This window comes from Marmota monax, unplaced genomic scaffold (assembly GCF_021218885.2).
Source record: "Marmota monax isolate L192 unplaced genomic scaffold, Marmota_monax_Labrador192_F-V1.1 WCK01_AAM20220418_F8-fsc00057, whole genome shotgun sequence".
Taxonomy (NCBI): Eukaryota; Metazoa; Chordata; class Mammalia; order Rodentia; family Sciuridae; genus Marmota; species Marmota monax.
Window position 1 is genome coordinate 11,392,018 of NW_026693933.1, and position 72,089 is coordinate 11,464,106.

Consider the following 72,089-nt stretch of genomic DNA (forward strand, 5'->3'; position numbering starts at 1 on the left):
CAAAACACAGCCCAGGTTCAGCATGAGCATGCACACACACGCATGCATCCTCAGTCCATAAAAGTCAACCACAGCATTGAAGAGCTAAAACCCACCACTCAGCAAGCACCATCTCCTTCCTGGAACTTTTAGGGATGTGGACAACGTCCTGTCATTGAACATGTGTGTAGCTGGGACTGACGATAAATTGAAGCGCTAATCCTGATGCATGACAGCACCTGCAGTAACAGAGAACATCTCAGCAGACGACACACATATAAATCATGTTTATTTTCATAGCACATTTAAATAACGTTTTGGCCCTGGGGATTTTCTGCCAAGTAATGAAGCATCGCCCAATGAGAGTGTGCAACGTTGCACCAATCTGCAGAGCCCCCTCACAGCCAAAGAATAAAACCTGTGATTTATATGGATGTCGTCTGGGTGGCATAGGGGGCTTCCTTTCCTTTGCACAAGACATTGCTGTGCATCCGGATTAGCGATGAGATTTATCTGCAAAATAAACAAAGAACAGCTCCCCCCTTTCCTCTCTTATTCACACTAGACAAGACATCAAGCACTCACACGCGTGCACCTGCTCAGCAGCTCCACACACCCCTCTACACACACACACACACACACACACACACACACCATGCAGACAGGTTTATTACGAGATAGGAGAGAGAATGATCCTGATAAAAGATGATCATTTGTACCTTGATGAAGTTTTGCTTTATTGGCAGCTCCTTGCAGGAAGCACCCAGCTTCTAGGCCTCAGCTGTCCATCTGCTGTGGTGCTCAGACCACATCAGTGTGGACACCAGCATGGCGCCAGCCTCGGGGGCCTAAGTCCTGACATGCACGTGGTGGAAAGAAATCAGATCCACACACTGCAAGGTGGTAGTGCAATTCCAGTTCACCTGCCACTTTCCATCTTGTTGTTTTGAGGGAAAATATGACCTCATTCTAACAGGGTTTTCCTTGGATGGTGGTGTGGGTGGTTGCCCCCCAGCTCACTTAGGATGAATGGGATGAATTGTAAATTGTTCTGTTGAAACCATCAGGAGTTCTCAGGCTGTATTTCTTCTTCTTCTTTTCCTTTCCTTTCCTCCTTCTTCCTCTGCCCTCCTTGCTTCCTCCTCTGTCCTTTTTCTGTTCCTTCTTTTCTTCCTTCCTTGGAAGTCATTTATTCTCTAGAGCCCCCCAAGCCTTATGTCTTAACCTAGGCCACCATACACCTTGCTAACTGCAGTCATTTCTGACTTCAGAGAAGTATGTAAACTACATCTATGGGGCATTGCCCTGTTAAAACATGATTTATCATAGGCAAATTTAGATGCTACAGTTCAGTTTGTGACTGCCAATTTATTTGAACTCCATCCAGCAAACACTGAAATGAGAATAATATCTCACATTGTTATGGACATATAGCAAACTATGTCCATACCCAGCACATGATCACAAAAACCTAGGTGATGGTGGGGACATAGTGTAGCATAATCTTAGAAGTAGTCTTTGTGCTTAGAAAAATCACTGCTGCTTTGAGGACCAAAGGTATTTCACTTTTTCACCCAAGGTTCACATGTTTCAGAATCAAGGAAGAAACCAAAAGCAGCAATATCTCACATTTTAATATGAAAGCCATTCCTTGGCTGGCCAGGAGTGATGATGTATAATGGGTGGCAGGTGGCAGTCTTGAAGGCAGAGACACTGAACAGCCAGTTTCACTTGAATCAACCTCGAGTCAAGGTCAGGATCTCTGCACACTAACTATATATTTCTAAACAAAGTTATTTCCCAGAAAAAAAATTTATTTACGGATGTATATTCTATTTTGATGCCAAAGGGTAGACTTTTCATCTGCTCAAAACTGAATTTTGTGAAATGGAGGGAGACTTTAATGTCACTTTTTCAAAGTTTCCTGTGCCTTAAGAGAAAATAAGTATGTTTTCATATTTTGGTCCAGGTCACAAGTTTGGCGTAAAGAAATGCCACCCAAATATCTCCTTAACGCTTCCTAGTTATCATGTCAAAGGAAGTCCCAAGCAATCACGTCTGTCTAGATGTAAATATACATTTTGCTCCTCCTCATTTTAATTTCTCAAGTCTGTACTAAAGTTGTACCACAGCCACCCATATCACAAGGAGTTTTTAATTTACAGAAATGACTGCCCCAAATTAACACTTAAAAAAAAAAGAAAGAAAAAAAGGAAATCAGGAAAAGTAGCATTGCCTAGCAGGACTAACCCATGACTGCGGGAGAGGGTCAGCTTGCCCCTAAAAATAGGATGACCACCTGTGGCTATTTGCCTGCAGCCTTTCTAGCTTATGCTATTGTCCTGGCTTAATAATTAATAGCCTGACTCTCCCTCACACCATTGTCCCAGTTTGGATGCCGAATTTGTCACCCTACCTATGGGCTATAGAAAAATCCAGTTGAAATAGGTCTTATTCTTTAAAGACATTTTAAGGGCTTTGAAATTAACCTGAAAATGAAACTGGAGGAGAGAGAGAGAGAAGAAATTGTGCAGTCAGTTCAATTGCTCAGCCAGAGAAGGCTTAGAGAGATGGTATCTGGGTTTTTTATTTTTTCATGTAATTCTAATTATGAACCAATAATGTGGAATAGAACTAATTTTATTATAACAAAGAGTCTACAATAAAGCAAATGCACAAAATAATTTGTTGCATCGGGAGATAATAATCCGGATACAGATTAACTCCGGTGTTCATATGGGTAGTGAGAGGATGGCCTGTCACTCCCCCTCATATCTCCAGCCATGTGGGTGGCAGTGGGTCAGAGGGAGGTGCACGGGGCTGAGCCGGTTGGTGAATGCCAAGTTGATGGGAATGCTATCCCAAACAGGTCCCCCTTGGTGTGAAGGCCAGGGCCTTGGGGATGAGTGAGCCATCAGTACCACCCCTTCTCACGCACAAGGACCACAGATGTCCACGGCTCATCCATGGCCCTGGCTTTCCTGAAAGGAAAGCTGGTGGTTTTCAGTTGCTGGGGACAGGTCTTCCTTGGCTGTGCCCTTTACTACTCGTACATCCACTGCTCTGTTTAAAGCATAGGGTTGTTTTTTTGTTTTTTTGTTTTTTGTTTTAAACCTGTCTCAGTGGCAGAGGCAGATCCCTATCCTCATGGCAAAGTCAGAGAATCTAGGGGGTGTCATCCCTGACTGCTGCCTCCACTGTGTCCCCCAAGCCTTGGCTCAGCCCTAAACACTGCAGCAAACCTTCTGCTGCAACAGTTTCCTTCTCTCTCCACTCCCTCCACCCCGGGGCTCTCCTCTGGAGAAGCACACACGAGTTTCCTCCCATCCTGTTGGTCCCATCTCTGCCATGGCCCTCACCACCCTAAGTGGCAACTGCTTACCCCCCACCTCCCCTTCTAGGGCTGTCAGTCTTGAGGTCTGCAGTGATGTTCTTCTCTGGACATCCCTAGCCTAACTCAGGGCCGGGCTTGCCACACTTGCTCCTTGCTCATGGAATGAATGAATGAGAAGGATGTGAGCCCACCTGAAAACAAAGTAAGAGGCATAATGATAGGTACGGTATGCTTATTAAGCACTTAGTACGTACCTATGCATATACATTTTGCAATTCAGTTTCTTAGATTGGGATAAAAATACATGGCATAAATTTATCATTCTTAAGTGTACAGTTGACTAATATTAAATATATTCCTATTGTAGTGCAACTGATCTCTAGAACATTTTCATCTCGCAAAACTGAATGGCACGGTATGTTCTAGTGCAAGGCCTTACCTCGTTTAAGTCTCATATTGCTGGAGGTATGGACGATTATCATTTCCATCTTGAGAAGTTAAGCAACCAGCTCAGGGTCACACAGCAAATGACTGGTAGAGCTAGATTTGAAACTCATCCATCTTAGTAGTTTTATGCTAAGAAAAATTTCCATAAAATTGTGTATTTCTAGAAATTACAGATATTCATTTCACCTTTTGCCAGATTTTTCTCTCTTAGGATTTTTTTCAACTGGAAAATAATGTGAAGAAAAAAAAATCATGTCTCTATGGAAGTTCATTGCCTGAATCTAAAAAAAAAAAAAGAGAGAGAGAGAGAAAGAGAGAGACAGAGACAGATTTACTACAGCAGCTGTAGATGATAAAATTTTAGCAAAAAAAATCTCCGAAGTTGTCACAGAGCCCAGCCCCATTATTTTGCATATACAGAAGCAAGTTGAGAAGTTTAGGAGAGCATGGTGCTCAGATTCACTCCCTGGTGCTAGTTGGGAGACTCTGGCTTGAATGTTTATGACTATTTTCTTTTGGATTAATATGTATGCTAGCAGCATTTTAAATAAATGTGCTGTGGCTTGTTTTCTCTCAGGGTCTCTGTGCCCAGTGACAGTCAGAGGCGCTGCTCTACCCCACCTTCCCAGCCTGCTGCTCCTGATCTCCATCCCGCCCCCCCATCAACAATCTTTCACCCTTTCTTGTACCGAATATTCATCACATCATCTTCGGCCCAGAAATGAAATTCAGGGATAATCTACATAAACACATCATGTCAACAAGTCAGTATAAGGTCCTATCTGAAATATAAAGAGAAAATGAAGTTTTTGATAAAATATGTATGTATTTCACCAAGTCAGCGTTCCAGCTGGGATACCAGGAGACACGATGCCATGGTCAGCGCCTGCTGCTCGGCACTGCGCCCCCACAGTGCCACCAGCTCAGCATGGCTCCAGGGCACACAGGCAGCCTTTTTCCTGCCAGGAGAAAAGCACTTTGTGATTTCTGACTGCAATAAAGGGCAACCTTCTCTCGATTTGCATGGTAGAAAATTCAGAGTGCCAAAAAGCTGAAAATAAAAATTGTTAAACCTTTCTATTTAATTATAAAACAGCCTCAGTAACTAGGCTGAGATGATTATAAAAAGGTCTCTCACTAGAGACTGGAGGGACATTTGGCAGGTGTGCAGAAAGCAGGGTAGTGTGTTTTGCTGTGCAGGTTGTCTTAGGCACCATGGACCTCCCACAACATTGGTCACCATCCTTTGAATATTTGCACTGTAATCACTAAAGGTATCAGCCCAAATATCCAGCATATGCTAAAGGGTCGATACCTATGCGCCTCTGAGAATTTTGCCCCAGGCCTGGGTTCCTTCCAATTGTGGACTCCATGCTACACATGGCCTGCCCAGTGAGCCCTCGGCCTGTGTTTGATGTCTGGAGGAAAGAAGAAACCATCAGGGAGACACTGTACAAAGAACTAAACTGTACCAGAACATGGTATGTATTCATCAGTGTTCCGTCACTATAACAAAATTCCTGAGGCAGCTTTTAAAGAAAAGAGGTAACTTATTTTGCCTCATGCTTTTGGATATTTGAGTCCATGATCAAGCTCCATTCTTCAGGCGATTGGTGAAGCAGCACAGCATGGCAGAAGTGCATGGGTGGAGTAAAACAGCTCACCTCCTGAGCCAGGAAGCCAAAAACCAAAAACAGAGGACAAGACCAAGACCCCATATTCCCCTCCAAAGGCACACCCCCAATGACTTAAGAACCTCCTACAAGGTCCCATTTCCCAAAGATTTCCCTGCCTCCCACCCTGGGGAACCAAGCCTTTAATACCTGGAACCTTGGGCAATAATAGTTTATTCAAACTATAGTACCTCGGGAGATGAGGATTTTAGTCCTGGCAGCCAACACTACCTGAGAATGTAGTTGAACTCATCAGCCTCTATTTCCATGCATATTTCTATATTTATAAAGAGAAATGCACTTATTTCTTTCATTCATGGAAATTCAGAGTACATATACATTTTTTTTTCCAAGCAATGCTATGGGAAACTTGCTTGTGACATATAGGCAATATTAACTAATTACAGCTATCCACAATTTCTGTCTACACACTGAGACATTTTCATTTGAATTTAATGATGCAAAGGGAGTTCCTGGGTTTGAGTTTCTTTGTGTTGTTTTTTTATAGCTGAATGCAGGATAATTTGTCTTTACTGCAGAGAATAAATATGGGAACTGCTATTTGTCTTTCCTTCCTTACAGAACAGTCAATCAAAAGCCAAAAGATTTTTTTTTAATCTGTAAATCCAATACTCAATAATAACACCTAAATATAGATATGGGATGTTTGAGTTGTAAATGGATTGTTTAATCCTAAAAAAAAAATATCTGCAAATAAACTGTCTTATCTTTCTTCCAAAGATGCATGGAGGCATGGGGTGGGAGAGAAGGGGAACCACAGGCCAGGCCTTCAGACTCCTCAGTCAGTTTTCTCAACCACAGCTCTGTCCTCCCAGGTGATGAAAATAAGGACACTAATGTCCCTAATTCAACTGTAGTTTCCCAAACAGTTACCAACCCAGAATTACAGGGTCACAGGACATGGCACCTCACACGGAGGGTTCCTTCACCATCTCTGCCTGCTCTCATCAGCGAAGCAAGATGTTGGCAGAGCTATGCCCCAGCCGTCTCCTTCCTCCTTCATTTGACAGCTATTCTCCGGCACCCAAAGGGCAAGTGGGCCATGTGACAAGATCAGCACAGCTCCTGTCCTCAGGGGGCTTCCAGCTAGAGGAAGAGGCAGATGTCAATTATTTGATCATATGAAAAATATATGTAACCAGACACTGGGGGATGCTTTGGTGACTCAATGAGATCCCAGGCAGGAACCTGGCTTGATCTGCAATTTTGTCTGTTTGTCTGTTTTGATATTGGAGATGGAACCTAAAGGCACTTAACCACTGAGCCACATCCCTGGCCCTTTTTATAGTTTTTACTCAGATGCAGGGTCTCCCTAAGTTGCTTAAGACCTCACTAAGATGCTGAGGCTGGTTTTGAACTTGAGATCCTCCCGCCTCAGCTCCCCAAGCTGCTGGGATTATAGGTGTGCTGGTCTGGAGCTCAGATAATGTGAATAATTTTCACTTTGATAAAAGCTAGCTACCATCCACAGGGCACCGGCAGGGTCAGTCCCTCTGTCAATCACACCCTATAAGCCTTCTCCAATCTGTAAGAGTAGGCATTGTCATGCCCAATTTATCCATGAAAAAACAGAGGCTGAGAAAGGCAGGAAACCTTCCCAAGATTGGTAGTGACTGAGAGGGGCTTTGAACAAGGACCTGAAAAGATCTGAAGCTCCTGTCTTGTCTGTATCCCGTGCTTCTTCCTCATAATACCAAGGTCTCCATCTGCAGGGGTGCTTAGTGCAGCACTCTGGGGACCCTCTGTAGTTTATGGCTCCTCCCTCCATGCCCCCTTCCTAGAAAGAAGTTCTATGGAGCCCCTTGGCCTGTGAGGGTTCCTGTCTCTACAACTCCCTTGCCTGCTCTTTTCCCCCTTAGCTAATTCCTATCTTCCAAACTCACAGGAAAGCCTCCCAGACTCCTCTGGCCTTCTCTTCCCAAATCTTGCCTCTCTAGCCCTGCATTCATCTCTTGGGCTGGAAATGGCTGGCCTTGCCTGTGTGTCTACCTTCCAGATCTGGAGCTCCTGAGGGTCGAGGACTTGGCCTATGCCAGGGGCTAGCAGGATGCCTGGCACATTTAGTTCCTGCAGTTAAATTGACTTCCACCAGCACAGAAGGGGGCAGAAGAAGAAAAAGACCCTTCTTTTTTCATAACATTCTACAATTCTGGTTGTAGCATTTTTGAGGCTGGCCAGATTCATCAATAAAGATGAGTAATATAAAATGTTTAATTATTACCTTTCACCACTTCTACTTGCTAAATGTGTATAATTTAACTAGTTTCCCTTTCCTAGGAACAGGAATATTCTTATTAGAATAAATTTCAAGATTTTTTTAAGGAGAATATACTGCCTTTTGTAATATTGTAATTTTATCTACAATCTCCATTCTCATTTTATAGACTGGCTCTATATGTCTTTTATTGAAATGAGTAGTAGATCTCGAGGAAAAAAATTAAGAATGGCTCGATTATTACATGTGATAATTAATCTCTAAAATTAAAAACTGTCCTCTGATTTACAAAGAATGTTTTAATGAGTAAAAAAAACAAACCTGCTTAATATCTGCTACTTGAAAAAAAAATTTAAAGCCAATAATTTTTTGGAGGTGAAAGGGCTTCTTTTCAAGATAATACAGGGTTTCAGTTTTTAAATCATACACGAGCAGTAATAGACAAATTATTTTGGCATTGTGATGTTAACCCATTTGAAAAAGGTCCAGAAAGAAAGGAGTCCAGCTTCCTGCCTTCCCCACCCCTCCTCCGTATAACAAGTCCCAGGCTCATAAATAAATCAAGATTATGCTAATGACTAGGGCTGGACACAATTACGGGCTTTGACAATTCCACAAAAGTGCCACCAGGGGGCACTACAGGACCACGTTTTGTGATTTCGGGCGCCATTTTACCCTTGGATTTGGAGAATAATTTCTTGAAAAAACTGTTAACCTTCTAAGCCCCAGACATCATTTTATTTATTGCTTTCAATATCTTATCGCCCCTAAGCTTAACTAGCCAGGCTTGGAAGGTTATGTTAAAGGACACTGCGCTAAAAAGAGAGACAAAGGCTTCTTCATTTTACTTTCTTTCAGTGTGTGTGGGGGAGGGGAGAACACGTTGTGTGGTGGTTGATAAACATTTACAATTAAAGGCACCATTTAGGGATATTACCTGTGCAACAGTCTTCCTGCACCTATTAACCCAGTCAGTAAGTATCTGCTGAAGTCCCTCAAGTGCCCCCAGGGACCCCATTTCTGGGCAGGGCACAGTACCTGAGCCACATCCTCCCCCAGGGCCCTGACCATGGGAGAAGACACTTCTCCCCACCCCTAGGGCACCCAAACCTATAAGTGAAACTGATACTCCTTTTTAGATTGTTTCTCTTTTCACTGCTTTCCCAAAATATATTTTTTTCAAAGGAAAATATTAAAACCACTGCTTTCCGGATGGACTGTGTTCTCTGAATTAAATAAAATGGATGATTGTGGGTTGGGGGAATAGTTTTTTTTTTTTTTTCCCCCTTTCAAAGCCCTGTATTGGTCTGAATGAGTTACCTTGAAATTTAGCAAGAGAATGAGGAAAGTGCCACTTCTCTTGGCATCTTATGAAACATGTTGTCTGAGCCTTGCTGGGCAGTGCTGCCACAATGGGACATGGGAAGTGGGAAGTCTGTCCCCACCCCACCCCCATCTAGTCACAATGGTCTGTACCAACAACTATGAGGATATAATTATATCCATCATCTCATATAATATGCACAGTGACCTCACAAGATGCCCCTATTTCCTAATCAAGCAAACTGAGGCTCAAAGAGGTCAATTCTTTGCCCAAGGTCACACAACAGTATCTTAACCCAAGTTTGACCAATCTCCAGAGACCACATGTTCTCTGCTATTCAATGTCAGCATCCCAAACAAAGAACCTGAAATGAACAGCCGTCAACAGACTCACCTCAGTTGCCTTGAAAGACAGGTGTGGCAGAGCCTGCCGTGTGCTTTCTTAGCCCCATCTTCTTCCTATGCCCACAGCTGGGCTGTATTTCCCAGCCTCCTTCACTGTGAGAGTTGGACTCCAGGGTGGCTTCCAGCTGGTGGAATGAAAACAGGAGTGAGGCACCCCACTTCCAGACCCACCAGTACCTGCACAGTCCTTCACGCTCCCTCCCTACCTGTCTCAGACAGATGTGGAGATCCAGCAGCAAAACTCGAGGCCTCCGGAGTCAGGGGAGCCAAGCATGAAAGAGGCTTGTGTTCCAAAACTGCTCAATGGGAGGCACCCACTGAACACTGACATTCAATGGCTCCATGAGTAAGACGCAGCTGCTGTGTGTCAGGTCACCGCAGGTTGAGATTGTCGAACAACTAACCTTCGACCATGATAAAAGGAGGAAACGTGATGGCAGCCCTGAGAGGGCTTCCCGTTGCCCATCCAGGAGGGGCCCAGGAACTTCACCTGGTTCTGGGACATTGAATGTGGCACATGTATCTTCCTGGGCAGCAGGAAAAGAAGGGCTAGACCAAAAGCTCTCCAAGGTGTCTCCCTGATTGGGAAAATCCTGTAATCCCATGGGATCTTGTAGACTGGGGAAGTGGCCTGAGCCAGGAGGGACTCTGCCTGAACTCTCACCCACCCAGGAGTTTTCTTTTTCAACGTAACCCATTTCTCCACTCTGCTGTGCACCTCTAGGCAGAGACACCCTACTCAATTCGCAACAGTATGTGACATGTGAATATCGGACAGGTGGCTTTGGAGGCTCTGCCCTGGCTTGTCATAACCTCCCCTGCCCATTCCTGCCCCATCAGTGGTGTGTGGGAACATAATGAGCACTCCCACCAGGAATAGGACTGAGTGAGGCTAAGACTTCCAGGCCCGGGGACTATCAGAACAAATAGGAGAAGTCAGGCTCTCTGAAAGCACTGACTCTTCAAATGATGTCATTTTGACATTTATAAAACATTATGCTTGAGGTATTTGGAGTATCAATGAACTTCAATGGTTCATATGATATCATTTCCTGTCACTGAATATGATATGTCCAAAATGAAAATATGTTAATAGAAGATCAAAACTGAGGATTTCAACAACAGACTCCTGGACATGTCTGGATAGGAGATGTTTGCTGAATTTGTGATTCCAGCTGCCTGCTCTGCTGAGGTTCGTCTTGCCCTCTTCTGGCCTGCCACGGTACTTCCAGAGAAGGGAGAGCATGCTGCAAGGGCTCACAGTGGCTCCTGACACTGCCTCTCAGACTTCGTTCGTCCTGCCCTAACTCTCTGGCAGCAGGATTGTGGTCTTCCATGACTATGGATGTGGGATATCTAAAGAAACCAGTGAGGGCAGAAAACCCGAATTATGGAGAAATGTGACAAGTTGAAGATGCAGATGTAAAACCCAGGACTCAGTTGCAGATGGAGGCAGATTTGGCTGTTTGGATGTGTTCAGAGAGAGAGAGAGAGAGAGAGAAGGAGGTATTGTCAAGAAAGTGTACATGCTCATACATGCTGTTAAAGTGCCTCTGATTAACCATTACAATAGAGGCTGTTTGGTGATGGCCACTATTTTTCCTCCTCCCCACCCCCCTTTTCAGTCACAGATTCCTTCCTCTCTGATCTCAGGACAGATGGGGTGGGTCAGTGAGTACCTGACCCAGGCCTTGCCTTTCAGAATCTCCTCTCCGTGTCAGTATCATTGGTCAACTAAAATCCATCCCTGGGATTTTCCTGCTGCACCTTGACCCCTCTCTGGTTGTATTTCCATCCCTTGTAAACTGAAGACTCCTAACCAAGAAAGCTCTGGGCAGGGCCCACAGTCTGTTTGTTCTGATGCACTGGCACCTGGCTCAACTCGCATTATAAATTACCTTAACTTCCAAGGCCAGAATCCAAGGTTAATAACGAAAGAAATTAATGCTTAGTTAAAAAATATAAAAGTGTTCTAATGCCACGACAAGATGAAATAAGGTTAATTAAAGTAATTTTCAAACTATTAACAGGACCATGGTTGAAGCAAGTGTGGGAACATCGTCAGCACGTTTGCATCGTTCAAGGTCTTAAACCATTTATCGAGCCACAGAGAGAGCTCTTGTATTTGTGAAGGTCAAAATAAAGGGTAACTTATTTAGCTTCATTTTTGTAAGCTTATTTTTGTTTTCTACACACAGCAGTATTATTATATATAAGAATTTAAAGCGCTTTGAGTATTATTTGTAGATTTCTGTTTATGAAAGAGGTTATCTTGCTTATAGGAAAAATAATTGACAAAGTTGAACCATTCACAAATGGACACTTATTTGTAGCTATTTAAACATGAAGATCTATCGGAGCACAGTAATTTGTCATTTTTAATGCTTATTCGGCTGCCTATAAGAGCACAATTGAGTACAAGATGGGCCTGTTTCTGTGGCGCGGCTGCTACTTTGATTGATAATGAGAAGATATGGCCACCATTTTTAATTTTTAAAATGTAAGATTATTCTGGAGTAAATTAACCTAATCGCACAGCACAAGTAAATTAATTTCAGCTCATTACCTAATTGCAAAAATAATATTAACCCAAGGAATCTAAATCCACTTCTGACACATATTCAATTTTTATAATGTTCCGTTGACAGTTTTTCTGGATTATATGTGGCAGTTTCCAGCGTAGGCTTTTCTGCTAATTGGAAATGTTGGGTGGAGGTGAGAACACAAATATTCCAATGGTGGAGCAGACAGTTGCTCTTAGAATTGATCAAACTCCACTACAATGCCGAGGTCCCTACAGTACCGTTGGGTATTTTGCATGGCAAACCTGCTGTCAACTCAACCAGTGAGAATTTCTCCAGACTTTCTCTCCCCTGGCATAAGTGGATTTTTTTCCAAAGCAGCCCAGCAGCTCTCATTGAAGAACTCAAGTTTTCCAGCCCACATTTTCCCAGCCTGCCCCAGGAGAGTGGAACAGTGCGGGCACTGTCTTGGGCATACCTTGTGGGTCAGAGCCCAGGTTCTCCTGGGAGAGAGTGGACGCAGTTCACGCAGACTGGAGGAGAGGCCCTGAGCTCACAGAATGTCTCGTTGGCCTTAAAGCTGTCCAAGTCGGGAAATTTATGATGCAACCTTGAGAAAGGCAAAGTAAACACAGAGCACGCCAACTATTTGTTTTCCTGTTGATGACTTCTCCAAATTCAGGCTGGAAGCCCTCCAAAGGGCTGAAGTCTCCTCAAAAAGCAGAGTGTTAACCCTGAATCTGTGAGTTGCTTTTGCTACCAGTTCTGCTCATCCTTCCCTCTCACCCAGAAAGTTCCAAAATTTGGCTTGCTAGCATTTAGCTCTGATGACACTGATGACTCTGTCCTTCTTTATCACGGAGAACCAGCCAGGGCCAAAGACAGAAGAGGAAGAAATCAGATGCCTAGGAGGCAAGGAGAACTTTTAAGAGCTTCCTGAAGTAAGACTTCCAAAGTGCCCAGCTTTTGCACATTTAATGAAACTCAACTGTGGAAGTGAGTCAACTATTCAGAGCTAAACTTTTCTAGTTTTAGATATTTACCACATACTCTGTTGCAATTGTGCTTTTCATCTTTACATCACAAATCATAATATTCTCCTTTTAAGAGTGGTACCACATTTATTTATTTATTTATTTATTAGGTTTTCCTAAACATAAGCTGTACAGTTTATAGAGCAGTCTAGGTAGGTAAAAAGGACCACTTGAAATCCCTAATCACTCTTTATTTTTGGTATTCATACTTACTGGCTACTTTTACATTTTTAAAAGTCTAAATATAATCTTTTTACTAAGTCTAAAATTATTAAATCCTCTATAGAAAACGTGGAAATGGGTATATGAGTTTTAAAAATTTATTTGTAATCTCATCACACACAGCTAAGCATTATTAATGTTTCTGTCTATTTCTTTTCTTCTTTGCTTATTATTCTCTCTGGATGTTGGTTATTTTTATTTACCTTATATCCTAAATATTTTCTCGATATTGACTTATCAATAAATAGTCCTCAAAGCAGATTTTTAGTGACCTTGATAATATTCCATCTTTGCACTCTACTTTAATGTTCTTGAGTAATCTCCTATTGTTGGGTGTCATAAATAGCATTCCAGTAAACATGTTTCTACGTAAACCTTTGGCCACATATCTCATTAATTACTCAGGATAGATTCCTAGAAGTGAAATTACTGGTCAAAGTGTAGGAACAGAATGAAGTTCTTAATACATTTTGCCAAATTGCTTTTCCCAAAGGGTACTTCTCAATTTGCACTCTTGTCACAGTGAGTGAGGTGTCCTGGCTTGCTGCATCCCTGTGCTCATGAAGGATTGCTGTTTTTTTCTCAGCCTACACAACAGAGAACTCTGTTGAAATGGGTGGCATCACTTTAGACGGGGAGTCGGGAGACCTGGGCTTGAATTTGATCTCTTACTCTGTAGTTCTGTGACTTTGTGGAAAACCCACAGCAGCAAGAACAAATGCTGGGAGCAGTATTCTCTGCCCAAATGGGATAAAGAATGTGAAAATGCTTTGTAAATGTAAAATAGGAAGCTTTCTTTTTGTTGAGGGATGCCCCTAGGTTTTTAAGAAACCTTAGGAACTGGATTCGTTCCTAACAAACATTTTTTTTGTTCCTAATGAACGAAAAGGTGAACTTTCATGGAAATATTGAAGTTTCCTTTTAAAAAAACAAGGAAAAGATAATTTTCTCATTAGTGTATCTTCTCACATCTCTGAGTTCACCAGGATAAACTATCCCATATCCATTTGCTATGAGGCAGGTGAGCCTGCCTAACTTTAATGTGTGACATATAATTGGATATTATTTTGGATAACACAGATCAAACCATGAGTTAGCACTTCTGTGGATTCGGGTGTTACTGGCATTTAGAGGGGGGAAGCATAAACTCAAGACATTTTTCAATTTTAACTGTCACAACCCAATACAAAGACTTCCCTCTGTTCCTCCATAATCTTGCCTGTTTTTCCAGTCTGTCTGCAGCTGTATTTCCTCCAAGGTTTGCCCAGGATCTGCTTTCTCCCGAAGTCTTTCTCAAGTGTCCAGAGTGAAATCTCCACCTTCAAAGGATTCTTCTCTGGGACCCTCACAGGCTGCTCTGGGTAACCCCAGCCTTGTGTGGGCCTTTCATTTCCAGGGTACAGATGCTTCTTGCCCATCCAAATGTAAGGCCTTTGAGATTCCGCCTTTGCCTTGGAAGCTGTGTGCAAACTCTTGGCTATAAACTAACTTGCCCCTGAGGTTGATAAAGAAAGTTTTACCAAGAGCCAAAGAGTCGCTTTCCCAGTAACTCTCACTGGGGAAACTTTCTCTAGACTTTGTCCCTCTTGGCGAGGGGGATGAAGGGTAGGTCAGTGCCTCCAACCACATTTCTTCTGGGGACTATTTTTCCCTCATTAATTGTACTGTCAGGATTAAGAATAGCTCATAACCCAGCAGCAAAGTCTAACATGGACAGTTTTGTTCTTTCCTCCTTTTTTAAAATTCTGACGCTACTTTTCGGTCGCCCTCCAGCCTTCTTACTAAATACAAACATCTTTCTGATTAGGTGTCACTGTTCTTCAAAAAAGAATTAAATAAGAGGCTGCTCTTAGGTGTGATCATTATGATTCCCAAAGAAATATTAAATCGTGAGGGCAACAATGTCATGTTCACATTTTGCAGAGGTGAAACTCAAGTTGTGTTTAAGTGGCAATCTGAGGTGCATTACAATGTCCAGAGGTTTAATAGGGCGTGCAGAATTGCAAGAAACAGAAACCTACCCAAATTGTGCAAGTCAAAGTATAGAATAAAGAGGAAGGGGCTCTACTAGCCTTTCCAAAGCAGTCAGCATGACAGCCTTTGTAATTTATGGTTTGTTTGTTTGTTTGTTTTGGGGGTGCTGGGGATTGAACCCAGGGTCTTGTGCATGCTAGGCAAGCACTCTACCAACTGAGCTATATCCCCAGCCTGAGTACCCCAGTTTTAAAGAAAGACTGTGACAAAGAAATTGCTAAAATTGAAAGGTAAAATTCTTTTCTTCTCATCAGGCAACTGCTAGACATCCAGTCTCTGAGACCTGAGAGACAAGGCAGAAGGCAGTTTCAACTCTAGTGGAATACAAAGATCATAACGCGTATGTCTAAAATTGGGGCATCAGGCCCTGGGTGGTGACCCAAAACAAATTTCTTCAGACTTTACAACACAGTTACAAAAAGAGCATTTGGCAACTGTCCTAAGAGGAGGTTCTGAGAAACAGCTCAGCAACCCAGCCAAATATAATCTCCTTTCAGAATTAGGTCAAAGTTGTCGGATGTCGCTGAAGACTTAAGGTTAAAGCCAGAGCACTGGCCAATCAGTTTGTAAACAGTTCCATTGGTGGCCTTTTTTAGAAACCAATCCATGGGATTTATCTTCCTGGTTGGCAATTATGTCTTAAGAATGTATATGAGGGGAAAACTTGAAATCTAATCTTGCCCCCACCAAACGAAATCATCCCACACTCCAGAACTTTCAATGACTCTCCTTTCCATATGCTTTCATATTTCAGTTTCCTTCCAATTTTAGAATCATCTACTAAAAAAAGGCTAGTACCTAAGTAAGGCTGTGAATAGCTCCCAACACCAGGATCTCTGTAGTTTGGGGAATGGTGAAGCGCTACCCTGGCTCCCAGACTCTGTCACACAAGCCCCCTCCCACCCAAATACTTCCATTCTCTAGTCTTCTCAGCCTCCACAAATACAGGTGAGATGAAACTGAATCCATCACTGACATCACTATTAGTGAGCAAAAGATGAGGCTACTCTACCAAGATTTAGTTCCAATGACAGAATAAATATTACTTATAACTTTAATCCTTTTCTATAGCCCATTTCCAGAAATTGGGCCAATGGACTCTTCCCTCCTTCAGTGGTAGACTTTGTCTTATGAGTACCAGAGCGGTTGAACCTGAGAAGATGGAAGAGAAGATCTGAAGTTCTCTTTACTATCATAAAGTCTCTTTTTACTACAATCAGATGGGATGAACCATGCAAAATAACTTTAAAAATAATAAAGTGCTAAGAAAATGCAAGACCATGAAAGAAATATTATAAGGGATAACTTGTCACCTATTCCAGACCAAAACAAAATGAATAAAAACTATCATTAGACCTTAAATTCAAAGTCCAAAAGAGAGAATTGAAATCAAGCTAAGTCTGCAGAAGAGGCAACAGAGCTGTCCAAAGGGACCATGTGCGTGCCGACATTTTCCAGCCACTATTGATTAGGCTGGTGCTGTGCATACCTCTGGCCACAAGACCTTGAGCAGATGGACTGTGTTAGCACTTTCATGCAAACTGCTTAGGAAGAAAGATGGGTTCTTCTCCACATTTGCTCACCTCTGCTTCAGTGATCCTATAAATTCAATCTTAAGATGGAAGGAACTTGGATCCCTGAGTCAACAGATGGAAGAGTGTCCTCTCACTGGAATGCAAGGCTCAGTATTAAGGCTGAGCCACAGAGATTTCAGTTTGTTTAATGCTATAGCATAGCAAAACCCTCTCTTTTAAAATGCGCTCACTGTATTAAATTTCTTCAGAAACAGTGCTCTTCGGAGTTACTCGTGATGAAACAAATTGATTTTTTAAAAAATAATATAGTTGTCTTAGTCTGATACTAACACAATACCACAAACTGGGTAAATTATATAGAAAAGAGGTTTATTTTGGCTCATGGTCTTGTCCAAGGTTGATGGCCTTCTTGTGGTAGACTCACAAGAGGTGCAGGATATCACATGACAAGAGAGTATGAGAGACTTGGCTAAAGTGGCCATTGTAGCAGACTTACTCTCGTAATAACCATTAACCTACTATCACATTAATGAATCCATTCACAAGGGCAGAACTCTAATCACCTGTTCAAGGTCCTGCCTGGTTCTGCCTCTTAATATCTCCTAATAGGGATTAAACATGAGTTTTCTTTCACAGGGAACAAACCATTTTCAAACCATAGCTGTAATTCATGTGCCACATCTATACCACATATGATCTAGGTATTAAAGGAAAAAAAAGTCAATCCTACATCAGATAACATTTTTACAGTGAATAAATTTCTAACCTAATGGTTCAGTAGATTAAAACAGCTGACTTTGGCATCAAAGCTCTCATTCTGATCCAGCCATTTATTCTAAGACCTAAGTAATTCAATCTCTTCTCTCTGCTTTGGTTTTAAGATGTAGAGGAAGACCTGCCTCTGAGTGTTTTGGTGAGCAATAAAAATAACTGTGAAGCCCTTTTCCGGCACAAAGTGCTGCATAAATGCTTAATGATTTCCTTTAATGATATCATGGATGGGGGCATTGTACTTTTAAGTGAAATATTTTCATTTGAGTTATAGCATGTAATATTCTAGATGTCAAGGCTTGATGGATGGCTGAAATAAGGATTCTTTGTTTTTTGGGTTTTTTTTTTTAAATTCAGATAATTTAATCATTTCTCCTTCATTTCAAAATTTACATCTAATTAACACAGGCAGGACTTGGATCTCACAAAGAAGGCTAATGATGGCCGTATAAAGAAAGCAGACTTTTGTCAAATGCCATGGATGAAGCAAAGCAATCATAAGGCCATCCGTTTCGTTCATGAATTCTGCTTTGGAAGAAAAACACTCAGTTGGACTTTTTTAAATTTACAGAATCATAGCTTTCAATTATACTGAGCCCAGACCAGTCTCAAGGGGCAGATATTTACCTTCTAACAGAGGTGGGCATTTTGATCTAGAGCAGAAAATAAAACATTTGGTCAAATATATCCATCTACTATCAAGAGGACCCAATTCTCTAAAATTAGATAAAGAGTAAAAAGGGAAAAGGGTTGGATGATGTCTTTTTGTTTGTTTGTTTTAATTGATTTTTTTAGTTGTAAATGAACACAATATCTTTATTTATTTTTATGTGGTGCTGAGGATGGAACCCAGTGCCTTGCATGGGTGAGGCAAGTGCTCTACCACTGAGCTATAGCCCCAGCCCCTGGATGATGCTTTGAAGACAATTGTCTTCAGGGTTTTTTTTTTTTCCTCTTATAAAAATGAAGTTATGGAAGTTTTTGTTATTTTTAATGTGTGTCCTAGAATAAGTGAGTTTGAGAAGCTCTCCTCTACTGGCTAGTCTGCAAACCTCTATAGTTCACTCACATAGATGTAATACCTCTGACTTATTCCCACTCTCCAATGCCAGATGTGGCCTCTCCCTTACCCATTCATCCTCTCTTAGCAGCTACAGAATGTCTACTTTGTTCCAGATTGTACAATGCAATTAATATCATCTCATTCCTCAGATGAGGAAATGATGCTCAGTGAAGTTAAGAAATTGACCCAGGGTCACAAGTTTGATTTGGAGCAGCTCCTGAATGCAACTGGGCCCAGCTATTCCAAATGTGGGCTGTGAACCCCAACACTTCCACGCCTCTTACATGACTTCCTTCTCACATGGTAGAAGAAGTGAATGAGGAAATGGAGGAAGGAAGGGAATAAAGGTCACTAACACCTCCTTTTCTTCAGAAAAAAAAAAGAAGGTTCATAGTTGGAAACAACTCTACAGATGTCCCAGCCACTTTCACTCTTTTTAGAAAATAAAACAGATTGCTCAGACAAGTGAATGACTTTCTCAAGGTCATGTAGTACAGCAGGGTACGTTAGAGCTGGAACCAGCATCCAGGATTTTTTTACTCCCAGGTATAATCTTTCCACTATTGCACCCCACCCCCATCTTGACAAATAACATACATTAGTCAGTTTATCTCATGGTAATAAAATTGTGTAAATAATTTCAGTTGTCTCAAGGACCTAGAAAAACAGTGTGTATGGATGGTAAGACCAACTCTTAAATGTGTTCATTGTGCACTTAATCAACATTTTAGAGCATCTGCCACGTGCCATGCTGTGTGACAGTATTCAGCATATAGAGCTGATCTGGTCTGATGGGTCTCTGCCAACATTGAGGCGTTTCCAGCCTAATGAATCTGAGAATTTAATGGATTTTATTCTCCTATCACACACCATAGATCAAGAGGGGAAAAAAGTGATTTTTTAAAATCAAACATTTATTCTTTTAATATTCTCCACCCTGTACTCAAATCTTTCCTAGTTTCTACAATGCCTGGAACATTTTAAATATAGGGAAGGAAGGCACCTCATTCACTCATCATATACTTGTTACACATTGACTATGTGCAAGGAAATTTCTAGGGATGCATCACTAAACGAAACAGATAAGAACATCTCCCCTCATGGAGATTACCCTCTAACTGGAAAAAAAGAGGCAGTAACTATAAGGAATAAGTAAATTATATATTAGTTTGGGTGATGTGGGTGAGAGAAAAATGAAAATAAAATAGAAAAAGACAAAGGGGATTTGGCATTCAAAAGGGAAGAGGGGCAGATGATCATTTCAAATAGGATGGCCAGAGTGGCCTCACTGAGAATATTTGTGCATACTTCCAGGTGAGGCAGGTAGCCTGTGGATGTCTAGGTAAAGAACATTCCAGTAGAGTGGACAGCCAGGACAAAGCCCTAAGCAAGGAGCAGTAAGGGAGCCATTGCCCCTGAAGCAGAGAGAGCAGGAGAGAAAATAGGAGTCAGAGGGAACAAGGGAGAGAGAGTGTTTGCATACCAGGTCGGGCCTTGATGTGGGAACTTTTAGTTGCTAAGTAAGGACTGGCTTTGCTCTAAGTGAAGTGGAAAGCCCCTAGACAGTTGTATGCAGAGGAGGGATATGATGGGATTTAGGCTTTAAAAGAATCGTTCTGGCTGCTACACTGAGAACATATTTCAAGGGTGGAAGGAAGAGGCCAAGAGACCAATTAAGAGATACTGAAGTAGGGTAGCCCAGACCTGGGGAATAGCAGAGGAGGCTGGAGAGATGGCTGGAATCTGGATACTACAGCTTTTCCTGGCAGATTGGATCCAGGATGGGTGGGGGGATGATGAGCCAAAGAGAACATCCTGGGGTGATAGATGCCAAGGCTTTTAGCCTGAGGTGCTGCAAGCAGAAGTGCTGCTTCCTGAGATGGGGGAATGCAGCGAATCCAGAGGTGCAAGGTGGCTAAGTAGCCATCCTGGTGTGTGTGTGTGTGGGGGGGGCGGGGTGTGATTAAGCATTAGAGATGGGCCTGAGGGTGAAGGTCTATGCTGAAGATATGAATTTGGGAGAGTTCTCCCTCATGGTTCAAGCCCTTGTTGGGCTTTGCTAGCTGGCACAAGCTGGTGAGAATGACCTTCCCATCCAGGGAATCTCATTTCCCCAGAGATGTGAATAGGAAAAGAAATAACCCATAGCAAATGGACTGTTTGACTATTATATATTTGTTAAAAGGCCTCAGAAACTTCTTTTTAAAAAACTTAGGGAAGGATTTTCTATTTTTAAATTTTATTTTTCTCGATTATGGTAACAGCTTTTGGCCAGGAGCCACAGGCCTCTGTAAATGAAAACTCACAAATGTTCGGGTGGACAAGCATGGAATTTCTTGTGTGCGAGAAAATACACACACAGGCAAAACCAGAGAAGGTCACGGAGTCCACAAGGCCAGGCTCGGTGGTACTGTCTCTGGAAGACTAGGCTTCATGTCTAGAGGGCTGGCCCAACAAGAGCCCTGGATGCAAGAAGAGAGGGGGTCACCGGTCTCCTTGGTGAAGGGGACCCCTGACTAATCCCCACATAACCTTAATTGCACTACCAGATATCTACCCTCTTGGGATCTACTGTCTTTACCACTATGCTAATCTCAAAACGGTAAAAATGTCTGGGTTGTAGGGTGCCGGTGCCAGCCTGTCCTGGTTACATTCTTCTACTAAGTAGCTATGGCCACCCACTGCAGCTCCATCGCCTCCCAGGGGAGAAGGGAACCTGACCTGTAGGAGGCAGCAGCATCTGTTTCCAGGAGGTTCTGCAGACAGTCTCATTAGAGGAACTGCTTTCTCCCCTGCTTCCTGCCACCCCATACTAACTGCCACAATCACCTGAATGTTTTTGGCCAGGAATCCAGCAGTATTCAGCATGCCCTCTTAAAGGAATCCTGGTCTTCGGCTCTTGCTCTGTTGCTGCAAGGGGTTGGCAGCCACCATATGCATTTGCCTCATCCTCTGGGGCTGCAAGCGCAGCAGGGTCAGAGAGTCTGCCTCTCACTGCACCATGTGGTTAGATCCTGTTGACTTCAGCTTTGAGTCCAACGGGCATTTTGTTGTTTTCTTCCCTTCACAAGACTCCAATTGCTGCACATCGGAATGAGAGCTCTCTCTCTCCCTCTGCCTCAATCACACAAGTCCAGGTGTATGAGTGTCCAATAATGCAGGTGTTGTGTGATGGTGAATCAGTCTCTTAGAGTCCTCTGCAAGCTTACATGGAAGTGTACTTCCACAAGCCAGCCCTGTTCTTTCAAAGCAGTCCTCCCAGGAAATTCTTATTCTGCTGGCATCAGTGTGGCTGCTATAATTGCTCATAAAGCCATCCATGGGACTTTGTGGCAGGCGCTTTTACTAAGCTCTGTAATTAATTCTTGGAAAGCCATAGAAGGGGCTTGTTCAGAGCACTGTTAAATCAAAAACAGGCTTCCTGTTGGCCTGCTCAGATGGAGCCCTGATAGTTTAAAAGAGATAATGAACCAGGCTGAAGAAACCTCCTAACAATCATTCATTCCTCCAAAAGTGAAATCTAGGTACCACTCAAGATATAAATGGCATGCATGAGCCACCCAGATGCAGAGACGCCTCCTCCTTGGATACACAGAGAGACCTTGGAACCTAATCTTTAACTATTGGCCAAGTCCTGGTTGACTTCACACGATTTTCTTTAACATTGTGTTGGTTTGTTTGTTTGTTTCCTCGTGGACACTAAGGTCATGCTGATAACATTCCAGAAAGATGTGTGGATGTGACTGATGCATATCATGTAGTCAGGGGCAGACGGGTTCAGTTGGTTGATGGGCCCTCCTCTGTATGCATAAGCTCAGGCTGGATAATATAATAGTAAAAGCTACAAGTTATTGAGTGGCAGCTGTGTCAACAGCCTTGACCTTTTTGCACACATTCTCCCAAGAACTCTTAAAGGACAGAGTCATTATTTCTACTGTACAGACTGAAGCCCTGTTATTGTTTAGATATGGAGTGTCTCCTAAAATCTCATGTGTAAGACAATGTAAAAAAGCTTAGAGGTGAAATGTTTGGGTTATGAGAGCTTTAACATAATCAGTACATTAATCCACCGATATGGATTAACCAGGTGGTAGGGAGGCAGACACGGAGTAACTGGAGGAGGTGTGTCACTAGGGGCATGACTTTGGGGTTTATAGTTTTGCCCCTGGTAAGTGCAGTTCTCTCTGCTTCCTGATTGCCCTGTTCTAAGCTGCTTTCCTCCTCCGTACCTTTTTGCCATGGTGTTCTGCCTCACCTTGGGCCCAGAGCAATGAAGTTAGCCCTCTATGTGACAAGACCTCTGAAACTGGAAGCCTCAAATAAACTTTTCCTTCTCTAAAGTTGTTCCTTGTTAGGTCTTTTGATTCATAGTGACAAAAATGCTGACTAAAACAAGCCGGCTCTTATAATATCCTCATATATCACAGATGGCTTCATGATAATACAGTGGACTATGACTATCTTTCTCTAAAATAAATCTGTTCTAAATAAATCTGCTTTTATAAAAGCTTGGTGCCTTGAATACATTAATGACTACATAAATATGCTTATTGACTCAGTGAAACTAATATTTAGTCACTTTTCAAAGAGAACTTGTCATTTCTCTATAGTAGCAATTCTCCACTGGAAGTGATTTTGTCCCCCCGCAGACATTTGGGAGTCTCTCAAGACGTTTAATTATTGCAACTTGGGGAGGAGGTGTTGATATCTAATGGTCCTATCAGGCAGAAGTCAAGGATCCTTCTAAACCATCTACTACACACAGGACACTATCTCCAACCTACCCCAAGAAAAAGTTACCCAGATCACAATGTCAATAGGATGAGGTTGAGAAATCCTAATCTATGTATACCCAAGGTCAACTGATAGGTCATCCTTTATTTATTGATATCTAAGTTATAAAACATCAAACTTAAAAAAGAAGATGATTAAATCCCATAAAATGTGATAGTAAATTGCATACTAGAACCAACCAAAGAGGCATCCTTTACATTCCCAAATCCAGGAAAATGCCAAACTCAGTCTTAGGTATGACAGTTAATTTTAAGCTATAATGTGACATGAAAATCCAACCATGCCAGTATAAAAATTGGTTGCCCCCTAAGGCCAAGACAAAGACATATCTGCAACTCTCATAGTAAGCTGCCACAGCACAGAGCATACGTGGGGGTCCTATGGGAGCTAATGCCCATGTAAGATGAGAGCACCTTTTTTAAAACATATGAGGTCCTGAACAACTTAGCAAGACCCTATCTCAAAATAAAAGATAAAAAGAGCTGATGATGTGGCTCAGTTGTTGAGAGTCCCTGGATTGAAACCCTGGTAAAAACAAACAAAACAAAACAAACAACCATATGAAGTAATCACTGCCAAGAAAGATACTCTACAGTCTAGACAGTCAAATTCAAACCTGAGCAACTAAAACTAAAAGAGCAATGTTTCAACTTTTAAAAACTTAAACAAGCATTTAAATATGTTTGCAGAAATAAATATCTTATAAATAATAGCACAGCATTTTGAAATCAGAACAGACAGATTTGAAAAACAAGGGCCCTAATATTTTAAAATAGCTATTGAGCCAGGCACTGTGGCACATACCTGTAATCCCAGAGGCTTATGTGGCTGAGGCAGGAGGATCTCAAGTTCAAAGCCAGCCTCAGCAAAAGCTAGGCACTAAGCAACTCAGTGAGACCCTGTCTCTCAATAAAATACAAAATAGGGCTGAGGATGTGGCTCAGTGGTTGAGTGCCCCTGAGTTCAATCCCCAGTTCTCCCACCCCCCAAAAAATAGCCATTGAAATAAGAAACTCAATAGATGAGTTAAACAGGACACTAGATAGGAATGAAGATAAACCTGGCAACTTGGAAGAAAAACCTAGAATTTCTAGGCAGATGGGAACCAACAGAAAGCATGGCACTATTCATATTAGTAAAAAAATATATTTCAAGGTAAAAATGAACTGAATGGAAAGGTATATTATCAAAAGGAGCCCATCAAAAAAATTTCTACTAATCATAAACTTTCATATACTTAACAAATGTAGTTGAAATACATAAAATGAAAATAGAGTTATCAGGAGAATTGATAGATCTCTAAGTCACTTCTCCTAAAAACTGAGAGATCAAGCAGGCAGAAACAGTGTAAAGAACTAGATGATCTGGATAACAATACTGGCAGGCTTTGTTGAAGGAATACACATGCAAACATGCATACACATGCATAAAAAATTTGTGAGTACTTACATACTATGCACACATACATGCACATTCATCAATGTGTGCATACACAAAGATATGATGCTCCATAGGTGTTTACACATAAATGCATATGTGTATATTATAACATTATATGGATATTTACATAGAATAAGATACCACACAAATAGAAACCACCCATTCCTCTCACAAGGAAAAGTTGAACCTGTACCAAGAAGGAAATTTCAATAAATTCCAAGAAACTGATATCATACAGACCATGTTCTCTGTCCACAATAACATAAAAATTATGATCCAACACAACAAAAATGAGAGCAATTGGAAATGAAAAAATACATATTGAAATAATCCATGGATTAAGGAATAACTCATATTACTTCACCATTTGCTTTTGCCACTTACTAATCTATCATCATATTTCTCCCATTTTGAAAGACTGTTGTAAATGTTACTTGGAGGGTAGTATCACAGCATAACATATGGGTGGCATATAATTTACTTAGCCAGTCCCTTATTTGGCACATTTATATTATTCTTGATTTTTTGCTGTTATAATAATACTGTAATGAACATGAAATTAATATTAATATTAATTAACTTTAATATTTCACTTCATTGTTCACAAATAATATTTTGCAACATTTAGGTTCTTCCTTAATTAGAATATTCCATTTGGAAACCAGCTGTACATTTCATCTGAGGGAAGAATAGCCATATTGCTCCAGGAAAAAGCAAGCCAGGTGATGAAGATTTGTGTCACCATCTCAAAAATTGAGAAAGGGGTACGGTAGAACAGATACTGCACTATCACTACCAGCATCACATACAGATCTCACATGTCAATATGTAAGTGACAGATGCCAAGCCATTTCATCTCCGGTTTTCACTTCTAAATTGAAGTGAAAACTATATTACTAAAGTTAGGAAGGCTAGAACAATAAGGGCAATAAATCAAACAATGATATGAGTTTCATTCAACACAGAAAACAAGTATTTCCAGATAACTACACATTATGCAAGATAAACAGTTCTGGAAATGGGAAACGATAGAATGAGGCAAAACTTTAAAATGAAGAAAATTAGATGAAATTCATCAGGACTCAAATATATTGGCAGTCAGTGATAGATCAGTCAGCTGAGCAATAAGGTGAGATGTGTGTGAATATTGATGCAAGTTGACACTTCTGACTCTTGGAAGAGCCCAGGCTGGCATCAAACTGCCTTCACTGCATCTCATGGTAGAGCTGGGTGGCTTTGGCCAAATTCTTCAAACATCAGTTTCCTTGCCCCTAAAATTGATGTAATAACAGCTTCTACCTCATGGGGATGCTATAAGAATTAAACGCAAAACCCAACTTAAATAAAGGGTTTAGCACAGTGCCTAGCACATTTATGTGCTCATGAGGTCATTATTGCATGAATTTCAAAAGACTAAGGAAAGCCAGATGGGTCCCCAGAGAGTTGGGAAAAGGAGCTAGATATTATCACTAAGCCTTGGTGATAAACTTTGTAGCTCATATTAACGCTAAGGCATAAATTGGGTTCTATGAACCATTTTTTAAATATTCTAAATTCTAAGTGTAAAGTGATATGAAATCTGTATGCAAGTAAGTCTCCAGTGTAAGGTCTAGTTGTTAAAATAGATATTTAACCCAGGTGATCCCAGTAGCTTGGGGGGTGGAGGCAAGAGGATAGTGAGTTCAAAACCAGCCTCAGCAAAAGTGAGGCACTAAGCAACTCAGTGAGACCCTGTCTCTAAATAAAATACAAAATAGGGCTGGGGATGTGGCTCAGTGGTTGAGTGCCTCTGAGTTCAATCCCTGGTACCCCACACCCCCACCCCAAAAATAGATATTTAATGTAGCATGATAGGACTTTACTGCCAAACTGGGACTGGTGAGCATGGGTGAAGGTTCACCTGAGACTTTAAAGAACCTGAGATCAGGTCACCTGGGCCACCCTAGCTACACGGATTGGAGGTTGACTGCATTCTTTGAAGTGGTGAAAACACAGATCCACCTTCTGTGATTTGGCAAAATAATAACAACAACAACAAAATTGGATTTATATTTTTCAGATGCATTCCTTTGACAGTTACCAAATGCTAGAATATTGTTTTCTGGGTTTTTCTTTTAAATAGGGATTTGACTTTGGAATATGGAAATTCCCATGATGAGAGTCCTCTCAGAAAGAACTAATGACCCTTCCTGAATAATGATCCACCCCTGAAAGTTCCTCTCCACCATGTCCATAAAAGGCTTCCGCTGCCATTTAGTCAAAATCTAGGCTGTCTCTAATGGACCTTTGTGTAGGTTGTATTTTAGGTCTTATTCATTTATGAATTGAACCAACAGGTAATCTTATCTGTTCTAAAAGCAAATCTAGTCTCTTTGTCCTCAAATTCCAAATATAGTACACTAGTTTATGAAATTATATATGGTCAAGATTTGCATTTTCAGAGTTTTTTTTTTTTTTTTTTCAAGCAAGGAGAAATGTCTGATTCCAAATACAAATACAGGGAGCCAATGTCCCTAGGTTAGGAGACTCTTTCCATGGGGGACTTGAAGTGGTTGGTCTGGGGCTCTCTGTTTGGCCCCTTATGCAATTAGGTCTGTTTATACGCCTCTGGTTAGAGTTTGGATGTTTTTTCTTGGCAGAGAAACGTACCACCTATTTTAATGCTGACCTGTGATGTTTCATTCACATTTTAAATCTTTTATCGCCTGTGGCTCCCATGATATTTTCCCTTTTGTTAGCATTTTTTCTGATTGGTATTGATTCTCTATTTTGCCAAAGGGTTAGGAAAACTCCTGCCCTGTTGGCATGATTGCAAAAAATCCGACTGCTGTTTTTCTCCCCACAAAAGAAGTATCTATAGCCATTTAATTATGTAGTTTATTTTTAAAGCAAGAATGAAAGAACCGGGGATCATCTTTCACTTAAATTCAGCTTAGCATGTTCTCAGAATGTTAAACATTCTCAATTCCTACAGTTATTGAAATGGGAGTCCTTGTCTAAAGAAAATGAGTGCATTTATTTGGTCTATGTCTATGATTTCATTGTATACTGCTGTATTTTGTGAGATAGAAATAGAGTCCATAACCTTAAACACTGTCAAAAAGAAATAAATATGCTCTGTGGGAAAAATAATAATTCACACAGATTTCAGTCGCTGAATAAATTCCCTATCTTCCACTGGACACAGACTGCATATAATGGTGACTCCAAAACGGTATTAAATGCCCTAATGGAATATTTTCCTGCATTTATATCCAGAAGATACCAAGGTGTTCCCCGGCAATTGATTTTAAGTACAGTAAAAAGTGTTACTAATAAAATCCTAAAACGATAAGCAGGGTTCTATCTAATAATTCATGTAATCAAAGGCCAAAGTAAATGTCTGTATCCAGAGAGAGTTGACCATCTAGATTAGAGAGACATTTCTTTAAGACGGAAGACCCGTTCTGGGTCATCCAGAGTTCCAAGGCTCATGACGCCCTCTGCCCCACAACTACCTTCTATCCATACACACATACCATCTGGGAACCTGGTTTTCTAGAAATCTAAAGCTCTGAAGCTCTAGTTTACTTCATGGCACTTCAGCTGATTCAAAGGCTTCTTATGTGGAAGGAATTGCCGGAGGAAGGCTGAAGACAGGAAGCCAAAACCTGCTTGAGTGACGATCCCTTTCCACATATGGAAAGGAAGCTGTCCATCTGGTCTTTCATTTTTCAGTTCCACCTCAAGGAATTGAACAGACTCAGATCTCAGTCTCTCTGGGAATAGCTGAAGTTTTCCAACATGGCCAATCCTCCCAGATGCCCCAAACACACACCCACACACTCCCATACTTCACATCTATAAAGCCACAGCAGGGACATGGAGAGTTGATGCCTATGTTGGCTGTGGGACAGGGCACTGACTCAGATGCCCACTGCACCTCCCCAGCACTGCCTGGGTGGCGGCAAACACCAGGGTACTTCCACTTGGGATGACTCCAACTACTCTGCCAACTGAAGGGAGCTCTGGTTCTTCCATAAAGGGAAAAGGATGAGCGTCTGAATTTATAGATCTGAACAGAGCTAGGAAACAAGAAAGAATGTCTCCACTTAGATCTACCAACGGATGGGACTCCCAGTGTGTACACTAAAGCCACAAAAGTGCCGGGATAGAGGTATTATATGTGATGCTTTTCTGCCGTTTTGCAAATTTTGTGTAATGATAGTAACTTAATTGCAGGTTAACATTAACGCTGAGCCTAGCAACCCCATTAGCCTCACGTACCCCTCTAAAGGACCTTGTATCTTCCCTCCGTGGTTACTTCTGGAAATTCCCAATGACTGCCACATCTACTAGACACCAACTTACCTGCTTTCTCCAGAGTGTGGCTTCCTGGAGGAAGCCCATGAGCCAAAAAACAGAGAAGCCACACCCTGGCCTAGGCCGCTGTAACCCTGAGAGAGAACACTTTCTTTGACTCACTGTTGGGCATGGCAGATACCACCATGGCTCCTCAGTCCACCAGACATGGACCCTGTTTTCCTGGCAGAAAATGAGAGATGCCCATGTGCCTTAATTAGGACTTAACTCTCATGAGGTTCCACAGGAGAAACTGCCCCATTCACATCTGCCTGCACCCACTATCTCCATAGGAATCTTGGACGCTCTGGGTCTTTGGGGAGGATGGGAATTGCCTGGGAGCTTGTTAGAAATGTAGATACTAGAGATCTGGATTCAGGAGCATTGATGAGGGCCCAAGGAATTTTCTTGGAAACAAGCTTCTCAGATGATTCTGAAGCCAGTGGTCTGAATGATCCTGAAAAACATGGGAAGATCCCACATGGTGATGAGTAACACTGGATTTTATATAAGGAAGAGCCAGAGACTATTTGGGGAAACTCTATAATAAAGAATGTAATGAGTAAAAATGGTTATTCCATATAGGGCTAAGAGAATAGGGAAGAAATATGAGGCATTAAAATAGCAACCATAGCAAGGAATGACAAGGGAAGGATTGCCCAGGAAATTAACACTGCACTACCCCTCCTAGCTTCTTTCCACCCAAATGCAGGGGCTCCAGGAAATAATCCGCCAACCCCCTTCCCATTTACAAAGTCCCTCTATGCTCTTTTTTCAAACCAGCCAAACACAGCAAGCCGAAAAGCCGTATCTGCTGGAATGATCCACCATACAATGATCCATTTTATGAAGGCATAAAATAACCAGTCTTATGCAAAGCAGTTCAGACACGGCTTGTCTGATCTGTGTTTCATTTGTGATGGAAACTTAGCTGTTTCTCTAGCTACCCCTCTGCTGCATACCCTCACCCCCCTCACCTCTTCCCATCATTCTTCAACCCAACTTTTCTGATCCATGACCCGGGTAAGGAATGGCCTCAAGGAAATAAGAAAATAGGTCTGAAACAAGGAAAAGAAGAGTGGATTGGGCAGGGTTTGCATTCTTTCAAATACCAGAGTATTTTAAATTTTCTGAAAAGTCATTTTTTTTAAAAATCTCTGCCGATCCTAAGTAAGGATTAAGATACCCTATTCTTCACTCTTCTTCTTTTGTGATGAATGTGATAATTGACTCCCCCAAATCTACTCACCTCAGATGACTGGTCCCAGCCAATCAGCACAGGGCATTCCTGGACAGTGGCTGTTCAAATTGCGTCCAAAGCCAGGCCCATTTGACTAAAGCAATGCTGTTCAGTAGAAATATATTGCAAGCTTTATATGTAACTCAAAATTTTTGGTAGCCACATTTTAAAAAGTAAAAAGAAAAAAACAAAATTAACTTTTTAAATATATTCATGTAGCCTATTATATCTAAAATATCATGATCCAAACACAGTCAATACAAATTTATGAGATATTTTGACATTCCTTTTTTCCAAGTGTTAAAAATTTAGTGTGTTTTTTTACATTTAGAGCACACCTCACTTGGAATATTCATATTTCAAATGCTTGATAACCAGATATGGCTGGCGGTTACCATAACAGACAATGTAGGACTTTAATTTTGTTTTAGAGTGGAATAGAACAATGAGCTCCTTATCCTTCTCTGTCTCCTTCTCGTCTTCCTTCAGGATATGCATAAGGAAGCACATTGCGCCTATGGCTGCTGGCAGCCATCTTATGACCATGAGGAGATTCAGAACTAGATCTCTGTGTCCTTGATCACATAACTAAGCTTTGCTGCTCCAGTGTCTGCCTGCCTCTGAACTCCCAGTGATAGGAGATAATACAGTTAATATTTAAGTCATTTAGAGTCTAGCTTTCTGTTATAGGCATCTGAAGACATGATAATCTATAAACCTTCTAATCCATATTGTAGCCACAAAGAACTATTTCTGATCCTTCTTGTGATGGATTTGTTTGTTGTATCAAGGAAGTAGGCACAAGCCAAACATATTTCTCTTCTAAGCTACAAATTGAGAGAGCCAATAAAACTCTAACCCACCATGAGTCAGCTTTTTGCTGTTAAGGTCCATTTTGGCTCATGATTTCAGAGATTTCAGTTTAGCGTCACTTGGCCCTGTTGCCTTTGGGTGTGAGGTGAGGGAGAATATGATGGTGGGCGGGTGCCTGGCCCACCCTCCTGATGGCCAGGAAGCAAAGAGAGAGAAAGAGAGAAAGAGAAAGGATCCAGGCTCCCAATGTCTCCTTCAAGGGCATCACCCCCATGGCCTGACTTCCTTCCACCAGGCCCACCTACTAAAGGTTCCACCACTACCAATGGCATCACAGGCTGTGACCAAGTCTTTAGTCTCTGGGATGTTGAGGACATACTAGATCTCAACACAGCAGCCACTTATTTCCCTGAAGAGTCACTACTGTGTTTTCTTTTGTTCAAATCATACTATAGTCTTTCTTCATGAAATTAAGGTAACATTTTATATTAAATATTGTAGAAGCAAAAAAGTAGACTGCCGCAGTCTGGCTGGGCACAAATCACGAGCAACTGAAGCAGGAACAAACTTTATTTCTGAACTCCACCAGCACACTCCACACACGCTCCCCAGGAACTATCCCGAACCCCAAGCGCCTCATCCAGGAACCAGCCGCGGGAAATATCTCCTCCGGAAATCCCTCCTCCTGCACTTCCCCAACCAATGGAAACTCTCCAGGATTCCCCGGGAATCCCCACGAGAACTCCAAAGTAGCGGCCCAGGCGGATAGTAATGCCTCGCCTGTCAACCAATACTATTGGCAAAATGCCAGGGGCCATTCCGACTCAGCTGTGGCTCTCAGCAGTAGACGAATTTCCTCTAAGCACTGTGTTTCAAAACAATAAGCTCACTCTTGGATATAGACATGATCATAATAAATCAAAATTAGTTTGGTCCAACATAAAATCAGGTAGTGCAAACTTTGATGGCATTCGATGAACAGGAAGGGCCCCTGCAAAGTCTCAGACCCAGAAGGTGCCTGGAACTCTGAGAATGTGATGCCCAGTGAGGTGCCTCACCTGGGCTGCGGTACTGCTGGCTGCTCCCTGATTCTTCCTGCAGAGTCTCCAGGATAAACACAGATAGACAGCTCTACCTAAAAATGCTCAAAGCATGTATCTTTAAAAAGAAGAAAGATCTTAAATCAGCAACCTAAATTTATACCTTAAGGTACCAGAGAAGGAAGAATGACTAGCTCCAAAGCTAGCAGAAGGAGGGAGAATAATTAAAATTATAGCAAACAAACAGAACAGAATAGAAAATCAATTCTAAAAAATCAATGAAACTAAAATTGATTCTTCAAATATCAAAAAAAAAATCGACAATATTTAGATTGACTAAGGAAAAAAAAAGACTCCAATAACTAAGTGAAAGAGGGGATATTACAATTGATTTTAGAGAAATAAAAAAAGATTATGAGAGTATATAAAAAACAAATTGGATGACCTTTGAAGTGGGTCAGTTCCTGGAAATATACCACTGATCAAGACTGACTCATGATGAAACAGATAATTTCAACAGAACTGTAACTACTAAGGAGATTGAATCAGAATTTTTAAAACTTCCAACAAAGAAAAGCCCAGGACCATATGGCTTTCACTTTTGAATTCTACCAAAAATTTAAAAATAATTAACAGCAATCCTCCTAAACTCTTTCAAAAAATTAAAGAGGAAAAAATACTTCCAAACTCATTCTGAGACCAGCATTCCCTTGCTACAAAGCCAGACAGATACTACAAAAACATAAGTATAGAACAATACTCTTGATGAATGTTGGTGCAAGAATCCTCAGCGAAGTATTAGTAAACAAAATGCAAAAGATTATACTAACACAACTAAGTGGGAATTATTCCTGCAATGAAATAATAATTAAATCAATTAATTTAATATATCACTTAAACAGAATGAAGGAAAGAAAAGCCTCATGCTTATCTCAATTGACACAGAAAAAGCATTTAACAAAATTCAATGCTATATATATATATATATAATTTTAAAAATAGTCAATAAAACTACCACAACATAATAAAGACAAAACATGAAAAGCTCACAGCTAAAATCATACTCAGTGCTGGAAGACTGAAGCTTTCCCTCTAAGATCGAGAAGACAAGGATGGCTGTAATTGCCACTTCTATTCAACATAGTACTAGAAGTCTTTGCCAGAGAAATTAGGGGAAAAAATAAACAAATGGCATCTAAATTGAAAAGGAAGGGGTGAAGTTATCTCTGTTCACAAATGACATGGTCTGATCTGATATATAGAAAACACTACAGAATCCACCAAAAATAAAACTCTCTTGGAACTGACAAATAAATTCAGCAAAGTTTGGGATGCAAAAGCAACATATAAAGATCAGTTGCATTTCTGCACACTAACAATGAACAATTTTGGAAAAGTAAATTTAAAAATAATTCATTCCATTTACAATAGCATCATAAGAGTAAATAGGTAAACTTAGCTGAAGAGGCAAAAGACTTATATACCAGAAACTACAGGATATTGCTAAAGAAATTAAAAACACCAATAATAAGTGAAGACATTTCATGTTCATGAATTGGAAGAATTAATATTGTTAAGAAGTCAATGCTATTCAAAACGTATTCAATGTACTCCCTATTAAAATTCCAGTGGCTTCTTTTCAGAAATTAAAAATAAAATACTAAAATTCATATGGAATCTCAAGAGATCCTGGACAGCCAAAACTAACTTGAAAAAGAAGAACAAAGTTGGAGGTCTCACACTTCCTGATTTCAAAATATATTCCAAAGTTACAGTAATCAAAACAGTGTGACACTGACATAAAGGAAAACATAGAGATTACTGCAATAGAGAGCCCAGAAGTACACCCTCACATATGTGCTCAAACATGATTAACAAGGGTACCAAGAGCTCAACGGGGAAAGAACAGCCTTTCCAGTAAATGGAAAATCTGGATATTCACATGAAAAGAATAAAGGTGGGCTCTTACCTTATACCATATAAAAAATTAACTCAGAATGAATCAAAGATCTAAACAAAAGCTAAAATTTTTAGAACAGGGGAAAAGTATCATGCCATTGGATTCAATGATTATTTCTTGGATATAGACACCAAAAGCTCTAGCAAATGAAGAAAAGAAAATACATTGGGTTATATCAAAATTTGAAACTTTTGTGTATGGAAGAAAACAATTGATGGGATGAAAGGCACCACAGGGAATGGGAGAAAATATTTCCAAATTATATATCTGAAAAGAGGTTAATTCCAAATATATAAAGAACTCCTACAAGTCAGCAATCAAACCCCAAATAACCAATTAAAAAAAAATAGGCAAAGAAGTTGAACAGAGACTTCTCCAAAGAAAATTCAGAATTGGCCAATAAGTGCATGAAAGATGTTTATCACCAACTGCTGTGTCTAAATGCCAGTGCCATCCCCAAAAAATCACATGTTGGAATCCTAATCCTAAAGCCATGGTATTAGGAGATATGACCCTTTAGGAGATAATTAAGTCATGAAAGCAGAGCTCTTAAAAATAGGATTAGTATCCTTATAAAATAGGCCAAGGGAGTTCTTTTCATCCCTTTCACCATATGACGATACATCAAGAAGCTACCATCCTTGAGAAAGTGGGCCCTTGCTAGGTGCCAAACATGCCCACAATATGACCTCAGACTTCCCAACCTCCATAACTATGAGAAAGTAGATTTCTGATGCTATGAGCTACCTAGTTTATGGCATTTTATTATAGTAGCGAATGGACTAAGACACTAATCATTTGGGAAATGCAAATCAAAACCATAATAATATATTCCCTCTTGCCCATTGGGATGACTACCATTTTAAAAAAAAACATAATAACAAATGTTGGAAAGGATAGGAGAAATTGGAGCCCTTGTGCACTGTTTGTGGAAATGTAAAATGTTGCAGCCACTATGGACAACACTATGAGCTGCCTCAAAAAGTTAAAAATAGAATTACCAGGTACTTCACAATTCCATTTCTGAGTATATATTCAAAAGAATTGAAAGTGAATCTCAAAGAGATATTTGTATACCCATGTTCATAGCAACATTATTTACAATAGCCAACAGGGAGAAGCAACTTGGGTCTATCAACAGATAATAGACAAACAAAATGTGGCATATACAGACAATGCAATAGTATTCAGTCTTAATAGGAATGGAAATTCTGCTGGATACAGTGCACATGCCTGTAATCCCAGCAAGTGGGGAGACTGAGACAGGAGGATTGCAAGTTCAAGGTCAGTTTCAGCAACTTAGTGAGACCCTGTCTCAAAATAAAATAAAAAGGGCTGGTGATGTGCTTCAGTGGTAGAGACCCTCTGGGTTCAATCCCCAGTACTGAGGGAAAGAGAGTGGGTGGGAGGGAGAGGGGGGAGGAGGGAGGGAGGGACAGAGAGAGGCAGAGAAAGAAAGAAAGAAAGAAAGAAAGAAAGAAAGAAAGAAAGAAAGAAAGAAAGAAAGAAAGAAAGAAAGAAAGAAAGAAAGAAAGAAAGAAAGAAAATGGAAGAAAATTCTCACTCATGCCACAACTGGATGACTGGGATGAACCTTAACATTATATTATGTGAAATAAGCTGAGGGGCTTAAAGTCAGATTCATGAAGACAGAAAGTAGAATGGTTGATGCACTGGACCCAAAGGACATTGAGAGTTATTGTATCATGGATATGGAGTTTGAATTTTGCAAGATGAAGAGTTCTGGAGATGGATGGTGGTGAGGGCCCTGCAACAATGTGCATGTACTTAATGCCCCTGAATTGTACACTTAAAAATGGTGACAGATGCTGAATTTTATATTATATGTAATTTATCACAATTCTTTCAAAAGTTCGTCTTAGTTCCCATAAGACTCTCTTACCGCTCAGCATAATTCAAGACGTCTTTTTCAAATATAAAACTTTGCTTTGTATTTTAACAGTTACCGGAGTGGAGCACCCCTTTAAAACATGAAAGAGCCCAGATGAGATGGTTTTACCAACTCCAGAGGGAAGCAATGTCGTTCTCAAACATGCATTATTCCCTCTGGGAAAACTGAGACCTTTGACTCATCAATATCTCCTTCATATCCTTGTACTTTGTTGAAGACGGATTACAAGGTGGGCCCAAGAATACAAGGAAGTCCTAGAGTTGAATCTAACAGACAGTCTTACGTTAAGAACCTACAGGAGCTAGACATCAAAGTCTGAGTGGAATTTGCCAAGAGGCAAAGACGGGAAATGACATTCTCTGAAGTAGTAAGACCCTGTGCCAAGCCATATGCCTGTGAGAGGATGGGGCCCATCCTAGGAACTGGGAGACATCTCAATGGGGGCTGAAGTACTGGATACCTGGTATAGCATACTGGAGGCATGAAGCCAGGGAAACAGGTTTCCAGCTCCTTCTCTTCCTTATTCTCACTTAAACAAGCTGGCTTTCTGATTATAAAGTTACCTCAGGGCACCTTACATGAAGTTCAGCAGTAAGAGAATCTCGAATTTGAAAGTCTCTTTGTTCTTAGATAAAGACTCAAGGGCAAGCACCTTAGGCCAAGCAAGGAAAATGCCTGCACACCCACCACCACTATCTTCTCCCAACTTCATAGCAGACATGACTAATCAATGACTGCACTTTTTGGGGGGAAGGGGTACTGGGGATTGAACTCAAGGGCACTGGACCACTGAGCCACATCCTCACCCCTATTTTGCCTTTTTTCAATTGATTGTTTTAAAAAAATAAATGACAGCAGAATGCATTACAATTCTTATTACACATATACAGCATAATTTTTCATATCTCTGGTTGTATATAAAGTATGTTGACACCAATTCGTGTCTTCATATATGTACTTTGGATAATGATGTCCACCACATTCCACCAACCTTGCTAATCCCCTGCCTCCTCCTTTCCCCTCCCATCCCTCTGCCCTATCTAGAGTTTGTCTATTCCTCCCATGTTTCCCCTCCCTACCCCACTATGAATCAGCCTCCTTATATCAGAGAAACCAACCTAGATGCCCTTCAGTAGATGAATGGATTTAAAAATGTGGAATTTATTCTCAGCAATAAAAGAGAATAAAATCATGGCATTCGCAGGTAAATGGATGGTTCTGGAGAAGATAATGCTAAGTGAAGTTAGCCAATCCCCAAAAAAAACAAGCCCCACCCCTATTTTGTGTATTATTTAGAGACAGAGTCTCATTGAGTTACTTAGCACCTTACTTTTGCTGAGGCTTGCTTTGAACTCATGATCCTCCTGTCTCAGCCTCTGGAACTGCTGGGATTACAGGCGTGGGCTACCACTCCCAGCTCAATGAATGCACTTTTAACTCAGAACCACAAACTCACAGCTTACAAACACAGCTCACAGACAGTTGACCAGAGAATCAAGATAACATAGGAGATAAACCTGTTTAACATTTCTATCTTATGGAGTTGCATTCAGCATGTTTTGATAGAACAATGTTGGAAATGCAGTAAATAAAAAGTTTACCACTTATCAACTCTAAGGGGTTTACAACTAAGAGCTAGAATACATGTTAGGTCAAGGATGAATCTTTTTGTGTTGAAGCTTATGTTTAGCTTTTTAAAATTGGCATTTTTAAGTGCTTTCTATATGCTAAGAATCCATACACACTATACACATTTTGTTATACGTTCTGCTAAAAAACATCTAGCATCTTTATTCTTAAGAATATGACACAAATATCTGAGTGAACTACCCAAGATTATGAGGTTAGAAAGAAGGATCTGAACACCTCTGACCTTCCTATTACATATCATTGCCACCACATTAAGCTAATTAATTACATAATAGGTATCACCTATATTGTTTCATTTTGCACTTAGATTAGATACAATCAAGAATTCAAGAACCTGCTCAAAAAAATCAAGAACATTCATGAAGTCAAAATACAGAGATCAAAGGGATATGAAATCTTAAGGATATTTTATGCATAAAACTCAAGCAAGTTTGGCTGGTCCTTAGGTCTCAAAGCAGGTAATTGTCGATCTTGAAAGTTTTTGAAGGGTTCAGAGAAGTGATGGGAATTCCATTCTGTTCTTAGAATCAGGTGACCACGTTACCAACATTTACTTGCTGTGTCCCCATACAAGTAGAAAAGGATACTCTCTCCAGCTTCAGACATTCAAAAGCAGCTCAGTTCATCCAGGGGATCCCTCCTAGTCTAAAAAGGGAGGACCCAGAAGGCTTTTTGCTACCTGTGGGCAACTGCTATTACCTGTTTGAATCAAATTGATCTGGGCTAAGTGCATGTCCCATAGTCAGGAGAGGGTTCCCCTCTGGGTGGAGAATGTGACCTCACTCTAGGCAAAGTTGACCTTCCCAAAGTCTCTATTCTAATTTGTCTGTTAAACAATAACCATGTTTATTTTCTTTAAATTTTTTTCTTTTAAATATTAAATATTTCTTTTAAACACATCTTATTATAGCAGAATTGTTTTATAATTCTTACATTTGATTTTCAATTCCTAAAATATTTGCTGTGTACTACCAAAGAGGGCACGATGAATATAATTTCCCTAAAAATTAGATTATTATCCAAGTCATTTTAAAATTTCCATTCTATATAGAAATCCACTACCACCAATAAAGATACCTTTCAATATTTTTCTGCTGATTATGAATAAGTGGGTGTATATTTGGCAGGGAGGCAACACAACTCTTATTATTTCCCTCTTAGGACTTCAAAAGTAAACATTTTCCAATATCAAAGTCTACAGTCACAAAAGTCACTAAATCTCCATTTCAGAACTGGTTAAAACATACCAAAGAAGGAGGAAGAAAGATTGATCTTCTTGCAGAGGTGGTGAATATTATATGAAATTCATGGAGTCAAAATGATAAATCAAGGGTCCTTGGTTCACTCTAAAACAATTGCAGTCTGAGTGGATGCTCTGGGTCACAGGGTGTGCCAGGAGCAGGGAGAACAGGGCTTGCTTTCTAGTCCCAGCTCCACCTCTTCTGATCCAAGTGGCTTTGGACCCTGATCAATAAAACAGACATGAAAACATTACCTTACCTCCTGCCTCATAGGATTGTTATGAAGACCAAATGAGATAATGCATAGAGTGTGCTCTGAAAGCTATAAACAGCTCTGTTATGGATCCTTGCAAAGGCTGTTAGCATTTACATTGCATTAAGGAATGCTAAAAATGTATATATCCAATTAATCCTTTTATAGCTTGCAATCAAGCCCCCACCTCTGTACACCCTGACACATTCTAAAGAATGTCTCTGCTTAGAAGCTGAGAGAATTTGGAGGTAAAGTCACAAATGAGCTAAAACATAAACTGCTACATTTCATGTTTGTACCTTCTAATTTCCCTGACTGACCTCATATATACAACAGATGTCCTAGCCCACATATACACACACACACACACACAAAATAAAATTGCCTAAATAAGGGATGTTTTTAAAAATTAAATCATATTCTAAATGTACAGTGTTAGTTCACCTTGAAAAGGCATACAGTGGTCAATCCTTTGGAAAGTGAACCATTATCCTTAATCTGTCTCTTGTGTAAACACAGATATTTATATCCTGGGTGAGCTTGGACATACACATACTAGAACTGAAGAGGCCCCGGCATCCTCCATTCCTTCAGCTAACACAGTGATGTTCCCGGCACAGGGCTGCTTCAGCAGCGGCACCTGTGACAAGAAAGGCAGGCGACCAGGTCTCCAGGGCCATGTGTAGGGATGACTCACTCAGGGCTCTAACTCACAGTACTGAGGCACTCAGGAGGAGGTTGTCCCCTTTTAAATGACAAGAGTCTTAGTCATAACCACCTCGTATATTATGTTAATTCTAAATAACACAGTTTTCTTAACTACGGGTTCCGAAGGGCAGATATTTTATTTCCTATTAAGCAGATAATTTACCTGTGTAAAAGTACCGCATGCAGTTTGCAAGTACTACATAAACACGAATTAATAGAACAAATATTCAGAGAAAAGGAATAGTAAGCATCTAGAGGATTACATACTTATTCCAAGGATTAAATAACATTCCTTTATTAATAACTAATTATGCATCCAATCTCAAATTCGAATGCTCAGTCGATGTGAGTCATCACTTTGGTAAATCAAATGCCATGAATATGAATGAACATCATTTTATTCCGTCCCCACCCTCTTGTATGGTTTCCTCTTTAAAATATTTTTATCAGCATTCTCGCTGTAGAATTATAGGCTGCCCTTTCAGCCAGGGAAATCAAGGTACATGCTGTTTTAAGAGTACCTGGGGTTTGTTTTAATCAGGTGTGATAACACACACAGATACAGAAATGACTGTCATAATGGAAGAAGTTTGTTTTAAGCTTGCCAATCCCTTCAAGCAGAAAGGAGGCATATAGGGCCACATAAGAAGCGTCAGGACAGGTCAGGAGACAGAAAGAATGAAGGAAAAACATGGGCAAGAGCCTCTATTGTGGTTTCCACATGAAGAAATGGGCAAGGCAGGGTAAGCAGGCATAGGATTGGACAGTTTAAGTAACTGCTGAGCTCTAGAGTGTAGGGGCTGTCCCTAGCTGTCTGGTATTTGGCCCTGGGGAGATTAGGGCAGGAAAGTAGTGTCTCAGTACAAGAGCTGAACAGAGGAGAGCCTGGGGCCTGTACTCGGTTTGCATATGAAAGGTGAACTCAATAGTGGTGGTTTAATAGCTCTAGGAGGACAGTCCCTCCAGATCAGCAAGGCCCCAGGTATCAATACATCAAAAATACAGAATGAGAAGTTATGTTTAATAGACACACCAACTGCAATTCTCTGAAATTACACAGGAAGTCAGGGTTTATATCCAAACATGCACTTCACCACACCCCTCACTTCACCTGACAGAGAGTCTTCTCAGAAAGATTCTTTCTGAGAATTTGGTGGCAGCTGGAGTTAGGGAAACCAAACCTTACTAAGACTTTTCAATGAACAAACATAAAACCATTCATTTGAACTGATATTGGGAAGTCTCCAAATTAGACTTAACCCCGTAAGTGATGTCTTTAATTAGAGTTAGTGGTTCGGCTACACATGTCTGAAAAATCAAAAAAATAGCCTACCCATATAAATCTATATCTTTCTCATGTAGGCAGTCCATAGCAGATATGACACTTTGCTCTACTAAGTCCTCAGGGATCCAGGCTCTTTTGAACTCAGGCTGAGCTAACCTGGGATCCTCTTTTGGTCCTCATGATCCAAGATGGAGGAGCTATTTTCCTAAATGCTTGTCTAACCAGGTCTCTTCCTGCCTAGAGCCTTCAGGGGTCCTCATGGCCTTCAACATAAAGTCTAAATAGAGGGCAGATGAGGCCCTCCATGATGTGGGGTTCCTGGTTGTCTCTCTAACCTCACCCCCCCATCCCCACTCTTACACATAAAAGGTGTATGAGGGTAACTGATGTCAGCTGGTGATACCAGCCGTACAAGATCTCAAACTCCTGTACAGTTCAACGACCCCATGCATTTGCAAATGCTCTTATCTGGAATGTTCCTTTCCTTCTCAGGGCTCCTGTCATCCTGCATGACCCTGGTCTATGGGAATTATCCCATGACCTTCCTCTCCTGGCATCACAGGGGCACTGCTTCCTTGGTGTCAACCCCAGCTTTGTGCATTCCATTTCTTACTCCCAATGGTACACTGACTTGTTCACATATTTATTCATTACATCAGGGTCTGAGTCTCTGCAGAACAAGAACCACTTCTTACTCATCTTTGTAGAATCAGTACTAATAGCATCTGGCAAGTAAAAGGTCCTCAGTAATGTTCAATAAATAAGCAAATCCATCACAGGTGGGGAGAGGCCCTCTGAGCTTGGAGCCCCTGCAGCACATCAGCATGCCTCTACTTGCCATCTCTTTGCTCTTGAGTAGCAGTGGTGGGTGGATCTGGCCAAAATCTGAAGTGGGAACTGGACTACACACACTACTTGGCCAGGGATCTGGCCCCAGACATAGCTGTTTGAAGGCACATCCATTTACTAATAAGTGCTTGTTTGTAAAACAAGGAAGTCAGAAGCCACCATCTCTCACCAAATATTTCAAAGTCATTTATGACCCTTGTGGATGAAATAACTAGCCTTAATTTTTGTATTTTGATGGTGACCTTACACTAAAATGTAACATTATGAAGACAACTGTCACATCAATGTTTGGGTTATCTGCCGTTAAGGCTCAGACTCTGTGAATTCTGCATCCTTTACTCCAATCCTTAAAGCAACTTTGGTATTTTTTCACTCCATACAATGACAGTGACACTATAATTTATTTATTTTTATTTTTTGGTACTGGGTATGGAACTCAGGGCCTTGTGCATGTTAAGGACACGCTCTATCACTGAACTACACCCCCAGCTCCCAGATATTTTAGGGTAAGGTAGTTTGAAGTTACTTGGATGGTATGTTAGGATGCTGTGGCAGATTCTGACAGAGGGTAGATGATGTCAGTGATTGAGTGAAAGGTGGCAGAGGAGACCCTAACAGTAAGACTTCTTACAGTAAGACCACGAGGTCTGACCGTTCCCATGGGACAGGCTTGCAAACTGAGATTTACAAAATGGTCCCTGAGGGTTCTGGATTGGAACCCTGACTACATCCTGGCTTTGCCATTGCCAGCTTTGCACCAGTGGGAAGATTATTTAGCTGATTTATGCCTCCATTTCCTCATAAATCGAGAATAATACACCAGAGTTACTTAGCCGTGTAAATTAGATAATCTAGGTGAAGTGTCTAGCATGAAGCCTGATCCAAATCATGTGTTCTGTAAATGTTCATTCTTAATTCTATTGTGATACAAATGGCCTATTGTGGAGGCAGACTACCTGGGACTGAACCCTCCCAGGAATGGTTCCACCATTTCACAGCTGTGTGTCCATAAACAAGTTATTTAACTTCTCTGTGCCTCAGTGACCTCATCTGTGAGAAGAGAGAATATTAAGTTATTGTGAGCAATAAATGAGGTGAGGTATATAAAGTGCTTAAAACAGTACTTGGCAGATTTAAAAAAATAGCCCCTAGATCGGTGCTCTGATTTTCAGTGGAAACTTCGAGTAACATACACAAGATTTGGGTAGCAATATGGATGACAGTGATTAGGGCTAGAGCTAATATTGGTAATATTAGTAAATAGTAGCATTACTTTTTATTAATTAATAGCAGCTTATATATAGTTCCTGCTTACTCTGTACTGGTTCACAAGCAAGGATGGAAGCTTTTCCCTACCTATTTTTCCCCTGGCCCTGCAAAATCTCACCTGATCCTTTCCAAGAAATGAACACTGGACCTAGACAAAGGCTAGGCACAATGTCTGGCACATTTTGCTTAATAAATATTTGCCACAGGCATGAAATATGACATATTGTACAATGTAAGGGGTAGTATATGATGCGTACACTGTCCCTAGAGTATGGTTCTCCCAAATTTGAATTGAATTCATGCAAGTAACCTATGAAGAGGCTCCAAGCCATCTATGCTAATGCCCAGGTATGAATGGACTGCAGGATTATTGCTACAGAGTTGCTCATCAAAATAGGACTGAATCTTCATAATGTTATCAAAAATTCCTAGTGTCTAGAGTTGACAATCGAAAATAATCATAATATTTAATTACTCATATTGCTTAATTTAATTAATTACTTAAAACCAGTGACTATTTTTAAATTAAATTTATTTTTTAAACTGATACATTAAAAACATAAAAAATGTAGATAATAATGGACTACAGTATGATATTTCAATACATGTATACATTTTGTATAATATTTTAAATCAGATTAAACATATCTACCCCTGCAAACATTTATTATTTCTTTATGATGAAAACATTCTAAATCTTTCTTCTAGCTTTTTTGAAATACATGGTTCATTATTGGAATCTATAGTCTCCCTACTGTGCAATAAGTACAATAGAACTGTTGCTCCTATTTATCTATCACCTTGATCAGCCTTCCCCATGACTTTTCCCAGTCTCTCCAGGGTGAGCACCCTTCTACTTTCAACTTCTGAGATTGACATTTTTGATTCTACCTATGCGTGCTATCATGAAGTTCTTGTCTTCCTGCAGGTGGCTAATTCCACTTAATGTAATGATCTCTGGTTCCATCCATATAGTCATCAATGACAGGATTTCATTTGTTCTGCGACCCACTAGTGTTCCATTGTGAACATGCACCATATTTTCTTCATTCAGTCCTCAGCTGATGCGCACTTAGGTTGCTTCCATTTCTTGACTATGATGACCAGAGCTGCAGTGAACCTAGCTGTGTACATGTCTCTATGACATATTCATTTCATTTCCTTTGGATATGTACCCGGGAGTGGGATTGCCAGATCACACTGAAAACTAGAGATTCCTGAGTCAGTATTTTATAAGTGATCTTCATACTTTTCCTATCCCTCCAGGAAAAGCTTCAGTATGATTGTGCCAAATATCACTTACATTCAGGCAATATTGCCACATATTTATGGTGCTGCTCCACCCACCACCTCCCTTCTCAGAAAATATAACTTGCAGTCTGGCCTTCAGATGTTGTTTACATAGCTGGCCCCCTATCCCCACAAGAACTTTGAGGAAACTATGTGACCCTCGCACATACTTAAGTAGATGCTTAACATTTTTCATAAGTTTAAATAGTTGCAAAAGATGTGATTTGTGGTCATTGAAAACACTGAAGTTTTTGAATAAAAGTGACATTCTTTTATATGTATCCAGTGAAACTTAAATGTTACAGTAATTTGATACCAACATTTACCTATTTAAAAATGTCTGATCAAGCTCTTACCTAATAATTAGAACTTTTTAATGTCTCCTTTTTTCTTGAAACTGTAATTCATTTCGCCTTTCTACAATTTTTAATCATGATTTTTTTACTTAAAGACTTTGGTTGATAACCATACTTCTCTACAATGAAAATACATAAAGTGTGACTTAAATTTGTTTTAATTTTCCATTATTGCTCCATGTGTTAACTAGTTTTTCCAGACTGAATCATTACAATTATTACTAGTATACAATTGAGCAAAATAACCTACATATAGGTTTTGATATATAATAATTAAATCATATAAAGGAGAATTTTCTGGAATGCATTTCTTTGTGAGACTCATGGGAAAATTATAGGGCCTTGATTAAACTATAGAGCTTGATTAAAACATGCATAACACTTTTTTTTTCTTATTGGCAGAAAAGTAAGAGTGCTGGAATGGAAAACCCATGAGGACAGAGATGTTTCACTATTGTGTTTGTTGTGGTAGTTCATCATCTAGAATTGGCATACAGTAGGTATTCAATAAATGTGTGTTGTTGAGTGAAATTGTCCCTTTCATATCACCAACTTTTGGGGGGGGGGGGTGGGAGGGACTACCAGGGATTGAACTCAAGGGCACTCAAACACTGAGCCACATCCCCAGCCCAATTTTGTATTTTATTTAGAGACAGGATCTCGCTGAAGTGCTTAGTGCCTCGCTTTTGCTGAGGCTGGCTTTGAACTCACAATCCTCTTGCCTCAGCCTCCCAAGCTGCTGGGATTACAGGCAGGCACCACCACACTTGGCTCACAAAGGTTTTTATACCCCAGGCAATGCATTTTAGTAAGATGTGGAATTGGGGAGGGCAGTGCCCTTCTTTTGTAGAGTAAGAAAAGGATAATGGGCAAAGGAAAGGTAGGAGAAGATTAAAAAAAAAAAAAATCCTGAGCCCAGAGGGTTCTGATGATGTATCACACCTGCCTTAGAAACTTGTTGAGGGGAAAGTTGAGGATACACAATTGAATGCTTTGGTGACCAAGTACCTCTTACAAAGTATCCATCTGTCTCCCAGGGTAGATATGCCCATTCGGAAGATGTTGCCCTTTAAAATATTAATTGGAGATGCAGTTTTAGTAGAGAGAAGGTGTGTTAGCATCAGGAAGAGCCAGGAGAAACACCTCTTTTGATTGTAATCACTCCAGCCTGGAAGTTTCCCAAACCAGGATCAACCTTAAAAAAAAAAAAATGTTGGAAGAAAAATGTGTGCTTTAACTCAACTCCACAGAAGAAAAACTTGGAAGGCAGCTGTATGAGAGGGTGTGGTTAACTCAACTTCAAATCAAGGGATCAACATCAGTGAAATAAATTGAAATTATATTAACTCTCAAAGTCAAGGTACTCACACACAGGCACACACAGAGAGGTTAGGACACAAACTCATCTGCATGTTGAAATATTGACAGACCAGGCACTATGTGCCTGGAATAGCACTGTGTGTTGAGCTGTGGAAACAAATAAGTAAACAAACGTACCCTTGGAAGCTTAGAATTGAAACCAAGTGTGGCAAATGTTCTAGGCACTGTGCTATGATATGTCTTCAATAAATGCTACTTCATCCAGGAGCAGTGGTGCACACCTGTAAACCCAGCCCCTCGGGAGGCTCAGGCAGAAGTATCGAAAGTTCAAAGCCAGCCTCAGCAAAAGTGAGGCATTAAGCAACTCAGTGAGACCCTGTCTCTAAATAAAATACAAAATAAGGCTGGGGATGTGGCTCAGTGGTCGAGTGCCCCTGAGTTCAATCCCTGGTACGGTGTCCCCACCAAAAAAAATCCTATTTCAGAAACAAAAGGAAACCTTGTGATTTGAATTGGAGGGAAAGAAATGATACAAGAGTGTAAAAGTCTCATAGTATTTTCTGGTTTTATAATCAAATACAATTTTTTTCAATGTAAATTATACACAATCCATTAATTGTGAAGTGTCTCAGATGATATTAGAGTAACCAAGTGGAAGCTAGAAAAACAAACTGAATTCATTTTTCAGTTTTCACGAAGTTCGGAGGAATCCTGATCACCTGTTGGCATTTGATGGCCGAACAGCCCACTCTGGACCTGCATGCCCATCTTCCTTTACTCTAATCCCCAGTCAGGACATCCCAGCACCCTAACAAACCAGTTCTCAGTGACCCTTCAAAAGCTGCACTAGGGCTGGGGATATGGCTCAAGTGGTAGCGCACTCGCCTGGCGTGCGTGTGGCCCGGGTTCGATCCTCAGCATCACATACAAACAAAGATGTTGTGTCCACCGATAACTAAAAAATAAATGTTAAAAAATTCTCTCTCTCTCTCTTAAAAAAAAAAAAAGCTGCACTAGTCGTCTTTCCTCTTCCCTAACACACACACACACACACACACACACACACACCTCTCTCTCTCTCTCTCTCTCTCTCTCTCTCTCTCTCTCTCAGAGCTTAGAAATACTGAAAAGCTTAAGGGGCATTTTTCATAGCACATCAGCTCAACAATAGCCAACTGGAATTGTAACTTAAGAAATGAAGCATGTATAGAACCAGAGGTATGAAAAATTGTGTCCTATATGTGTAATAAGAATGTAATGCATTCCACTGTGATATAAAAATAAAAAATATACATTTTTTAAAAAATGCTGTACGACCAATGTGATTCTGCAACCTGTACAATCAGAAAAATGAGAAATTATACCCCATTTGATTCAAATGTATGAATTGTCAAGATCATTGTACTGTCATGTGTAACTAATTAAAAAAAAAGACTGAACAATGAAAAAATAAATAAATAAAAATTTTTAAAAATGAAGCACAAAGCAAGATCTTATCAGCACAGTTCCTTATCAGTACCACTGCAGGGGGCTCACAGTCCCCTTCCCGGATTAAGCACATCTTTTGACTGCAAGAAGCTATCAAAAAAAAAAATCAGGAAAAGGATTCTAAAGAAACTCTAATTAAGATGCCATTTATACCAGTGAAGACCAACCTAGGTCCAGCTCAGAAGTGCCTGGCAGATATAAGTCCCCCCAATTGCAGAACCAAAGACACTGTTGCCCCCTCTTTTCCTGAACCACCCCGGTGATGTGACCGTGTCCTTTCCTGTAGGCCTCCCAGCCCCAAGCAAGGGATATGTGCACACACTGAACCTTCAAGCAGAGACACAGGATGATTTTTAACTTTGATTAGAAGCTTCTCAAGATAATCGCCTCTTCCTGTTGCATCCTCTGGCAAGAGCTCTCCTTCCTTAATTTGGTCAAAAGTGGCTTCCTTTAAAGGCAGCTATTCAACTTTTAGAAAATCCACAAGAAGAAAATGGGAAAATTCACACAGCACAGAAAATTGGGTGAATGATTGTCCTCTAATCTCCCAGTCCCTCCACCATCAAAAAGAAAGTTAATCAGAAATCTGAAGTTGTATAGTTCTTTTGAACCAGTCAGCTCTTGTTCATAGAGGGAGGAGCAGGGCAGGAGGCAGGGGCCTCCAGAGGAAGGGTTAATTATTCAACTCCCCCATCCCAAATGTCATTTGTAAACATCAAGGAATATAAGCCTTGGAACCAGTCCTGGCTTACTCCCTCCCTTGACTCTTCTCATGAGACAGGGAAGTTTTATTTCACTTGTCATCCCTGTTTCAACTTGTCATTCCTTATTTAGCAAAACAGTGGTGCTGGATTTAGTAAATGCTAAATCAATATTGGGAAAGGTTTCTGTCTTAGCCCATTTACTGTTGCTATAACAAAATACCTGAAACTGGATAAGTTGTAAATAAAAGAGGTTTATTTTGGCTCAGTTCTGGAAGTGGGAAAGTCCAAGAACACAGTGCCAGTATCTGCTCAGCTTCTGGTGAGGGCCTTGTTGCCGCCTACAACATGGCAGAGAAGTGAAAAAGAAGTGGGTTTGTACAAGAGGAGCACGTGTGCAAAAAGAGAAAGAGGAAGGGCCCACCTACTTTATAACAATCCATCCTGCATATACTTATCCAGTTTTGAGAGGCTTATTCCAGTCTCAAGAGACATAACCCAGTTTCTTGAGAAAGGCATTAATTCATTCATGAGGGCTGTGCCCCAGGACCTAATTACCTTCCACTAGGCCCTACCTCTTAAGGGTCTCACCACCTATCAATGACATTACATTGGGGACCAAATTTCCATCACATAAACTTTTCAGGGACAAACCATTTCCAAATCATAGTTCCTCACAATATGCCAGTTAACTTTATTGATTTACCATGAGCAAGGCACTAAGCAAGAATTTTAATCTATTCAACATTTCTGTGTACTATATACTCTCATTATCCCTGTTTTAATAACTAGAAAGCTACAAAACAAAGAGGTTAAATATCTTGTCCAAAGACACCTAATTACCAAGAAACTAAGCCTATGCTTGAACTCAAGCTGTTAGGCTAGGAACCTGCCGACCAGCTGGTCTTTCTACAATGGTGGGAATGTTCTATAATCCACACTGTATGACATGGCAGCCACTAGTTCTGTGTGGCTGTTGAGCACCTGAATGTACCTAGTGCAACTGAGGAAATGAATTTTTTCTTTCTTTCTTTTTTAGTACTTCTTCTCCCACCCAGCCCCACTAGGAATTGAACCCAGGGGCACTTAACTACTGGGCTCCCTCCCCAGCCCTTTTTTATTTTTTGAGACAGGGTCTTGCTGAATTACTTAGGGCCTTGCTAAACTGCTAAGGATGGCCTCTAACTTGTGACCCTCCTGCCTCCGCCTCCTGAGCCACTGGGATTACAAGCATGTGCCACCATGCCTAGCTTGAATTTTTAATTTTATTTTAATAAACTTAAAATAGCGACATGTGGTTAGACGCTGCTGTTTCAGACAGCCCAGCTGAAGAGACTGCTCTGTTAACTACCAGAGAGTAGGTGCACCCAGTGTAGGCAAGTGATTCAAAAAAGGCAGTAATAAATTTGGGGTTGATGTTTTTATATATGTAGCTATAATGTTGGGAGTATTATGATCTCATTAATAGTAATATGTTATTTTCTATTTGCCTTCTACCCATGAGACAAACTTATTTTTTAATTACAAAGTAATAAACAATTTGTTAAAAAGTCAAGCAATCAAAAGTGCATACTTCCACCCCACTGCCCAGTACCAGGGATTGAATCGAGGGCCTCATTCATAGTGGGCAAGTGTTCTACCACTGAGCTACATTCCAGCCCCAAAAATGTGTAACCTTTTAAGTGAAAATTCCTATCTCAGCCACTCTACCCTTATTAATCCCCTTCATAGCACCCAGATTTTATTTCTATTTTGAGTTTATATGTACAGAGTGATCAAAATGGGATTGAATCCCATTTATTATTCTCCAACACTATCTTTATTGAAAACTTAAGTCTCATTCACCTTGCATGTTGGTTGCACATATATCTATCTCATTCTTTTCTATTACATATCTCATCATATGGCTGTATCATAATTCATTTAACTAGTCTTCTATTGATGGACTTCCTGATTAATTCTAAATTTTTGCCTTTAAAGGCAATACTGTAATGAGTGTACAATTGCCATGGAGATGCAGTTTTCTAAGACTGCGCCCTCAAAGTTGGTCAGCAGATGTTTTCTTGCCTACCCAAGGGACAGTCCCCCACCTCTTCTTTGCAAATAGATTTGACTTGGTTCAGGGTCCACCCTAACTCCTCGGGACTCAGACTTCAGTCCTGATTGATCTAGGCTATTCCCCCTGCTAGTGACTGGTTAACACCTGGGCATCCAACTCAATTTGACCCAGTGGGAAATCTCAGAAAGTGCCGGGAAGTCTTGAGAAAACAAGAGACAGAGGGACATTCTGTGAGGGCATCATGCTGGGAGTTGATTCAGCCGCCACACTCATGAGAAAACCTAGTCAGAGAATGAGGCAGAGAAGCCGAGAATAACGGGAAGAGATCTGGAAACCGTTGGTCCTTAATGCACTGTTAAGCTGCTAAATTAATCAGCCCTGGAGTTTCCCAACCTCTGAGCTTCTTGTAAAGTAAGTTCTTTTTCCTTTCAGTCAGTGCCAAGACTGTACTAAGCAGTACAAATGGAACTGCAGTGCAGAAGGTAGGTACGGATTTTTCCTGTGTTGGGTACTCAAAGGTTTGTGCTTCTCCTAGCCTGATGCAGAAGGGCCCTCAAGAGCTTGGGATGCCAGCTTTACTGTTACATTAGGTGAAGCATATTTGAACAGTTCTCTCATCAGTACCTCCTGCCTACAGATGTACACGGATAATATTGAGTTAAATATAAATCTAGAAATCTGGCCAGACTAAAGATGGAGATCCGCCAGAGCTGTGCTTCCTAGTCTTTTTCAGATCACATTACACGCAGAAAATGATAATATTTTAAGGCACATTGGGGTAAACGGATAATAGCACTCAAAGCCAACATTTTTCATCCTAAGGATTCCAGTTGCCTTAGGTCCTGCTTGGCTTCCCTGAGGACAGAAAAGAACAAGTTTTTGGCCCATCTGAAACCCATTCACAGAATACTGGCTGTGAGATCTGCTGTTAAAGGATTTATATTTCATTGATTCTAAGCAACATATTTTCCCAACATTTTAACATCTCTGAAATTAGGATGCATCTCACAACTAGTAATGCCTTGTAAGTGCTGTCAGCCAGGTGGCACCATGTCACTGACATGTTCTACCTTTGCAGAAATCCAGTCTGATAATCTTTTGTTGGCCTCTTCTGATGAGTTCAAAATAACCCAGGCATCCCTGGGGAATTACCATTGAAAGGGTACAAAGTTTCAGTTTGAGGAGCTGAACAAATTCTGCAAATGGATGGTGGTGATGGGCATACAGCTAATAATGTGAAATTTGGACTAATGTCACTGAAATGTACATACAAAAATGCTTAAAATGGTAAATTTTGTGTTGCATATATTTCACCATGATTAAAAAAGGAGGAGAGGGTTTAAAAGGCCCAGCATCAAACTTTGCAGGAGTGAGTGTCAGTGGCTTGGGTGCAGAGACCCTAGTGGAACATCTCCTATAGAATGCTGCACCTGGACTTGTGTCCTTGATGGCACAGAAGATGACGGTATGAGAAAAAAAAAATACTCTGAAGATGAAGACGTTCTAGGAATTCTTCAACCAATTCATTTACCTTACAGTTTTTCTTTTGTGTATGCACAGAAAGGATAAGATGCCAAAAAATAAACTGCGCTGTCAATTCCCTATTTGACTTCCCAGATCCACTCTCCACCCTGATCTCCTGACTGTGGCCTCCAGTTGGGTTCAGCCAATGAGAAGCAATGTCAGGAGACAGAAGGGCAAGAGGAGAGAGAGTACAAGGCTTTTACTCCCTGCTACCAGTCCCCACCCCCCTGCAGAGTATAGGTTGCTTCCCTCCTCCACCAAAAGCCCCAGACACCTCCCGTAGCCTCAGCTCCCCAGGACTGTTCTCTCCTCTCAGCCATGAAAGGCTAGGAGTGGAAGAGCTCCCCATTCTTGCCAGCACCAGAGTTCTTCACTCTTCCTTTTGGGGTTCACTCTCCACCCTGCCCATGCCCACTGCCAACATTTCTTGCATCAGACCCTCTTGAGTGGCCCCTGCCTCCCACTCCATATATGCTTTGACTGTGCGCTAGCAATGGTTGACTCTCAAGATTTGATGAATGGTGGTAAAATTTCCAATATACCATAAAGGGTTAAAGAGCTATTTCCAACATTACACTTTCAGAATTAACTTGGGATTATAGCCAAGCAAAAGTTTAATATTTGGAAACAATGTACACAAAGTAGTTGAGTGCCAATTTCATCCCCTGGGTTAGTACTACCAGCAAAATGTATGTAAGGGGCTCTAGACAGGCAGCTTGAATGTCCTTACATGTTGCTCCTGGGCAATGGGCCTCCCCACTGCCATCCTAAGGCCACCCACACCCATCTTGTGCACACCACCACCTCTACTTGTGTCCCCTGCTGCGTTTCTCTAACAGCTTCAAAACTGGCTATTCGCCTGCAAACAACTCACTCGCTCTACTGCCAGAAGATGGTTTTTCTACAAAAACGGAGCTGATCAGGCCATTTCCCTGCTTAAGATCTTTCACTGCTTCCCAAAACATTCCGGATGGATCACAAATTTTAAATTGTAACACGCAAAGCCCTCAGGGCTCAGCCAAGCCTATCTCTTCAGCCTTACCTCCTACTGCTCACCTACATGTGCCCTTTACACCTGGCACAAGTAGACTTCCTAGTTCTAAGCACAACATAAGGTTGCATATTTCCATGAGCCTGTACTTGTTGTTCCCTTTAACTAGAATGCCTTTCCCTCTTTATTTAGGTGCTCCCCATACATCCTTCTATATTCAGCTCTCAGAGCCTCTGGGAAGCCTTTCTGGATATTCAGGTGGGTGTCGCAGCACCCTGTGTGTACCACATTGCGAAGGCTTGCTTACAGCCAGGGACTGACATGTGGTAGGAACCAGAAGGTTGTCAATGAATATATTAACACAATTTAATTATTTTCCATTTCTATTACTTTTCTCACATCTAGAGCATGGTTTAAAAAACTATTCTTTTTTTTTCTCAGCATTCAATTTTGTCCGGCAGCAAGAAAGATCAGTAAACTGAAAATAATGAGAATAATCCCCAAAGTAGTGCAACTGCCACCCTGGAAACAAACTTCATATACTACAGACAGACTGAAGATTTGCAATGAGCTATGCCCTAATATGCTCAGGGCTTTTAACCTTGAACCTAGACTCCCAAGCTTTATCCTACACCATGATCAATTAGGCATGATACCCAGTATAGTCAGCTGCACAGACTCTGACCCACACAGCTTGGCTTGTATCTTGCTTCAACCACTGACCAGCTGTGTGTTGTAAGTGAGTTATTTAACCTCGTTATGCCTCCATTTCCTCATCTGTTAGATGGGACTGATATTAACAATACTGGCCTCCTAGAATAAATGATTGAGCATGTGAATGATTATAACAGGGCTTGGAGCAACTTAGTAGTTTTTTTTTTTTTTTCCTATTAACTGGCAAAAGAAGAGAACCATACCTAAGAAGCAAAGCAGAGAAATCATTTCAGGAGTGGCTTTTTCCTATGTGAAACCACTGCTAGCTCTCCTCCTGACCGTTTAATGAATTTACAGGTCAGAATCATGAGACTTGTGACTTAGTATGGCCAGGAGTATGCTACAGACATCCTCTTCCCTCCTTCTGGCTCCTCCAAAGCTACCACAGGTTTTTATTCCTGATATGTCACTGAGAGCAGTATAAACAATGAATTCTGCCTTTTCCTTTTGTGCCCACAGCTTTCGTATTTCTAACGTTTCCTGTGTCTGTAGTGATTATCCAATGAAAGATCCCCATGTGTGGCCCACGTAAATAAAAAATATTTTTAAATCAAATAAGAGAAAAGTGTAGCCAAAAAAAAAAAAGGTACTTCCTGAATATCATATGTGAACTTAATGGCGGCACATCTGTGGCTCCTGGAGATCCTAAGAAATATATTGTCTACCCCACCCCCACTATTTAATGAATATTTGAAGGCACTCTTTTGAGTTTTTAGAGCAAACACTTTTTGAAATGCATGGTTAGCTAGAATCCTAGAATTCTGCTGTTGGAAGATATAGTTGGATTCTATGCATGTGAAGATTCAGTAGCCCAGTGACACGGTTCCCCCAGCTCCTGCCTCTTCACCAAAGATCTTTCTAGCACCACCACCACCATTTCCCACCCTTTACATTTGAAAACAAAAATGTTCTTAAAAAGGGGGGGGGAGGGCAACCAGTGTTTACATATAGTTTCAAGTGCATCTGTCATTCAGTTCATTCACTTCAAAAAAAAATATTATTTTTTGAACCAGGGTTCAAATTTGCAACCTTCAAATTTGCAACCCTCCCGCCTCAGCCTCCTGAGCCACTGGGATTGTAGGCATGTGCCACCACACCCAGCAGGTGAGCTTGAGCCACTCAAAGTAGGCTGTTGGTGATGATTTTCTTGGACCTAGCAATCTGGGTGAAAATAACACTCACCCCTCCCTGGCATGCTTACTATCTTTCTGACTAGCTTACACTTAATTGTCTCTCTCCACAAAAATGACCTCCAAGAAGGCTGACATTTGGGCCTATTGTGTTCACTGCCCACATCCCCTCCTCATGCTCAGGAGATGACAAAGCCAGGTTTGCAGTAAGCACCTCCAGACTGCTGAATTTCCTAGTTCCAATTCCTGGCATCCTTAGCACCAGGATAAACCACAGCCTTCCAGACTAGTTAGTCGTTTCACTCATTAGAGATCTCAGGAAGGAAACAAAGCAAAGATTTCTAAGCAAATCATATTAGCATAAAGTCAAACCAGATGGAACCCTGTTGGAGACTCCAAACCTTACCCTTCCTTGGAGATGATGTCCTGATCCAAACCTTTGCACGGATGACCACTTCCTTAGCCAAGGACTCCACCCTATCCCCTCAAAGAGCCACATGCATTCTCTTACAAAGTTGGCTTAAGTTTTGTAGGTGTTTGGTATTTTCAGAATATCTTGTGGACACATTTGTACACAAAAATCAGGAAAGGGAATCTTCTTTACAAATAAGCATAATTCCCATCTCAAATGAACACAAGAGGTACCTGAGTTTGAATCGTTTTATTTAACTCAACAAATAAAATTCAGCCACCTTTTAGGTAAAGATTGAGAAAATTAAGCAAAACAGTCACTGATGACAAGGCAGAAAATATGGATAATAGCCTCATCAAAACACACAGGCTACCTAAGGACCAAGACATAGCACTCCTGGGAAAATCAATTGGCAAATCTGTCCATTAGGCTCTAACCAAATTACTGAATACTTTCCCCCATTTACCCTTCCTCCATTTTCACTGCTCTTCAATGATAAATCAGCTGGAACATAATTAAATAGATGATTTCTTTCTTTCTTTCTTTCTTTCTTTTTTTTTAATCAAGGACCTCTCAGTCACACAAACAGGCAATCCCAAGACTTCTGGAGCTCCCCACAGATTATGCCAGGAAGTCCTCCCCTGGTTTGGCTGTCAGCAACATGGCACCCACACCATTTCCTTTCTATTCATCACCCTGTGCCCTGACCCTGGCTCCCAGCAGGCACTACACACATAATGTTGGATAAGTGCCTTTGTTAATAAGGAGTTTTTTGTAATTCCTTGGATCGATCAGCTGTCCAGCCAAAAGCTCATAAAACCCAAACAGGGCAATGCCTATGGTACAGGTCTACAATTCAGTGCCAGTGACTGCCCACTGCACAGAGCAGGCTATTGATAGGAACTCACGAACCACAACCCACATTCCATTAGGGAGGAGAAGAGCAGCTTTTCCATGTAAAGTATCTCACAGCCCAAAAGTATAAATGCCACCTCCCTAAATGTCTGTCAAAATGCTTTCTTGGAAAAAGTGCTTCCTTTCCATTAATGAAACCTGCTTTAAAAAATAAGAATAAACTGGACCTAAATCAGAAACAGAATTGAGACTAGATCTCCAAACTCAACCCTTGCAGGCTCTCATTTATCCATCAGGGCACTTGAGAAAAGGGAGCATTAACCGTGGCTTTGGAACAAAATCATTTCCTTCTTTAAGGGTGCAGAGTTTAGATTTCTGTAAGGCATTGCACACCAACACACCCATTAATAAACTTGCGGCTCTCCTCGCTCAATAAGTGAAGCCAGTATTTTTAAAATAACCTTGAAAAACACAAAGCTTCCCCCTCCCCTTAAATCAAAACATACACACAAAACAAAACAAAAACTGTCCTCTGAAGTGAGGTGTTCACGAGGTAAGATTAACAGATTTGGGGGATTTCTCCCCTTTACATGGTTTAACCCCCTGGCTTCAAAGGAGTTGATCAAGTTCCTCGTGTGGCACTTGAACCCGCTCTAGCCTCGCCCCTCCCCCAAAGGAAAGGCTCAGCGACGTGGCCAGCAGGGCCACCCAGCCCGGCGTCCGGAGCTCTCGCGGCGGAGGCGGCGACCACAGCCTCTAGAGACAAAGTTCTGTAGTGCACTGACTTCTATCATACTCAGAGTCGGAGTGTCTCAGAACTTTGCCTCAAAAGACCAAACGGGCTGTCTTCCTCTAGAAGTTTCCGCCTGCAGGTGTGTTCCCCCACCCCCAGCGAAGACAAAGAAGAATAACTCGTTAGAAGCAATTTAGCTCAGGATGCGACCGATAATGGAACGGGTCATTAATTATGGAAAGTTACTGCCGCAGTCAGCAGGAGCAAAAGCCCAACAGAAATGGTGTTCTAACAACCTGGTATGACAAATTCTGATAGCAATGTCACAGCAAATGGACTGCTGGCCTCACACGCCCTCCCCCTCCTTCCTACCCACCCCCATTAGAACTCATTCCCGGTGGAACCCTCACGTCCTCGGTTCTGTGATTTAGACTTTTGTAAGAAACTAATTCATTCACTCCTAACTTGTGGCAACTTTTTAGTTTCCCAACTGGAAAGTTGATGGGGGAGGGGAGCTACATAAGGACGAATGCCCGGAGCTGGGAGATGGGGAGTGGGCAAACACAGGCCCGAGAAATGCCCCGCAGATGGGACACCCTGAAAAGCGAGGCTTTGCGGGGCCTCCAGTTCACCCAGCCATTCCCACTATTCTATTCCCGATCTTGCAGCAGCCCGCGCCTAGCCAGGGGAACTAGTGTCTATGCAGTTCGGTCCCCTCTGCTCCACCCACCCACTCTTCGGGATTCTCCTATTAAGCAGAGCTTCCCGCGTACCCCGTCTACACACAACCTTTCTTCTTGCATACAGCCCCCCAACACCGGCCCTCGGCTCTTCGCCCTGGTCCTGCACCCCCAGTCCCTTAAGTACCTCCGACCACCCTCCCTCCCGACCCCGGCAGGCCCCTCCCCCCACATACCGCGCTGAAACAGCTGTTGCGCCCGTGCAACAGGTCTGGAAAGTGCCTTCCCCATCTTTTACCCCACCGCCCCGCACCGTCCCGTCCCCTACGACCCCCATGAGCCCGGGCCGGACGTGCAGTGGGCTGCGATCTCGGGCCAGGGTGCACAGGCGGCTGGAGAAGTGCGGGGCGTCCAGAGTCTCCCGGGGCTACCGGCGGTGGTCGCACTCCGGCCTGGCCCCTTCGGGACACCCTCGCGTGTGGTCCCCTGTGCATCCGCCACAGGGTCCCCAGCCTGTCCTTTCAGCGCCGGTCGCCAGGCACTCCCGGGCCGGCTCCCCCCCTGCGCTCCGCTCCGCTCCCTTCCATCTTGACTTTTGCCGACGTGGAAATTTTGGGTTTGGAGACGACCTGCGCTCTTATTGGCTGCCGGCGGGCGGGGTCGGAGGTCACGGCTGCTCTCGCTATTCCGCGCCAAGGGGAGCCGCAAAGCGGCTCGTGTCAAGTCAGCAGGTTCCCTCCGCCTCCCCCGGGGTCACGTGCGCCCCGGGTGAGTCCCAGAGACACCTCCTTATGCAAATAGAGCGGCAGTGTTGGGTTGGGGGCGGTCACCGGGGCGGGCGCGGGGGGCGCGGCTCGCCAGCTCGGTCGGGGGCGGGGCTGGGAGGGCGGGGCACTCCAGGTGGCCACCTGGCTAGACGTCCTGTCCCGCCCTCCCGCCCACCCCGCTGCCACAACGCGGGTTTGGCCTGCAGTGACAGTCTGCTGAACGCTGGCCCAAGCCAGCTCCATTGGCCCAAAGGACCCGGGTTTTGCAAGGTGCCACCGAATGCCCGCTTCCCCCGGCACCCCTTCCAGGATCCCAGGCCAGAGCCTACGTTGGGCCTGGGTCTCTTCTGGGCTGGGAAAGAAGAAGCAGCGATGCTGCCGTCTGGGAAGAGTACCAGCAGGTACTCTGGCAACCGGGGAGGACAGCTTCCTACCCTTGATTGGGAGTTGAAAGAACTAATAGCGAGATTTCTGGTAAGAAAATTCTAGGAAAAAGCAAAATCAAGAATTCACGAAAGTTAAAAGTCGTCCTTTTTAATTAACTGCCCACCACCCATCCACAATTTAAAAGAGGCCAGAAAGCTAACTGAAAGTAGCAAACGCCAGTTCTGGGTTTTCTTTTTTTTCTTTTTCTTTTTTCTTTTTTTAACGTTTTTCTAAAAATTTTACAGGCCACTAGGTTTCCACTCTGACCTCTGCTGGGTACTGGGCACCCAAGAGTACAACCTGGAGTCCTGCTCTCCTCCCCAATCTGGAAGGAGGTGTGACTCAGGGAAGCTCCCAATTCCCTAAGAAGTCATGGAGTAGGTAAAAGGAATCAATTCTGAATGTCATCCCCAAGCTTGCCAGAGAAGCTGCTTTTGTAGAATAAAGGGAATCAATGAGTGACCACATGACCAGGATGTTTTCCTTCCCTCCCTCTCCCCAAGGAAAAGAAAGTAAATGGCATCGCAAAGATAGACCCGCGTTATAAATGCTGACTCTTTGGTGGCTATCATAAGGTCTCCCAGCCTCCAGTCACCAAAGAAAAAAGGGGCTGAGATATATATTTTTCCCCCCAGAACTGGCCTAGTTATTTCCTTTTCGTTTAATAAAGTATCTGTGTCATCTTTATAATTTTTTCATCTTAAATCTGGCCGAATGATACAGAAAAACAAAAGAAGTATTTTCATGGGAAGATTCTTACCTGGAAAATTCTTCCCATTCTCTCTTCTTAATATACTCTTTCCTTCTCCCTATTTCCCCCTATGGAAAGACAAATCTCTGCTCCTTCCAACTGTTTTATCCTCAAGGATTTTTCTCTCCACTCTCCTTTCTCTTCCCTCTCCACACTGACTTGTTTATCTGACCCTTCCCGGGTTTGCTGGGGCCTCTCCCCAGGCATTGTCTCCTCCAGCCCCCCACCCCCTGCTTGGCCGAGGCCTGCCGGCAGTGCTTGCTGGGCCTCGGAGTTGGTCCCGGCTCTGCCGCCTGTTCTGTTGTGTGCACTGGAATATTGATTTTTCAGTGTGTGTGCGCCGGCTCTGTAAAAATCAATATTTCAGTAGCTCGAGCACAGCGCAGGGCAGTGTAATGGAGCCGGCCTGCTGATGTAACGTGCGGGGTCCACCCTCAGCGATTGAGGTCAGTCAGAAAATGGCAGTGTGCTTTCCTATTTCATTGTTTGCTTCAGAGGGAAGAAAGAGTTTGCATGCCTTGTGTACATCAGATGCCAGGACAAGTTACCTTAGTGTTACTGGGGAACGCGGGAACCAAGTTAGGATAAAAGGCAAAAGGGGATGATGAAAAATGTCCCATTATCCCTTCTAAGAACTCGTATTAAAATATGGGGGGTGGGTATTGTCTGCCATCAATCCTACCAAATTTCACTGGAGAAAATGAAAAATAGGATTGCTCCAGGAAAGAGCTAGAGTTTGTTTCAGCACCAGTATGTGGAAGCCTCTTGTCCTACAGCCCTTCTGATTAAAAGGACAAAAGATTTCTCGCATGATTTGAAGAGGGGAAAAAATCAATAATGGTACCAACCTGGGGGCTATAATCATGACATTTGCAGCAGATGAGGAAAGACAGCTGGACTTGGAGTCAGGCTTGTGGGTTTGTTTTCGCCAGGCAGCCTGATGAGTGTTCACCTCTCCCAGCCTGGGAAACTTTAACTGTAACTTAAATGACTTCTAAATACCCTTTTGCTTTAACTTAATGAGAAAGATTCTACAGAAGAAATCATGGTATAGCTAAAAACAAAAACAATTGTGTCAAGTGTGTATCACCAGTAGGAAAAACACAATAATAACGGAAAAATTGCAGAAACAGAAGGCAGATATATTCCTACTCCAGTTGTGTGATTTGCTTTAAATTATATTATAGTGCAATCTTTTTGGTGGTAAGTTGGCCTTTTCCTAAAATGTACTTCTTTTGATATTCTAAAAGTTTTTCCCAAAGAAATAATTAATATCATTAAAGAGATGTTTGTCACTGTCAGTTTTATATCAAAACATTGGAGACAACCTAAATGTCCATTATCAGGGATGTTCAATGAAGCAAAAATTTTATATGCTGATGCTAGATAACTATTAAAATAATATGGAAGATTTGCATGTATTGAAGTGTTTGTACTGATTAAATCTATATACCCAGATGTGTATGTGTGTGTATATGTATATATACATATATATATACATATATATATATATGATATATATGGTATATGTGATATATGTATATATACATACATATATACAGATATATATCTGTATATATAGTGGTAAAGGAGATGGTCTCTGAAGTCAGATGGCTTGGGTTCAAATGCTGCCTGTCACTTGCTAACCATGTGGCCTTGGCCAGCTCTAAACTAGGTGTATTCATTTGCTGTTGTTGTTGTAACAAACCACCACAAACTTACTGGCTTAAAACAATACAAATTTATTCTCTTATAGTTAATCAGAAGTCCAAAATGGGTTCCTCTGGACCAAATTAGGGTGTCAGACCACACTCCCTCCAGATGCTCAACAGGATATCTGGAGGCTTCTCCTATAGCTTATCCCACATCAGTTTCTTAGCCTTTCTACCCTCCTTGGCCCTGGCTCCTTTTTCAACCTTGAAAGAGCAGTGCTCCAGCCTCTGCACTAGTCATCATATCTTCTCCCTAACTCTCATCCTCCTGCCTCCTTCAGATCAAGATCCTGGTGATGACATTGGGCCCACCTAGATAATCCATGATAATCTCTCCATTGCCTGATTCTAACATCAAGGTTAGCCATAACTGGGCTAACATCAAGGGATTCACAGGGCTGTAATCCCTTCTGAAAGCTCCAGGGGAAAATCTGTTTTCGTACCCTTTCAGGGCTTAGACGCTGCCCTCATTCCTTGGCCCATGGCCCCTTCCTCTGTCTTCAAAGCCAGTGATGGCTGGTTGAAATTTTTTCACATTGCATCACTCTGACAGTGATGCTTCTACCTCCCTCTTCCACATTTAAGATCACTTTGATTACATTGGGTCCATCTGGAAAATCCAGGATAATTGCCCCATTTTAACCTTCATTTGCTTGCTACCTTAATTTTCCTTTGCCATGTAACATGACGTCATCACATGTTCCTGAGATTAAAATATGGAAACTTTGGGAAGCTATTATTCTGCCTGTCACTTGCTAGCCATTCTAGCCAATGGTGATTATCTACATCACCGTTACCCAGAATCCTAGGTAAGATTAAAAGAAACGTGTATTGTGTTTAGAAAATGCCTGACACATAATAAGCACACTGTAATAATTAATACATTGCAAGCACTACATATTAACAATCTGCTATAGTTCTTATATGGAGAGCAAATAGAGAATATAAACTGATATGGCATTATGTAAAAATGTGGATGTGTAACCGATGTGATTCTGCAATCTGTATTTGGGGTAAAAATGGGAGTTCATAACCCACTTGAATCTAATGTATGAAATATGATATGTCAAGAGTTTTGTAATGTTTTGAACAACCAATAAAAAATACTAACAAAAAAAAAGAATATAAACTGTAGTTGCTTATATCAAAACTGACTTTTATTTTCTTCATCGTGTGGATTTTATTTTCTTTTTTCTATCATGAACATGTATCACTTGGGTTCTTTTTAATTTTTTAAATGAAAATGAGACAAACCAATAAAAGAGGTTGTCACAGTATCATAGGAACATGATTTAATTTAGAGTAAAAAGTCCAAGTGCTAACCTCAGCATTGCTAAAAACAAATTGTGGTATTAAGCAAGTTGCTTTTCCCTTCTACACTTTAGTTTTCTTCCTGGGTAACATGAAAGAAATGAACAACATATTTTGTAATAAAAATTGTATAGATGAACAAATTGATAGATGATAAGGAATACTGGGCTGGGACCGGGGCTCAATGGCAGAGCACTTGCCTAGCACATGTGAGACATTGGGTACGATCCTTAGCACTGCATAAAAAATAAACAAATAAAATAAAGGCATGCTGTCCAGCTACAACTACAAATTTCCTTTTCTGAAAATGGTAAAGAATACTGCTTTAGTATATATAAAAAATCTTACAAAATCAGTAAGAAAAAAGACAGCCCTATAAGGGAAAAAAATAGTGAAAGGTATAAGAAGGAACTGTACAGAAAAAGAAATAGCCAATGAGCATAGGTAACCATGTTAAACCTCATAGTAACAAGGAAATACAATTTAAGACTTCCATGAAAGATTTTATACCCACTAGGTTGGCAAAATTCACAAGTATGACAACATAAGCAGGTTCAGATAATGCAAATCAGTGGTAGTTGGGGTCCATTCACACCATGGATTATTATATAGCAGTGAAAATGAATCAATTACAGCCCCTCAAAAAGTTATGAATGAAGCTTAGAAACAATGTTGAACAAAGAAAAGCAAGTCCCCAGAGACTATCGTAATATGATACCATTTTTACAAAGCTCAAACACAAGCCAAACTAAACAGTGTATTTTTCAAATCTTTTATTCTAATTTGTTATATATGACAGCAGAATGCGTTACAGTTCATAATACACATGTAGAGCACAATTTTTCATATCTCTGGTTGTATACAAAGTATATTCACAGTATTCATGCCTTCATACATGTACTTAGGGTAATGACGTCCCTCTCATTCCACCCTCTTTTCTACCCCCATGTGCCCTCCTTTCTCCTCCCACCCCTCTGCCCCATCTAGAGTTCGTCTATTCCTCCATGCTCCCCCTCCCAACCCCACTATGAATCAGCCTCCTTGTATCAGAGAAAACATTCGGCATTTGTTTTTTTGTAATTGGCTGACTTCCAACGCCATCCATTTACCTGCAAATGCCATGATTTTATTCTCTTTTATTAAGCAATGTATTTTTAAGGAATTCATCAAGTGATAAAAAGCAGGGAAATTAATAAAGAGAAAATTTAGGATAATGGTTACTGGTGGGAGATGGAGGGAAGGACCATGGGAATGGAGCCTGTGGAGGATACAATTAGTAACATTATAGTTCTTTATTTTATTTTATTTTTAATGGTACTAATCACCCATCACCACTTTCAGTAATTAGTAACTCATGATCACTCTTGTTTCATTTGTATCTTCCCCCATCCACTTCCAGGATTATTTTAAAGCAAATCCTCCTCATCATGGTGTGTTGGTGTGGAGAACTATCAATAACAATATGATAATATTAAAACATTATCACAAGCTGTTAATCAATTAAATGAGTGAGAAGACACAAGGTCTTTAACTTCCCAGTAGAGGGCTTAATTGAAAAAGTTTAACATACAGGAAATTACTGCAGTTGGGAGGGGGGAGCATGAGAGCAATTTAACTTTTGTAGTTTACATTTCCCCAATCTTAGCACCAACAGAATATTGAAAGAGTCCAAGAAACAGCATCAGTTCTCTTGCAACAGTCTTAACTGATCTCTGCAATCCATCCTAAGCAAATTGCTAGTGTTGGCTTCCTAAAGCCCACTTTGTCATTGTTTTAATAAACATGAGTGTTGTGTGCAGAGCATTGCACTAAGCACTGGAGAAGAGGCGAAGGTGAATCAGATGTGGCTTCTGTTTATAATAAAGAAATGGTCTGGTCTGTGTCCTGGGTTCCTGGGGGTAGGAGCACTTTGTTGTCCATGGTGGGCCCCTTGACCATACCTGAATTGAGGATAATGAGATGGCTTAGGATGAAGACCGTTCATGATAGCAGGACTAACCATGTGGTTAGAGGACTGAGGCCTTGAGTCAAGTGATATGTCACCCCCATCTCCAGGGAAGGGACAGGGGCTGGAGACTGGGTTTGATCATGTGCCCAATGACTCACACAATCATGCCTACATTAATGGAACCCCAATAAAAATTCTGAACACTGTAACTTGAATGAGCTTCCCATTTGGTGAACATAACAATGTGTCCAGAGGACAGATATTCTGAGTCCACAATAAGATAAGGACACAAACTGTGTTTGAGATCCTTTACTTTGGGTCTCTTCATTTGGTTCATCCTGATTTGTGTGTTTTAAATAATAAAACCATAATTGGAAGTACGGCACTATCCTGAATTCTGTGGGCACTGTAGCAAGTAATCAAGACTGATAGGGTCATGGGAACCTCTGAGTTGGTGGATCAGAAGTGCAGGTGGTCTGGGGTCTTCCTGAGAAAGTTGGTGTCTGAATCTGAAATAAAGACAGTTTTGTGGAAGATTGTGTGGTTAACCTGCAGGGTCTGCAAAGTTAGCTCTGGGTAATCGGTGACAGAAACCCATTGCGTTATTGTGTTCCTACCTTCAAACATATACAGATTAATAGAGGAGATAAGATACAAAGGCTTAAAAACAATGAGTGCATACAACAGTTAACAGGTATAAAGGGAAACCAGAGAAAGGAAGGTGAACTTGCACCTAGGAACTCGGGAGGAAGCCTTAGGGAGAAGGTGATCCTCATCTGGAGCCTTCAAAGATGAAGGAGATTTGGAGATGCGACTATTGTGGTAATATAAACAACACTAACCAAGGGCTGACATATAATCAATGATTTAACATGTACAGTTGTCAGCTTTCCATCACTGTAACAAAATACCTGAGATAATTAACTTGTAGCTCATTTGGGCTAATGGTTTTAAAGGTTTTAAGCAGACCCATTGCTTTTAGGCCTCTGGTGGGGTGCTGGATAGCAATGGCAGGAAGCACATGATGTGGCAAACTGCTCACCTCATGGCCAGGAAGCAAAAACCTAAAAGGAAGGGTATAGGATCCCACAATCCCCTTTGAGTACATATTCCCAATAACCTAAGGTTCTCCCACTAGGCCCCGCCTCCTTAATGGTCCACCATCTCCCAATAACACCACACTGGGAACCCAGCCTGTACAGATGGGGGTTTGGGGGACATTCAAGATCTGAACATTCACAGTCCTAGGAGGTTGCACTAATATTGTCCCTCTTTTATAGGTAAATAAATTGAAGCACTCAATGATCAAACAGCTTTCCAGGGGCTACACCATAGAATTTGAACCTAGACTCTAGTCCGTGCCCATACTCAATCACTACATCTACTGCCTTTGAAGTGGGAATAAAAAAAATATTCCAGGAAGAAGAAATAGCAAAAATGGAAAAGCAGTGATTTTAAACACAGGGGAAAGGAATAAAATAAGATAGTACTTTGAAGGCCACACTAAAGACTCTGACCTTAGTTCATGAGACTTTGAGGAACCAAAAGTTTTTGAGGGTGAGATTTTGTAATGAGACTCTATGGACCTCAAGGCACTCTAATGATATAAGGAACACATTTTAAACCATGGTCTCCTCCTTTAAACCAGAGAGCTGCTTTCCTCTTCTAAAGGGAAAATTACTCTCTCTGTGGTGGTCAAGCTGTGGTAGATAGACTAGAGATGCCAAGGAGGAACTATGTCATTCTCATTTTTTAATCTTCCATTGCAGTTGGCCTATTACATAATGAGGCACTCAAGGCTTTGCAGAATGAGTGGATATTATACTATATTGAACCATATCAAATCGTTAATATTTGGCCATTTTGACCTACAAAAATGGCAATTTATTATGGTTTCAATCTGTTTTAGGAATTGTATTACAGTCATGCTACAGAGATAGTTTACTGTTGAAGTTCAAGTTCATTACTGTCAAAGGCAGTAACGTAGGTATCAGACACTGAATAAGGAACTGCTGTTTGGTTACAAACTTAATATTGTACAGATTTAAACTAGAATGAGTAATATTCATACTCACACATATGAAGAAAGAGACATAAAGGCCTAAGTTACTTCTATAAGAACTGTTAGCCATGTATTCTGAACCTGACATTAAATGAGAAGCTCAAATTCTATTTAAGTCGTGTTTATAAACTTGGGGTAAAGTTCAGTACACTAGATCACATATAAAGGAGGAAAATAAAAGCAAGAATATTAGATAAACTTTATCCAATAGTAGACATCAGAATAGTGTTTCACACAAGGTTCTTTCTCAGCTTGTGAGGTCAATTTTAGACTTTTTCAACCAAAAAAGTTAGGAAAATTTAAAAGTTGGGTGAGTGTCACATTAGAGATGACACCATCAATCAGAGAAAGAAGCTAATGTCAGAAGCTAATGACATTCTTGAAGCAAAAGGACCTGCCCACATTCTCTGTAGGCTCCCTTGAGCCCTCTCACTGAGCTCACACATGGTTCCTCATAGAGTCAAGAATCAAAACTAAATCCCCAAGGGTGGCTATCACCTATGCAGCTTAACCAAAGGAAGAGAACTAATGACCCAGATAGCACAAGTCAAGGATGAAGCATGCAGATCAGATTAGTCAGCCACCCCAAAATTCTAACAACAAGTCCACAGACACCCAAGACTTATGATCCAAGGAGAATGGGGACTTAGAACAGACTGAACCCAACTCAATCCTGCCTAGAAAAATCCGTCCTCTTCCCTGAATTTAGTTTAATTGAACAGAAGATGGTAAAAGACATTTCATTCCTGAAAGCAGCTCAGACCTGCTTGTTTGCTGAATCATACCTACTCCTGGGAAAGATTTTTCCTAAAGGTTTGTTCAAAATAGAGTGCTCTAAATGAAATGTTCAATATAGATCATTGTCTCCAGCGAGAGTAAGTGGAGGAGCAGGACTAGAGTGTGGATATCTATCTGTGCACCCTGGGTCTGAAGGTAAGACCAAAGGAAAAGGCAAAACTTTCCACATAAATGAAAAAGTATTGATCAATGAGCATCAGATCATAGACCTGACACTTACAAATCCCTGGGAAATTCCGTTGCAAATCTCAAGCTATTTAACTTTTCCAACATGTGGTCAGGAAGATCCCAACTTCTCACCTTCATCATCAGTACTCATTTTACCCCTTAGGTACTGATCTTATAAAATGAACTCTCTTGTGTATCTTACTAATGCCCTGTTTAAAACATACAAGTCCCTTCCTGGCACCTTCAGAAGGTGTATCTCCCCTGCCACTCACCTCCAAAGAGCCATCCATGCAAGCATCCTCACCCTGTCTAAATCCTTCAGTTGGGAGCCACATAAATACCGATACATTTCTGCTAGAATCACTCTTCTTTACTCCAGGTTCTGTTCTGACCTCAGGCATTTTCTGTATAAGAAAAGAGAAATTCTGCTCTCTGTAGTGGGATGTCCACCGGCCCAGTTGCTGGCAGTCCTACAAAATGTGGTAGCTGCTGCTCAGATCTGCAATCCCTGATTTGTGTCATTCTCTTCTGTTCCTTCTGCTCTAAGAGAATGGGATAGACTCTTTCCCCTGCAACTTTCCTTGCCAGGAGACATCAGAAATCCCATGAACCCTTGGGGAAGCTATGCAGCACATCCTTTACATGGAAAGGCCAGGTACTAAATTTGTGCAGCCTCAACTGGTTTTCAGCCTACCTGGTATCTGATTTCCTTTCCCAGTCTCCCTTGGGTCTGAGAGGTCTGCTTATGTCCTTAGCTGCTATAGCTTCCTGCACATGCACATTCTTGTTTCTTTTCTTTAGCAATAGTTTTTTTCTTCTTTTTCTTCTTTAGCAAATAATGAAATAATGATACAGCCACCTCTTAAGGAACCACATCTGGAACTATATGAAATAACACACCAACCCCAGTGATCAAAGAGCCCCCTTACCTCACTTCCCACCATCTCACATGGGATATGTTCACTCCTTGTTTGGTTTTCCCCCAGTGTCCCCAAGACTGTAAGCTTCCTGAGGGAAGGACTTTATCTTCCACAGCTAGATCCCAAAGCAGCAGCACACACACATCGCAGCCATTCTGTTAGCATTTGTTGAATGGATCACTGTGCTAAAATTGGAAGATAAAAACAGAATGAAGAACAGACTTACACGAAGCAACTTTCCTAGTACTTTTTTCATGCATCAGAGTAAGTATCCTGTAAAGAGTTAAAGAATTACCCAAAGGTGTTAAAATTGTCAAGGACATTCTGACCCTGTCCTTTGGTGCGGAAAGAAAAAATATATATACTTTTGCTTTCAGATGTATGATGTAGCCTGACATTCTTTGTAGGAATTTTTAAATTTCGCTTTTATTTTTAAAGAGATGATCTAAGCCAGGCATGGTGGCGTCTACCTGTAATCCCAGCAACTCAGGAGGCAGGAAGAGGACAAGTTTGAGGCCAGCCTGGAAAACAAGTAAGAACCTGTGTCAAAATAAAAATGAATAAATGAAAAGGACTGGAGAAGTAGTTCAGTGTAAAGCACACTTGGGTTCAATCCAGTCTCCCAGTGACTCGTGAGGCTGAAGCAGGAGGATTAAAAGTTTGAGGCCAGCCTCAGAAATTTTGTGAGGCCCTGTCTCAAAAAATAAAAAGGGTCAGGGATATAGCTAAAAAGTAAAATGCCCCTAGGTTCAATCACCAGTACAGGAACAAAACAAAAATCTGATAGACCAGTATGAGATAGCTTATTTAAAGCATAGAAAAAACTAACTTATAGCATCAAATTCAATGTTTTTCTTTCTTTTCATGCTTCACCCAACAACTTGATTTGATTATCTTTTTGGAGAAGTCACCTTCACCAAAGATCTACATGAACAGCTTTCCTATGTTCATATATGTGTACCTCACCAATGAAACTCCACATCATGTACACCCTCAAGAATGGGATCCTAATTAGAGTAAGTTATACTCCATGTAGGTACAATATGTCAAAATACACTCTGTTGTCATATATATCTAAAAAGAACAAAAAAATGAATGGCACAAATGTCTTTTTAAGCATTATCCCTTTAAATATTACCTACAGAATCATATGGTATTTTCTAAAAGTTTCTGAACTTTTAGAGTTGAAAATTTTGTTTCTCTAAAATAATGCAAGAAGAGGAAAAGGGAGGATAATGGATTATAACTTCATTTAATCTTCCAGAGTGATTCACTTGTTATAACTTTATTTCTCATAGATTGTGAATGTCACAGTAAAGTGTTTGATTTACTCAAGATCAGGCAATCTCTTGTTAAATAGAAAAGCTGATAGATACATTTTCAGTGTAGCTCAATTCAGATCTGCCAACTTATATAGCGGGGATAACTCTGCTCTGGAGTCAGTTTGGCTTATTCATTTGAGTCACACTATTAAATTGTGCTGATGGGGTTTTGATTCAGAGATTCAATGACATCAACACACCAACAGTGGCAAAAGAAAAAAAAAAACTTTTGCATGATACAGAATACCAGATGCTTTGTTTCCTCTGACTGGAATTCCAACTTTCTAGTTTTCCAGACACCTTTCACTTCTTTTCTCTTTCAGTGACACTTTCAACAAAACTTCCTCTACCGGAATTTTGCCATCAGTAATTCCCCTCAGGATCACTGCTAGCCAATATGGCACTTTTATAAAAAGACACGCTTTTCTATTGGTAAATTAGAGAAAGATGGAATAACACTATTTATTTTTTTACACAAAAAATTGGGGTAGGGGAGACACTCATCTTCTACTCCTTGTGGGCCAGAATTTTCATTGGAAACGAGGGATCTGGTGCCCACAAAAATCTGTCTTGCTTTGTTGGAAGCAAGAGGTATCTTGTTAAAGATTCTGACCATTTTCCTCCAAGACCAAAATCTTTTCCAGAATAGATGGAACCAGGTCAATGTTGTGTGAGAAACATTTTTTAGATACAAGGCACTTGACCTTCAAATGACTTTGTGGGTGGTCAGTCCTTCAGAGATCTCTTCCATTTGTAGAGATACCTTATATTCTGGATTTTCAAGGAGAACAAGAGGAAAAACGCAACTGGTGCTTTCTCCTGATGTGGGAGGCCACTCCAACAGTAACCTTGGTAATTTCTCCCTCCACAGACCCTTTTTTCAGGGGAAGGGGAAGGAAGAGGTATGTGAGAAGAGGTGACAGGCTGTGTAACTAGGATCTCAGCAACACCCTGCAAACACAACTGGATGCATTTCTCCCAGACCTCAGCCAATAAGGTAATGGAATGCAAACCCCCTCTCTTGAGAGCCCCCTCCTCTCCTTGTTGACCAAAGGCTCCTCCTGATGAGGGTGGCGCTAGCATGCTCCCCAACTCCTAGTTTCTCCACTGAATTCCAATCTTTATAATTATACTAATAATCTTTATGATCTGCACTAATGTATGTGGCTAGGGATACTGTCTCAAGGAGTCTTGCATTTAAAATTTGAAGGGACCCCAGGGAGATAAACTCTTTCAGTGTTTTCAAACTTTTTGAACTTCACCCCATAGTAAGAAAATATGGCAACCATCTATACACTTAACTAATAAGCATAGATGCAACCAAAATGAAAGCATACGTAGTTGTGCAATATGGAATGCATGCTAACATTTTGCATGCTAACATTTCCATTCATTTTTATTATTTTTAATGCTGATCACAAACTCATTAAACTGGTTTCATGATTTGCTAATGGACTGAGGTGTACAGTTTGAGAATCCCTGATCTATGTTAATCTTATGTGATAGAGCAGGAAATGAAAGTAAAAAAAAAAAAAATCAGTGATCTGGCCAAGGCCACACAGCTACTGCCTAGTTCCAGAGCCAGGACTAAAACCCAGGAGTGAAACCAGCAAACTTAGCTAATTATTAATAATAAACACTCTTCTTGCAAAACAATGTGCCAATATTGTGAAGGGTGTTTGCTGTTAGCTACAAAAACACACAGATTTTTTTTAACAGTAGAAAATTAAAGTCACCCAAAGAAAAACTAAATAGAATATCATTCCCCAAATCCTCACATACATATCATTTTCAGTTCAAACTCCAGTGTCTAGAGGACTGCCTATATAAATATATAGAGAGTGACTCTGTTTGTTTTACAAATGTTTTAAATTATGTCTGTAATTTGGCTCCAATTTGTTGGCTCATGTAAACTCTCTTCACTGACGTCTCTAATGCAATAGAAAAAAAAAACAACCTGAGCAACCAGTCCTTCCAAAGATCTTGGATTAAGCCTGCTTGGTCAAAGAAGGGCTGGTGGGCACCTCTGTGATCAAAGGAGGCCTCTCAGTTGCCTCCCAGTTATGCACTAGGAGACTCTATTGAGGTCCCAAAATGCATCTGAGAAGAGCCACGCAGCAAAGGTGTGAGTCTAGGACATTCTCAGCAAAGTTCTACAATCCCACAACCTACCCTTCTTGGACAGACCCCACCCAAAGCCTGTACCCGTGGTGACTGCCATAGCTTCTGACCTCATCAACCCTGGAAGAGCATTATTTCCATTAAGATGAATTAGTCT

The 72,089-nt window shown here is 41.1% G+C and overlaps 1 long non-coding RNA gene and 1 other non-coding gene across 2 annotated transcripts; both read right to left on the reverse strand.

The window, feature by feature from the left end:
* Positions 1-4,541: 4,541 nt before the first annotated feature.
* LOC124106089 (uncharacterized) lies at positions 4,542-59,849 on the reverse strand. Its single transcript, XR_006855984.1, has 4 exons — positions 59,580-59,849; positions 39,016-39,232; positions 9,387-9,522; positions 4,542-4,719 (listed from the first exon to the last, which is right to left on the reverse strand). It is a non-coding gene; the product is annotated as an uncharacterized LOC124106089 (long non-coding RNA).
* Trnaa-agc (transfer RNA alanine (anticodon AGC)) lies at positions 15,308-15,380 on the reverse strand. Its single transcript has one exon. It is a non-coding gene; the product is annotated as a tRNA-Ala (tRNA).
* Positions 59,850-72,089: the final 12,240 nt, after the last annotated feature.